Genomic DNA, 72,089 nt, shown 5'->3' on the forward strand with positions numbered 1-72,089 from the left:
TGCAATTTTTTGTGACTTGAAAGGAGATCACTGACATGACTGGATTCCTTTGCTAGTCAATAAGTGAGATCATTTTGAGAATATTAGCATTGAATGTTCTGTCAACTCGGAATTTCTTAGACTTGACAGGAGATCACTGACATGACTGGATTCCTTTGCTTGTCAATAATTGAGATCATTTTCAGAATGTTAGCATTTAATGTTCTTTCAACTCGGAATTTCTTTGACTTGACAGGAGATCACTGACATGACTGGATTCGTTTTCTTGTCTATAAGTGAGATCATTCCAGAATTTAGCATTTAATGTTCTGGCAACTCGGAATTTCAGTGACTTGAAAGGAGATCACTGACATGACTGGATTCCTTTGCTTGTCTTTAAATTAGATCATTTCAGAATGTTAGCATTTAATGTTCTGTCAACTCGGAATTTCTTTGACTTGACAGGAGATCACTGACATGACTGGATTCCTTTTGTTTGCTAGTTAATGAATGAGATCATTTCAGAATGTTAGCATTTAATGTTCTGTCAACTTGGAATTTCTGTGACTTGACAAGAGATCACTGACATGACTAGATTCCTTCGCTTGTCAATAAGTGAGATCATTTTCAGAATGTTAGCATTTTATATTCTTTCAACTCAGAATTTTTTTGACTTGACAGAAGATCACTGACATGACTGTATTCCTTTGCTTGTCAATAAGTGAGATCATTTTCAGATTGTTAGCATTTAATGTTATGTAAACTCGGAATTTCTTTGACTTGACAGGAGATCACTGACATGACTGGATTCCTTTTCATTGCTTGTCAATAAGTGAGATCATTTCTGAATGTCTGCATTTACAGTTCTGTCAACTCAGAATTTACGTCACTTGACAGGAGATCACTGACATGACTGGATTCCTTTGCTTGTCTATAAATGAAATCATTTCAGAATGTTAGCATTTAATGTTCTGTCAACTCGGAATGTCTTTGACTTGACAGTAGATCACTGACATGAATGGATTCCTTTGCTTGTCTATAAATGAAATCATTTCAGAATGTTAGCATTTAATGTTCTTTCAACTCGGAATTTCTTTGACTTGACAGGAGATCACTGACATGACTGGATTCCTTTGCTTTTCAATAAGTGAGATCATTTTCAGAATGTTAGCATTTAATGTTCTGTCAAGTCAGAATTTCTGTGACTTGACAGGAGATCACTGACATGACTGGATTCGTTTTCTTGTCTATAAGTGAGATCATTCCAGAATTTAGCTTTTAATGTTCTGTCAACTCGGAAATTCAGTAACTTGACAGGAGATCACTGACATGACTGGATTCCTTTGCTTGTCTATAAATGAGATCATTTCAGAATGTTAGCATTTAATGTTCTGTCAACTTGGAAATTCTGTGACTTGACAAGAGATCACTGACATGACTAGATTCCTTCGCTTGTCAATAAGTGAGATCATTTTCAGAATGTTAGCATTTCATACTTTTTCAACTCGGAATTTCTTTGACTTGACAGGAGATCACTGACATGACTGGATTCCTTTGCTTGTCAATAAGCGAGATCATTTTCAGAATGTTAGCATTTACAGTTCTGTCAACTCGGAATTTCTGTGACTTGACAGGAGATCACTGACATGACTGGATTCCTTTGCTTGTCTATAAATGAAATCATTTCCGAATGTTAGCATGTAATGTTCTGTCAACTCAGAATTTCTTTGACTTGACAGGAGATCACTGACATGACTGGATTCCTTTGCTTGTCAATAAGTGAGATCATTTTCAGAATGTTTGCATTTAATGTTCTGTCAACTCGGAATTTCTGTGACTTGACAGGCGATCACTGACATGGCTGGATTCCTTTTCTTGTCTTTAAGTGAGATCATTTCAGAATTTAGCATTTAATGTTCTGTCAACTCGGAATTTCTGTGACTTGACAGGAGATCACTGACATGACTGGATTCCTTTGCTTGTCTATAAGTGAGATCATTTTTAGAATGTTAGCATTTAAAGTTCTGTCAAGTCAGAATTTCTTTGACTTGACAGGAGAACACTGACATGACTGGGTTCCTTTTCTTGTCGAGAAGTGAGATCATTTCAGAATTTAACATTTAATATTTGGTCAACTCTGAATTTCAGTGACTTGACAGGAGATCACTGACATGACTGGATTCCTTTGCTTGTCAATAATTGAGATCATTTTCAGAATGTTAGCATTGAATGTTCTGTCAACTTGGAATTTTTTGTGACTTGAAAGGAGATCACTGACATGACTGGATTCCTTTGCTAGTCAATAAGTGAGATCATTTTGATAATATTAGCATTGAATGTTCTGTCAACTCGGAATTTCTTAGACTTGACAGGAGATCACTGACATGACTGGATTCCTTTGCTTGTCAATAATTGAGATCATTTTCAGAATGTTAGCATTTAATGTTCTTTCAACTCGGAATTTCTTTGACTTGACAGGAGATCACTGACATGACTGGATTCGTTTTCTTGTCTATAAGTGAGATCATTCCAGAATTTAGCATTTAATGTTCTGGCAACTCGGAATTTCAGTGACTTGACAGGAGATCACTGACATGACTGGATTCCTTTGCTTGTCTTTAAATTAGATCATTTCAGAATGTTAGCATTTAATGTTCTGTCAACTCGGAATTTCTTTGACTTGACAGGAGATCACTGACATGACTGGATTCCTTTTGTTTGCTAGTTAATGAATGAGATCATTTCAGAATGTTAGCATTTAATGTTCTGTCAACTTGGAATTTCTGTGACTTGACAAGAGATCACTGACATGACTAGATTCCTTCGCTTGTAAATAAGTGAGATCATTTTCAGAATGTTAGCATTTTATATTCTTTCAACTCAGAATTTTTTTGACTTGACAGAAGATCACTGACATGACTGTATTCCTTTGCTTGTCAATAAGTGAGATCATTTTCAGATTGTTAGCATTTAATGTTATGTAAACTCGGAATTTCTTTGACTTGACAGGAGATCACTGACATGACTGGATTCCTTTTCATTGCTTGTCAATAAGTGAGATCATTTCTGAATGTCTGCATTTACAGTTCTGTCAACTCAGAATTTACGTCACTTGACAGGAGATCACTGACATGACTGGATTCCTTTGCTTGTCTATAAATGAAATCATTTCAGAATGTTAGCATTTAATGTTCTGTCAACTCGGAATGTCTTTGACTTGACAGTAGATCACTGACATGAATGGATTCCTTTGCTTGTCTATAAATGAAATCATTTCAGAATGTTAGCATTTAATGTTCTTTCAACTCGGAATTTCTTTGACTTGACAGGAGATCACTGACATGACTGGATTCCTTTGCTTTTCAATAAGTGAGATCATTTTCAGAATGTTAGCATTTAATGTTCTGTCAAGTCAGAATTTCTGTGACTTGACAGGAGATCACTGACATGACTGGATTCGTTTTCTTGTCTATAAGTGAGATCATTCCAGAATATTAGCATTGAATGTTCTGTCAACTCGGAAATTCAGTAACTTGACAGGAGATCACTGACATGACTGGATTCCTTTGCTTGTCTATGAATGAGATCATTTCAGAATGTTAGCATTTAATGTTCTGTCAACTTGGAATTTCTGTGACTTGACAAGAGATCACTGACATGACTAGATTCCTTCGCTTGTCAATAAGTGAGATCATTTTCAGAATGTTAGCATTTCATACTTTTTCAACTCGGAATTTCTTTGACTTGACAGGAGATCACTGACATGACTGGATTCCTTTGCTTGTCAATAAGCGAGATCATTTTCAGAATGTTAGCATTTAATGTTCTGTCAACTCGGAATTTCTGTGACTTGACAGGCGATCACTGACATGGCTGGATTCCTTTTCTTGTCTTTAAGTGAGATCATTTCAGAATTTAGCATTTAATGTTCTGTCAACTCGGAATTTCTGTGACTTGACAGGAGATCACTGACATGACTGGATTCCTTTGCTTGTCTATAAGTGAGATCATTTTTAGAATGTTAGCATTTAAAGTTCTGTCAAGTCAGAATTTCTTTGACTTGACAGGAGAACACTGACATGACTGGATTCCTTTTCTTGTCGAGAAGTGAGATCATTTCAGAATTTAACATTTAATATTCGGTCAACTCTGAATTTCAGTGACTTGACAGGAGATCACTGACATGACTGGATTCCTTTGCTTGTCAATAATTGAGATCATTTTCAGAATGTTAGCATTGAATGTTCTGTCAACTTGGAATTTTTTGTGACTTGACAGGAGATCACTGACATGACTGGATTCCTTTGCTAGTCAATAAGTGAGATCATTTTGAGAATATTAGCATTGAATGTTCTGTCAACTCGGAATTTCTTAGACTTGACAGGAGATCACTGACATGACTGGATTCCTTTGCTTGTCAATAATTGAGATCATTTTCGGAATGTTAGCATATAATGTTCTTTCAACTCGGAATTTCTTTGACTTGACAGGAGATCACTGACATGACTGGATTCGTTTTCTTGTCTATAAGTGAGATCATTCCAGAATTTAGCATTTAATGTTCTGGCAACTCGGAATTTCAGTGACTTGACAGGAGATCACTGACATGACTGGATTCCTTTGCTTGTCTTTAAATTAGATCATTTCAGAATGTTAGCATTTAATGTTCTGTCAACTCGGAATTTCTTTGACTTGACAGGAGATCACTGACATGACTGGATTCCTTTTGTTTGCTAGTTAATGAATGAGATCATTTCAGAATGTTAGCATTTAATGTTCTGTCAACTTGGAATTTCTGTGACTTGACAAGAGATCACTGACATGACTAGATTCCTTCGCTTGTCAATAAGTGAGATCATTTTCAGAATGTTAGCATTTTATATTCTTTCAACTCAAAATTTTTTTGACTTGACAGAAGATCACTGACATGACTGTATTCCTTTTCTTGTCAATAAGTGAGATCATTTTCAGATTGTTAGCATTTAATGTTATGTAAACTCGGAATTTCTTTGACTTGACAGGAGATCACTGACATGACTGGATTCCTTTTCATTGCTTGTCAATAAGTGAGATCATTTCCGAACGTCTGCATTTACAGTTCTGTCAACTCAGAATTTACGTCACTTGACAGGAGATCACTGACATGACTGGATTCCTTTGCTTGTCTATAAATGAAATCATTTCAGAATGTTAGCATTTAATGTTCTTTCAACTCGGAATTTCTTTGACTTGACAGGAGATCACTGACATGACTGGATTCCTTTGCTTTTCAATAAGTGAGATCATTTTCAGAATGTTAGCATTTAATGTTCTGTCAAGTCAGAATTTCTGTGACTTGACAGGAGATCACTGACATGACTGGATTCGTTTTCTTGTCTATAAGTGAGATCATTCCAGAATTTAGCTTTTAATGTTCTGTCAACTCGGAAATTCAGTGACTTGACAGGAGATCACTGACATGACTGGATTCCTTTGCTTGTCTATAAATGAGATCATTTCAGAATGTTAGCATTTAATGTTCTGTCAACTTGGAATTTCTGTGACTTGACAAGAGATCACTGACATGACTAGATTCCTTCGCTTGTCAATAAGTGAGATCATTTTCAGAATGTTAGCATTTCATACTTTTTCAACTCGGAATTTCTTTGACTTGACAGGAGATCACTGACATGACTGGATTCCTTTGCTTGTCAATAAGCGAGATCATTTTCAGAATGTTAGCATTTAATGTTCTGTCAACTCCGAATTTCTTTGACTTGACAGGAGATCGCTGACATGACTGGATTCCTTTTCATTGCTTGTCAATAAGTGAGATCATTTCCGAACGTCTGCATTTACAGTTCTGTCAACTCAGAATTTACGTCACTTGACAGGAGATCACTGACATGACTGGATTCCTTTGCTTGTCTATAAATGAAATCATTTCAGAATGTTAGCATTTAATGTTCTTTCAACTCGGAATTTCTTTGACTTGACAGGAGATCACTGACATGACTGGATTCCTTTGCTTTTCAATAAGTGAGATCATTTTCAGAATGTTAGCATTTAATGTTCTGTCAAGTCAGAATTTCTGTGACTTGACAGGAGATCACTGACATGACTGGATTCGTTTTCTTGTCTATAAGTGAGATCATTCCAGAATTTAGCTTTTAATGTTCTGTCAACTCGGAAATTCAGTGACTTGACAGGAGATCACTGACATGACTGGATTCCTTTGCTTGTCTATAAATGAGATCATTTCAGAATGTTAGCATTTAATGTTCTGTCAACTTGGAATTTCTGTGACTTGACAAGAGATCACTGACATGACTAGATTCCTTCGCTTGTCAATAAGTGAGATCATTTTCAGAATGTTAGCATTTCATACTTTTTCAACTCGGAATTTCTTTGACTTGACAGGAGATCACTGACATGACTGGATTCCTTTGCTTGTCAATAAGCGAGATCATTTTCAGAATGTTAGCATTTAATGTTCTGTCAACTCCGAATTTCTTTGACTTGACAGGAGATCGCTGACATGACTGGATTCCTTTGCTTTTCAATAAGTGAGATCATTTTCAGAATGTTAGCATTTAATGTTCTGTCAAGTCAGAATTTACGTCACTTGACAGGAGATCACTGACATGACAGGATTCCTTTTCTTGTCAATAAGTGAGATCATTTCAGAATTAAGTTTTTAAGGTTCTTTCAACTCGGAATTTCTTTGACTTGACAGGAGATCACTGACATGACAGGATTCCTTTTCTTGTCTATAAGTGAGATCATTTCAGAATTTAGCATTTAATATTCTGTCAACTCGGAATTTCAGTGACTCTACAGGAGATCACTGACATGACTGGATTCCTTTTCTTTGCTAATCAATAAATGAGATCATTTCCGAATGTTAGCATTTAATGTTCTGTAAACTCGGAATTTCTTTGACTTGACAGGAGATCACTGACATGACTGGATTCCTTTTCATTGCTTGTCAATAAGTGAGATCATTTCTGAATGTCTGCATTTTCAGTTCTGTCAACTCGGAATTTACGTCACTTGACAGGAGATCACTGACATGACTGGATTCCTTTGCTTGTCTATAAGTGAGATCATTTCAGAATTTAGCATTTAAGGTTCTTTCAACTCGGAATTTATTTGACTTGACAGTAGATCACTGACATGAATGGATTCCTTTGCTTGTCTATAAATGAAATCATTTCAGAATGTTAGCATTTAATGTTCTTTCAAATCGGAATTTCTTTGACTTGACAGGAGATCACTGACATGACTGGATTCCTTTGCTTTTCAAGAAGTGAGATCATTTTCAGAATTTTAGCATTTAATATTCTGTCAAGTCAGAATTTCTGTGACTTGACAGGAGATCACTGACATGACTGGATTCGTTTTCTTGTCTATAAGTGAGATCATTCCAGAATTTAGCTTTTAATGTTCTGTCAACTTGGAATTTTTTGTGACTTGACAGGAGATCACTGACATGACTGGATTCCTTTGCTTGTCTATAAGTGAGATCATTTAAGAATTTAGCATTTAATGTTCTGTCAACTCGGAATTTCTGTGACTTGACAGGAGATCACTGACATGACTGGATTCCTTTGCTTGTCTATAAATGAAATCATTTCTGAATGTTAGCATGTAATGTTCTGTCAACTCAGAATTTCTGTGACTTGACAGGAGATCACTGACATGACTGGATTCCTTTGCTTGTCAATAATTGAGATCATTTTCAGAATGTTAGCATTGAATGTTCTGTCAACTTGGAATTTTTTGTGACTTGAAAGGAGATCACTGGCATGACTGGATTCCTTTGCTAGTCAATAAGTGAGATCATTTTGAGAATATTAGCATTGAATGTTCTGTCAACTCGGAATTTCTTAGACTTGACAGGAGATCACTGACATGACTGGATTCCTTTGCTTGTCAATAATTGAGATCATTTTCAGAATGTTAGCATTTAATGTTCTTTCAACTCGGAATTTCTTTGACTTGACAGGAGATCACTGACATGACTGGATTCGTTTGCTTGTCTATAAATGAGATCATTTCAGAATGTTAGCATTGAATGTTCTGTCAACTCGGATTTTCTGTGACTTGACAGGAGATCACTGACATGACTGGATTCCTTTGCTTGTCTATAAGTGAGATCATTTTTAGAATGTTAGCATTTAAATTTCTGTCAAGTCAGAATTTCTTTGACTTGACAGGAGAACACTGACATGACTGGATTCCTTTTCTTGTCGAAAAGTGAGATCATTTCAGAATTTAGCATTTAATATTCGGTCAACTCTGAATTTCAGTGACTTGACAGGAGATCACTGACATGACTGGATTCCTTTGCTTTTCAATAAGTGAGATCATTTTCAGAATGTTAGCATTGAATGTTCTGTCAACTTGGAATTTTTTGTGACTTGAAAGGAGATCACTGACATGACTGGATTCCTTTGCTAGTCAGTAAGTGAGATCATTTTGAGAATATTAGCATTGAATGTTCTGTCAACTCGGAATTTCTTAGACTTGACAGGAGATCACTGACATGACTGGATTCCTTTGCTTGTCAATAATTGAGATCATTTTCAGAATTTTAGCATTTAATGTTCTTTCAACTCGGAATTTCTTTGACTTGACAGGAGATCACTGACATGACTGGATTCGTTTTCTTGTCTAAAAGTGAGATCATTCCAGAATTTAGCATTTAATGTTCTGGCAACTCGGAATTTCAGTGACTTGACAGGAGATCACTGACATGACTGGATTCCTTTGCTTGTTAATAAATTAGATCATTTCAGAATGTTAGCATTTAATGTTCTGGCAACTCGGAATTTCTTTGACTTGACAGGAGATCACTGACTTGACTGGATTCCTTTTGTTTGCTAGTTAATGAATGAGATCATTTCAGAATGTTAGCATTTAATGTTCTGTCAACTTGGAATTTCTGTGACTTGACAAGAGATCACTGACATGACTAGATTCCTTCGCTTGTCAATAAGTGAGATCATTTTCAGAATGTTAGCATTTTATATTCTTTCAACTCAGAATTTTTATGACTTGACAGGAGATCACTGACATGACTTTATTCCTTTGCTTGTCAATAAGTGAGATCATTTTCAGATTGTTAGCATTTAATGTTATGTAAACTCGGAATTTCTTTGACTTGACAGGAGATCACTGACGTGACTGGATTCCTTTTCATTGCTTGTCAATAAGTGAGATCATTTCTGAATGTCTGAATTTACAGTTCTGTCAACTCTGAATTTACGTCACTTGACAGGAGATCACTGACATGACTGGATTCCTTTGCTTGTCTATAAGTGAGATCATTTCAGAATTTAGCATTTAATGTTCTGTCAACTCGGAATTTCAGTGACTTGACAGGAGATCACTGACATGACTGGATTCCTTTTCTTTGCTAATCAATAAGTGAGATCATTTCCGAATGTTAGCATGTAATGTTCTGTCAACTCGCAATTTCTGTGACTTGACAGGAGATCACTGACATGACTGGATTCCTTTGCTTGTCAATAAGTGAGATCATTTTCAGAATGTTAGCATTTAATGTTCTGTCAACTCGGAATTTCTGTGACTTGACAAGAGATCACTGACATGACTAGATTCCTTCGCTTGTCAATAAGTGAGATCATTTTCAGAATGTTAGCATTTTATATTCTTTCAACTCAGAATTTTTTTGACTTGACAGAAGATCACTGACATGACTGTATTCCTTTGCTTGTCAATAAGTGAGATCATTTTCAGATTGTTAGCATTTAATGTTATGTAAACTCGGAATTTCTTTGACTTGACAGGAGATCACTGACATGACTGGATTCCTTTGCTTGTCAATAAGCGAGATCATTTTCAGAATGTTAGCATTTAATGTTCTGTCAACTCCGAATTTCTTTGACTTGACAGGAGATCGCTGACATGACTGGATTCCTTTGCTTTTCAATAAGTGAGATCATTTTCAGAATGTTAGCATTTAATGTTCTGTCAAGTCAGAATTTACGTCACTTGACAGGAGATCACTGACATGACAGGATTCCTTTTCTTGTCAATAAGTGAGATCATTTCAGAATTAAGTTTTTAAGGTTCTTTCAACTCGGAATTTCTTTGACTTGACAGGAGATCACTGACATGACAGGATTCCTTTTCTTGTCTATAAGTGAGATCATTTCAGAATTTAGCATTTAATATTCTGTCAACTCGGAATTTCAGTGACTTGACAGGAGATCACTGACATGATTGGATTCCTTTTCTTTGCTAATCAATAAATAAGATCATTTCCGAATGTTAGCATTTAATGTTCTGTAAACTCGGAATTTCTTTGACTTGACAGGAGATCACTGACATGACTGGATTCCTTTTCATTGCTTGTCAATAAGTGAGATCATTTCTGAATGTCTGCATTTACATTTCTGTCAACTCGGAATTTACGTCACTTGAAAGGAGATCACTGACATGACTGGATTCCTTTGCTTGTCTATAAGTGAGATCATTTCAGAATTTAGCATTTAAGGTTCTTTCAACTCGGAATTTATTTGACTTGACAGTAGATCACTGACATGAATGGATTCCTTTGCTTGTCTATAAATGAAATCATTTCAGAATGTTAGCATTTAATGTTCTTTCAACTCGGAATTTCTTTGACTTGACAGGAGATCACTGACATGACTGGATTCCTTTACTTTTCAAGAAGTGAGATCATTTTCAGAATTTTAGCATTTAATATTCTGTCAAGTCAGAATTTCTGTGACTTGACAGGAGATCACTGACATGACTGGATTCGTTTTCTTGTCTATAAGTGAGATCATTCCAGAATGTTAGCATTTAATGTTCTGTCAACTCGGAATATCAGTGACTTGACAGGAGATCACTGACATGACTGGATTCCTTTGCTTGTCTATAAGTGAGATCATTTAAGAATTTAGCATTTAATGTTCTGTCAACTCGGAATTTCTGTGACTTGACAGGAGATCACTGACATGACTGGATTCCTTTTGTTTGCTAGTTAATGAATGAGATCATTTCAGAATGTTAGCATTTAATGTTCTGTCAACTTGGAATTTCTGTGACTTGACAAGAGATCACTGACATGACTAGATTCCTTCGCTTGTCAATAAGTGAGATCATTTTCAGAATGTTAGCATTTTATATTCTTTCAACTCAGAATTTTTATGACTTGACAGGAGATCACTGACATGACTGTATTCCTTTGCCTCTCAATAAGTGAGATCATTTTCAGATTGTTAGCATTTAATGTTATGTAAACTCGGAATTTCTTTGACTTGACAGGAGATCACTGACGTGACTGGATTCCTTTTCATTGCTTGTCAATAAGTGAGATCATTTCTGAATGTCTGAATTTACAGTTCTGTCAACTCTGAATTTACGTCACTTGACAGGAGATCACTGACATGACTGGATTCCTTTGCTTGTCTATAAGTGAGATCATTTCAGAATTTAGCATTTAATGTTCTGTCAACTCGGAATTTCTTTGACTTGACAGGAGATCACTGACATGACAGGATTCCTTTTCTTGTCTATAAGTGAGATCATTTCAGAATTTAGCATTTAATATTCTGTCAACTCGGAATTTCAGTGACTCTACAGGAGATCACTGACATGACTGGATTCCTTTTCTTTGCTAATCAATAAATGAGATCATTTCCGAATGTTAGCATTTAATGTTCTGTAAACTCGGAATTTCTTTGACTTGACAGGAGATCACTGACATGACTGGATTCCTTTTCATTGCTTGTCAATAAGTGAGATCATTTCTGAATGTCTGCATTTTCAGTTCTGTCAACTCGGAATTTACGTCACTTGACAGGAGATCACTGACATGACTGGATTCCTTTGCTTGTCTATAAGTGAGATCATTTCAGAATTTAGCATTTAAGGTTCTTTCAACTCGGAATTTATTTGACTTGACAGTAGATCACTGACATGAATGGATTCCTTTGCTTGTCTATAAATGAAATCATTTCAGAATGTTAGCATTTAATGTTCTTTCAAATCGGAATTTCTTTGACTTGACAGGAGATCACTGACATGACTGGATTCCTTTGCTTTTCAAGAAGTGAGATCATTTTCAGAATTTTAGCATTTAATATTCTGTCAAGTCAGAATTTCTGTGACTTGACAGGAGATCACTGACATGACTGGATTCGTTTTCTTGTCTATAAGTGAGATCATTCCAGAATTTAGCTTTTAATGTTCTGTCAACTCGGAATATCAGTGACTTGACAGGAGATCACTGACATGACTGGATTCCTTTGCTTGTCTATAAGTGAGATCATTTAAGAATTTAGCATTTAATGTTCTGTCAACTCGGAATTTCTGTGACTTGACAGGAGATCACTGAAATGACTGGATTCCTTTGCTTGTCTATAAATGAAATCATTTCTGAATGTTAGCATGTAATGTTCTGTCAACTCAGAATTTCTGTGACTTGACAGGAGATCACTGACATGACTGGATTCCTTTGCTTGTCAATAATTGAGATCATTTTCAGAATGTTAGCATTGAATGTTCTGTCAACTTGGAATTTTTTGTGACTTGAAAGGAGATCACTGGCATGACTGGATTCCTTTGCTAGTCAATAAGTGAGATCATTTTGAGAATATTAGCATTGAATGTTCTGTCAACTCGGAATTTCTTAGACTTGACAGGAGATCACTGACATGACTGGATTCCTTTGCTTGTCAATAATTGAGATCATTTTCAGAATGTTAGCATTTAATGTTCTTTCAACTCGGAATTTCTTTGACTTGACAGGAGATCACTGACATGACTGGATTCGTTTGCTTGTCTATAAATGAGATCATTTCAGAATGTTAGCATTGAATGTTCTGTAAACTCGGATTTTCTGTGACTTGACAGGAGATCACTGACATGACTGGATTCCTTTGCTTGTCTATAAGTGAGATCATTTTTAGAATGTTAGCATTTAAATTTCTGTCAAGTCAGAATTTCTTTGACTTGACAGGAGAACACTGACATGACTGGATTCCTTTTCTTGTCGAAAAGTGAGATCATTTCAGAATTTAGCATTTAATATTCGGTCAACTCTGAATTTCAGTGACTTGACAGGAGATCACTGACATGACTGGATTCCTTTGCTTTTCAATAAGTGAGATCATTTTCAGAATGTTAGCATTGAATGTTCTGTCAACTTGGAATTTTTTGTGACTTGAAAGGAGATCACTGACATGACTGGATTCCTTTGCTAGTCAGTAAGTGAGATCATTTTGAGAATATTAGCATTGAATGTTCTGTCAACTCGGAATTTCTTAGACTTGACAGGAGATCACTGACATGACTAGATTCCTTTGCTTGTCAATAATTGAGATCATTTTCAGAATTTTAGCATTTAATGTTCTTTCAACTCGGAATTTCTTTGACTTGACAGGAGATCACTGACATGACTGGATTCGTTTTCTTGTCTAAAAGTGAGATCATTCCAGAATTTAGCATTTAATGTTCTGGCAACTCGGAATTTCAGTGACTTGACAGGAGATCACTGACATGACTGGATTCCTTTGCTTGTTAATAAATTAGATCATTTCAGAATGTTAGCATTTAATGTTCTGGCAACTCGGAATTTCTTTGACTTGACAGGAGATCACTGACTTGACTGGATTCCTTTTGTTTGCTAGTTAATGAATGAGATCATTTCAGAATGTTAGCATTTAATGTTCTGTCAACTTGGAATTTCTGTGACTTGACAAGAGATCACTGACATGACTAGATTCCTTCGCTTGTCAATAAGTGAGATCATTTTCAGAATGTTAGCATTTTATATTCTTTCAACTCAGAATTTTTATGACTTGACAGGAGATCACTGACATGACTTTATTCCTTTGCTTGTCAATAAGTGAGATCATTTTCAGATTGTTAGCATTTAATGTTATGTAAACTCGGAATTTCTTTGACTTGACAGGAGATCACTGACGTGACTGGATTCCTTTTCATTGCTTGTCAATAAGTGAGATCATTTCTGAATGTCTGAATTTACAGTTCTGTCAACTCTGAATTTACGTCACTTGACAGGAGATCACTGACATGACTGGATTCCTTTGCTTGTCTATAAGTGAGATCATTTCAGAATTTAGCATTTAATGTTCTGTCAACTCGGAATTTCAGTGACTTGACAGGAGATCACTGACATGACTGGATTCCTTTTCTTTGCTAATCAATAAGTGAGATCATTTCCGAATGTTAGCATGTAATGTTCTGTCAACTCGCAATTTCTGTGACTTGACAGGAGATCACTGACATGACTGGATTCCTTTGCTTGTCAATAAGTGAGATCATTTTCAGAATGTTAGCATTTAATGTTCTGTCAACTCGGAATTTCTGTGACTTGACAAGAGATCACTGACATGACTAGATTCCTTCGCTTGTCAATAAGTGAGATCATTTTCAGAATGTTAGCATTTTATATTCTTTCAACTCAGAATTTTTTTGACTTGACAGAAGATCACTGACATGACTGTATTCCTTTGCTTGTCAATAAGTGAGATCATTTTCAAATTTTTAGCATTTAATGTTATGTAAACTCGGAATTTCTTTGACTTGACAGGAGATCACTGACATGACTGGATTCCTTTGCTTGTCAATAAGCGAGATCATTTTCAGAATGTTAGCATTTAATGTTCTGTCAACTCCGAATTTCTTTGACTTGACAGGAGATCGCTGACATGACTGGATTCCTCTGCTTTTCAATAAGTGAGATCATTTTCAGAATGTTAGCATTTAATGTTCTGTCAAGTCAGAATTTACGTCACTTGACAGGAGATCACTGACATGACAGGATTCCTTTTCTTGTCAATAAGTGAGATCATTTCAGAATTAAGTTTTTAAGGTTCTTTCAACTCGGAATTTCTTTGACTTGACAGGAGATCACTGACATGACAGGATTCCTTTTCTTGTCTGTAAGTGAGATCATTTCAGAATTTAGCATTTAATATTCTGTCAACTCGGAATTTCAGTGACTTGACAGGAGATCACTGACATGATTGGATTCCTTTTCTTTGCTAATCAATAAATGAGATCATTTCCGAATGTTAGCATTTAATGTTCTGTAAACTCGGAATTTCTTTGACTTGACAGGAGATCACTGACATGACTGGATTCCTTTTCATTGCTTGTCAATAAGTGAGATCATTTCTGAATGTCTGCATTTACATTTCTGTCAACTCGGAATTTACGTCACTTGAAAGGAGATCACTGACATGACTGGATTCCTTTGCTTGTCTATAAGTGAGATCATTTCAGAATTTAGCATTTAAGGTTCTTTCAACTCGGAATTTATTTGACTTGACAGTAGATCACTGACATGAATGGATTCCTTTGCTTGTCTATAAATGAAATCATTTCAGAATGTTAGCATTTAATGTTCTTTCAACTCGGAATTTCTTTGACTTGACAGGAGATCACTGACATGACTGGATTCCTTTGCTTTTCAAGAAGTGAGATCATTTTCAGAATTTTAGCATTTAATATTCTGTCAAGTCAGAATTTCTGTGACTTGACAGGAGATCACTGACATGACTGGATTCCTTTGCTTGTCTATAAGTGAGATCATTTAAGAATTTAGCATTTAATGTTCTGTCAACTCGGAATTTCTGTGACTTGACAGGAGATCACTGACATGACTGGATTCCTTTTGTTTGCTAGTTAATGAATGAGATCATTTCAGAATGTTAGCATTTAATGTTCTGTCAACTTGGAATTTCTGTGACTTGACAAGAGATCACTGACATGACTAGATTCCTTCGCTTGTCAATAAGTGAGATCATTTTCAGAATGTTAGCATTTTATATTCTTTCAACTCAGAATTTTTATGACTTGACAGGAGATCACTGACATGACTGTATTCCTTTGCCTCTCAATAAGTGAGATCATTTTCAGATTGTTAGCATTTAATGTTATGTAAACTCGGAATTTCTTTGACTTGACAGGAGATCACTGACGTGACTGGATTCCTTTTCATTGCTTGTCAATAAGTGAGATCATTTCTGAATGTCTGAATTTACAGTTCTGTCAACTCTGAATTTACGTCACTTGACAGGAGATCACTGACATGACTGGATTCCTTTGCTTGTCTATAAGTGAGATCATTTCAGAATTTAGCATTTAATGTTCTGTCAACTCGGAATTTCTTTGACTTGACAGGAGATCACTGACATGACTGGATTCCTTTTCTTGTCTATAAGTGAGATCATTTCAGAATTTAGCATTTAATATTCTGTCAACTCGGAATTTCAGTGACTCTACAGGAGATCACTGACATGACTGGATTCCTTTTCTTTGCTAATCAATAAATGAGATCATTTCCGAATGGTAGCATTTAATGTTCTGTAAACTCGGAATTTCTTTGACTTGACAGGAGATCACTGACATGACTGGATTCCTTTTCATTGCTTGTCAATAAGTGAGATCATTTCTGAATTTCTGCATTTTCAGTTCTGTCAACTCGGAATTTACGTCACTTGACAGGAGATCACTGACATGACTGGATTCCTTTGCTTGTCTATAAATGAAATCATTTCAGAATGTTAGCATTTAATGTTCTTTCAAATCGGAATTTCTTTGACTTGACAGGAGATCACTGACATGACTGGATTCCTTTGCTTTTCAAGAAGTGAGATCATTTTCAGAATTTTAGCATTTAATATTCTGTCAAGTCAGAATTTCTGTGACTTGACAGGAGATCACTGACATGACTGGATTCGTTTTCTTGTCTATAAGTGAGATCATTCCAGAATTTAGCTTTTAATGTTCTGTCAACTCGGAATATCAGTGACTTGACAGGAGATCACTGACATGACTGGATTCCTTTGCTTGTCTATAAGTGAGATCATTTAAGAATTTAGCATTTAATGTTCTGTCAACTCGGAATTTCTGTGACTTGACAGGAGATCACTGACATGACTGGATTCCTTTGCTTGTCTATAAATGAAATCATTTCTGAATGTTAGCATGTAATGTTCTGTCAACTCAGAATTTCTGTGACTTGACAGGAGATCACTGACATGACTGGATTCCTTTGCTTGTCAATAATTGAGATCATTTTCAGAATGTTAGCATTGAATGTTCTGTCAACTTGGAATTTTTTGTGACTTGAAAGGAGATCACTGGCATGACTGGATTCCTTTGCTAGTCAATAAGTGAGATCATTTTGAGAATATTAGCATTGAATGTTCTGTCAACTCGGAATTTCTTAGACTTGACAGGAGATCACTGACATGACTGGATTCCTTTGCTTGTCAATAATTGAGATCATTTTCAGAATGTTAGCATTTAATGTTCTTTCAACTCGGAATTTCTTTGACTTGACAGGAGATCACTGACATGACTGGATTCGTTTTCTTGTCTAAAAGTGAGATCATTCCAGAATTTAGCATTTAATGTTCTGTCAACTCGGATTTTCTGTGACTTGACAGGAGATCACTGACATGACTGGATTCCTTTGCTTGTCTATAAGTGAGATCATTTTTAGAATGTTAGCATTTAAATTTCTGTCAAGTCAGAATTTCTTTGACTTGACAGGAGAACACTGACATGACTGGATTCCTTTTCTTGTCGAAAAGTGAGATCATTTCAGAATTTAGCATTTAATATTCGGTCAACTCTGAATTTCAGTGACTTGACAGGAGATCACTGACATGACTAGATTCCTTTGCTTTTCAATAAGTGAGATCATTTTCAGAATGTTAGCATTGAATGTTCTGTCAACTTGGAATTTTTTGTGACTTGAAAGGAGATCACTGACATGACTGGATTCCTTTGCTAGTCAGTAAGTGAGATCATTTTGAGAATATTAACATTGAATGTTCTGTCAACTCGGAATTTCTTAGACTTGACAGGAGATCACTGACATGACTGGATTCCTTTGCTTGTCAATAATTGAGATCATTTTCAGAATTTTAGCATTTAATGTTCTTTCAACTCGGAATTTCTTTGACTTGACAGGAGATCACTGACATGACTGGATTCGTTTTCTTGTCTAAAAGTGAGATCATTCCAGAATTTAGCATTTAATGTTCTGGCAACTCGGAATTTCAGTGACTTGACAGGAGATCACTGACATGACTGGATTCCTTTGCTTGTTAATAAATTAGATCATTTCAGAATGTTAGCATTTAATGTTCTGGCAACTCGGAATTTCTTTGACTTGACAGGAGATCACTGACTTGACTGGATTCCTTTTGTTTGCTAGTTAATGAATGAGATCATTTCAGAATGTTAGCATTTAATGTTCTGTCAACTTGGAATTTCTGTGACTTGACAAGAGATCACTGACATGACTGGATTCCTTTGCTAGTCAGTAAGTGAGATCATTTTGAGAATATTAACATTGAATGTTCTGTCAACTCGGAATTTCTTAGACTTGACAGGAGATCACTGACATGACTGGATTCCTTTGCTTGTCAATAATTGAGATCATTTTCAGAATTTTAGCATTTAATGTTCTTTCAACTCGGAATTTCTTTGACTTGACAGGAGATCACTGACATGACTGGATTCGTTTTCTTGTCTAAAAGTGAGATCATTCCAGAATTTAGCATTTAATGTTCTGGCAACTCGGAATTTCAGTGACTTGACAGGAGATCACTGACATGACTGGATTCCTTTGCTTGTTAATAAATTAGATCATTTCAGAATGTTAGCATTTAATGTTCTGTCAACTTGGAATTTCTGTGACTTGACAAGAGATCACTGACATGACTAGATTCCTTCGCTTGTCAATAAGTGAGATCATTTTCAGAATGTTAGCATTTTATATTCTTTCAACTCGGAATTTCTTTGACTTGACAGGAGATCACTGACATGACTGGATTCGTTTTCTTGTCTAAAAGTGAGATCATTCCAGAATTTTAGCATTTAATGTTCTTTCAACTCGGAATTTCTTTGACTTGACAGGAGATCACTGACATGACTGGATTCGTTTTCTTGTCTAAAAGTGAGATCATTCCAGAATTTAGCATTTAATGTTCTGGCAACTCGGAATTTCAGTGACTTGACAGGAGATCACTGACATGACTGGATTCCTTTGCTTGTTAATAAATTAGATCATTTCAGAATGTTAGCATTTAATGTTCTGGCAACTCGGAATTTCTTTGACTTGACAGGAGATCACTGACTTGACTGGATTCCTTTTGTTTGCTAGTTAATGAATGAGATCATTTCAGAATGTTAGCATTTAATGTTCTGTCAACTTGGAATTTCTGTGACTTGACAAGAGATCACTGACATGACTAGATTCCTTCGCTTGTCAATAAGTGAGATCATTTTCAGAATGTTAGCATTTTATATTCTTTCAACTCAGAATTTTTATGACTTGACAGGAGATCACTGACATGACTTTATTCCTTTGCTTGTCAATAAGTGAGATCATTTTCAGATTGTTAGCATTTAATGTTATGTAAACTCGGAATTTCTTTGACTTGACAGGAGATCACTGACGTGACTGGATTCCTTTTCATTGCTTGTCAATAAGTGAGATCATTTCTGAATGTCTGAATTTACAGTTCTGTCAACTCTGAATTTACGTTACTTGACAGGAGATCACTGACATGACTGGATTCCTTTGCTTGTCTATAAGTGAGATCATTTCAGAATTTAGCATTTAATGTTCTGTCAACTCGGAATTTCAGTGACTTGACAGGAGATCACTGACATGACTGGATTCCTTTTCTTTGCTAATCAATAAGTGAGATCATTTCCGAATGTTAGCATGTAATGTTCTGTCAACTCGCAATTTCTGTGACTTGACAGGAGATCACTGACATGACTGGATTCCTTTGCTTGTCAATAAGTGAGATCATTTTCAGAATGTTAGCATTTAATGTTCTGTCAACTCGGAATTTCTGTGACTTGACAAGAGATCACTGACATGACTAGATTCCTTCGCTTGTCAATAAGTGAGATCATTTTCAGAATGTTAGCATTTTATATTCTTTCAACTCAGAATTTTTTTGACTTGACAGAAGATCACTGACATGACTGTATTCCTTTGCTTGTCAATAAGTGAGATCATTTTCAGATTGTTAGCATTTAATGTTATGTAAACTCGGAATTTCTTTGACTTGACAGGAGATCACTGACATGACTGGATTCCTTTGCTTGTCAATAAGCGAGATCATTTTCAGAATGTTAGCATTTAATGTTCTGTCAACTCCGAATTTCTTTGACTTGACAGGAGATCGCTGACATGACTGGATTCCTTTGCTTTTCAATAAGTGAGATCATTTTCAGAATGTTAGCATTTAATGTTCTGTCAAGTCAGAATTTACGTCACTTGACAGGAGATCACTGACATGACAGGATTCCTTTTCTTGTCAATAAGTGAGATCATTTCAGAATTAAGTTTTTAAGGTTCTTTCAACTCGGAATTTCTTTGACTTGACAGGAGATCACTGACATGACAGGATTCCTTTTCTTGTCTATAAGTGAGATCATTTCAGAATTTAGCATTTAATATTCTGTCAACTCGGAATTTCAGTGACTTGACAGGAGATCACTGACATGATTGGATTCCTTTTCTTTGCTAATCAATAAATAAGATCATTTCCGAATGTTAGCATTTAATGTTCTGTAAACTCGGAATTTCTTTGACTTGACAGGAGATCACTGACATGACTGGATTCCTTTTCATTGCTTGTCAATAAGTGAGATCATTTCTGAATGTCTGCATTTACATTTCTGTCAACTCGGAATTTACGTCACTTGAAAGGAGATCACTGACATGACTGGATTCCTTTGCTTGTCTATAAGTGAGATCATTTCAGAATTTAGCATTTAAGGTTCTTTCAACTCGGAATTTATTTGACTTGACAGTAGATCACTGACATGAATGGATTCCTTTGCTTGTCTATAAATGAAATCATTTCAGAATGTTAGCATTTAATGTTCTTTCAACTCGGAATTTCTTTGACTTGACAGGAGATCACTGACATGACTGGATTCCTTTGCTTTTCAAGAAGTGAGATCATTTTCAGAATTTTAGCATTTAATATTCTGTCAAGTCAGAATTTCTGTGACTTGACAGGAGATCACTGACATGACTGGATTCGTTTTCTTGTCTATAAGTGAGATCATTCCAGAATGTTAGCATTTAATGTTCTGTCAACTCGGAATATCAGTGACTTGACAGGAGATCACTGACATGACTGGATTCCTTTGCTTGTCTATAAGTGAGATCATTTAAGAATTTAGCATTTAATGTTCTGTCAACTCGGAATTTCTGTGACTTGACAGGAGATCACTGACATGACTGGATTCCTTTTGTTTGCTAGTTAATGAATGAGATCATTTCAGAATGTTAGCATTTAATGTTCTGTCAACTTGGAATTTCTGTGACTTGACAAGAGATCACTGACATGACTAGATTCCTTCGCTTGTCAATAAGTGAGATCATTTTCAGAATGTTAGCATTTTATATTCTTTCAACTCAGAATTTTTATGACTTGACAGGAGATCACTGACATGACTGTATTCCTTTGCCTCTCAATAAGTGAGATCATTTTCAGATTGTTAGCATTTAATGTTATGTAAACTCGGAATTTCTTTGACTTGACAGGAGATCACTGACGTGACTGGATTCCTTTTCATTGCTTGTCAATAAGTGAGATCATTTCTGAATGTCTGAATTTACAGTTCTGTCAACTCTGAATTTACGTCACTTGACAGGAGATCACTGACATGACTGGATTCCTTTGCTTGTCTATAAGTGAGATCATTTCAGAATTTAGCATTTAATGTTCTGTCAACTCGGAATTTCAGTGACTTGACAGGAGATCACTGACATGACTGGATTCCTTTTCTTTGCTAATCAATAAGTGAGATCATTTCCGAATGTTAGCATGTAATGTTCTGTCAACTCGCAATTTCTGTGACTTGACAGGAGATCACTGACATGACTGGATTCCTTTTCTTGTCTTCAAGTGAGATCATTTAAGAATTTAGCATTTAATGTTCTGTCAACTCGGAATTTCTGTGACTTGACAGGAGTTCACTGACATGACTGGATTCCTTTGCTTGTCTATAAATGAAATCATTTCCGAATGTTAGCATGTAATGTTCTGTCAACTCAGAATTTCTGTGACTTGACAGGAGATCACTGACATGACTGGATTCCTTTGCTTGTCAATAAGTGAGATCATTTTCAGAATGTTAGCATTTAATGTTCTGTCAACTCGGAATTTCTATGACTTGACAGGCGATCACTGACATGGCTGGATTCCTTTTCTTGTCTTTAAGTGAGATCATTTCAGAATTTAGCATTTAATGTTCTGTCAACTCGGAATTTCTGTGACTTGACAGGCGATCACTGACATGGCTGGATTCCTTTCCTTGTCTTTAAGTGAGATCATTTCAGAATTTAGCATTTAATGTTCTGTCAACTCGGAATTTCTGTCACTTGACAGGAGATCACTGACATGACTGGATTCCTTTGCTTGTCTATAAGTGAGATCATTTTTAGAATGTTAGCATTTAAAGTTCTGTCAAGTCAGAATTTCTTTGACTTGACAGGAGAACACTGACATGACTGGATTCCTTTTCTTGTCGAAAAGTGAGATCATTTCAGAATTTAGCATTTAATATTCGGTCAACTCTGAATTTCAGTGACTTGACAGGAGATCACTGACATGACTGGATTCCTTTGCTTGTCAATAATTGAGATCATTTTCAGAATGTTAGCATTGAATGTTCTGTCAACTTGGAATTTTTTGTGACTTGAAAGGAGATCACTGACATGACTGGATTCCTTTGCTAGTCAATAAGTGAGATCATTTTGAGAATATTAGCATTGAATGTTCTGTCAACTCGGAATTTCTTAGACTTGACAGGAGATCACTGACATGACTGGATTCCTTTGCTTGTCAATAATTGAGATCATTTTCAGAATGTTAGCATTTAATGTTCTTTCAACTCGGAATTTCTTTGACTTGACAGGAGATCACTGACATGACTGGATTCGTTTTCTTGTCTATAAGTGAGATCATTCCAGAATTTAGCATTTAATGTTCTGTCAGCTCGGAATTTCAGTGACTTGACAGGAGATCACTGACGTGACTGGATTCCTTTTCATTGCTTGTCAATAAGTGAGATCATTTCTGAATGTCTGAATTTACAGTTCTGTCAACTCTGAATTTATGTCACTTGACAGGAGATCACTGACATGACTGGATTCCTTTGCTTGTCTATAAGTGAGATCATTTCAGAATTTAGCATTTAATGTTCTGTCAACTCGGAATTTCAGTGACTTGACAGGAGATCACTGACATGACTGGATTCCTTTTCTTTGCTAATCAATAAGTGAGATCATTTCCGAATGTTAGCATGTAATGTTCTTTCAACTCGCAATTTCTGTGACTTGACAGGAGATCACTGACATGACTGGATTCCTTTTCTTGTCTTTAAGTGAGATCATTTAAGAATTTAGCATTTCATGTTCTGTCAACTCGGAATTTCTGTGACTTGACAGGAGATCACTGACATGACTGGATTCCTTTGCTTGTCTATAAATGAAATCATTTCCGAATGTTAGCATGTAATGTTCTGTCATCTCAGAATTTCTGTGACTTGACAGGAGATCACTGACATGACTGGATTCCTTTGCTTGTCTATAAATTAGATCATTTCAGAATGTTAGCATTTAATGTTCTGTCAACTCGGAATTTCTTTGATTTGACAGGAGATCACTGACATGACTGGATTCCTTTTGTTTGCTAGTTAATGAATGAGATCATTTCAGAATGTTAGCATTTAATGTTCTGTCAACTTGGAATTTCTGTGACTTGACAAGAGATCACTGACATGACTAGATTCCTTCGCTTGTCAATAAGTGAGATCATTTTCAGAATGTTAGCATTTTATATTCTTTCCACTCAGAATTTTTTTGACTTGACAGAAGATCACTGACATGACTGTATTCCTTTGCTTGTCAATAAGTGAGATCATTTTCAGATTGTTAGCATTTAATGTTCTGTAAACTCGGAATTTCTTTGACTTGACAGGAGATCACTGACATGACTGGATTCCTTTTCATTGCTTGTCAATAAGTGAGATCATTTCCGAACGTCTGCATTTACAGTTCTGTCAACTCAGAATTTACGTCACTTGACAGGAGATCACTGACATGACTGGATTCCTTTGCTTGTCTATAAATGAAATCATTTCAGAATGTTAGCATTTAATGTTCTGTCAACTCGGAATGTCTTTGACTTGACAGTAGATCACTGACATGAATGGATTCCTTTGCTTGTCTATAAATGAAATCATTTCAGAATGTTAGCATTTAATGTTCTTTCAACTCGGAATTTCTTTGACTTGACAGTAGATCACTGACATGACTGGATTCCTTTGCTTTTCAATAAGTGAGATCATTTTCAGAATGTTAGCATTTAATGTTCTGTCAAGTCAGAATTTCTGTGACTTGACAGGAGATCACTGACATGACTGGATTCGTTTTCTTGTCTATAAGTGAGATCATTCCAGAATTTAGCTTTTAATGTTCTGTCAACTCGGAATTTCAGTGACTTGACAGGAGATCACTGACATGACTGGATTCCTTCGCTTGTCTATAAATGAGATCATTTCAGAATGTTAGCATTTAATGTTCTGTCAACTTGGAATTTCTGTGACTTGACAAGAGATCACTGACATGACTAGATTCCTTCGCTTGTCTATAAGTGAGATCATTTTCAGAATGTTAGCATTTAATGTTCTTTCAACTCGGAATTTCTGTGACTTGACAGGAGATCACTGACATGACTGGATTCCTTTTCTTGTCTTTAAGTGAGATCATTTAAGAATTTAGCATTTAATGTTCTGTCAACTCGGAATTTCTGTGACTTGACAGGAGATCACTGAAATGACTGGATTCCTTTTCTTTGCTTGTCAATAAATGAGATCATTTTTAGAATGTTAGCATTTAATGTTCTGTCAACTCGGAATTTCTGTGACTTGACAGGAGATCACTGACATGACTGGATTCATTTTCTTGTCTTTAAGTGAGATCATTTCAGAATTTAGCATTCAATGTTCTGTCAACTCGGAATTTCTTTGACTTGACAGGAGATCACTGACATGACAGGATTCCTTTTCTTGTCTATAAGTGAGATCATTTCAGAATTTAGCATTTAATATTCTGTCAACTCGGAATTTCAGTGACTTGACAGGAGATCACTGACATGACTGGATTCCTTTTCTTTGCTAATCAATAAATGAGATCATTTCCGAATGTTAGCATTGAATGTTCTGTAAACTCGGAATTTCTTTGACTTGACAGGAGATCACTGACATGACTGGATTCCTTTGCTTGTCAATAAGTGAGATCATTTTCAGAATGTTAACATTTAATGTTCTGTCAACTCGGAATTTCTGTGACTTGACAGGAGACCACTGACATGACTGGATTCCTTTTCATATCTTTAAGTGAGATCATTTAAGAATTTAGCATTTAATGTTCTGTCAACTCGGAATTTCTGTGACTTGACAGGAGATCACTGACATGACTGGATTCCTTTGCTTGTCTATAAATGAAATCATTTCAGAATGTTAGCATTTAATGTTCTGTCAACTCGGAATTTCTTTGACTTTACAGTAGATCACTGACGTGACTGGATTCCTTTGCTTGTCAATAAGTGAGATCATTTTCAGAATGTTAGCATTTAATGTTCTGTCAAGTCAGAATTTCTGTGACTTGACAGGAGATCACTGACATGACTGGATTCGTTTTCTTGTCTATAAGTGAGATCATTCCAGAATTTAGCTTTTAATGTTCTGTCAACTCGGAATTTCAGTGACTTGACAGGAGATCACTGACATGACTGGATTCCTTTGCTTGTCTATAAATGAGATAATTTCAGAATGTTAGCATTTAATGTTCTGTCTACTTGGAATTTCTGTGACTTGATAAGAGATCACTGACATGACTAGATTCCTTCGCTTGTCAATAAGTGAGATCATTTTCAGAATGTTAGCATTTCATACTTTTTCAACTCGGAATTTCTTTGACTTGACAGGAGATCACTGACATGACTGGATTCCTTTGCTTGTCAATAAGCGAGATCATTTTCAGAATTTTAGCATTTAAAGTTCTGTCAACTCGGAATTTCTTTGACTTGACAGGAGATCGCTGACATGACTTGATTCCTTTGCTTTTCAATAAGTGAGATCATTTTCAGAATGTTAGCATTTAATGTTCTGTCAACTCAGAATTTACGTCACTTGACAGGAGATCACTGACATGACAGGACTCCTTTTCTTGTCAATAAGTGAGATCATTTCAGAATTAAGCATTTAAGGTTCTTTCAACTCGGAATTTCTTTGACTTGACAGGAGATCACTGACATGACAGGATTCCTTTTCTTGTCTATAAGTGAGATCATTTCAGAATTTAGCATTTAATATTCTGTCAACTCGGAATTTCAGTGACTTGACAGGAGATCACTGACATGATTGGATTCCTTTTCTTTGCTAATCAATAAGTGAGATCATTTCCGAATGTTAGCATTTAATGTTCTGTAAACTCGGAATTTCTTTGACTTGACAGGAGATCACTGACATGACTGGATTCCTTTTCATTGCTTGTCAATAAGTGAGATCATTTCTGAATGTCTGCATTTACAGTTCTGTCAACTCGGAATTTACGTCACTTGACAGGAGATCACTGACATGACTGGATTCCTTTGCTTGTCTATAAGTGAGATCATTTCAGAATTTAGCATTTAATGTTCTGTCAACTCGGAATTTCAGTGACTTGACAGGAGATCACTGACATGACTGGATTCCTTTTCTACTCAATAAGTGAGATCATTTTCAGAATGTTAGCATTTAATGTTCTGACATCTCAGAATTTATTTGACTTGACAGGAGATCACTGACATGACTGGATTCCTTTGCTTGTCTATAAATGAGATCATTTCAGAATGTTAGCATTTAATGTTCTGTAAACTCGGAATTTCTTTGACTTGACAGGAGATCACTGACATGACTGGATTCCTTTGCTTGTCAATAAGTGAGATCATTTTCAAAATTTTAGCATTTAATGTTCTGTCAACTCGGAATTTCTGTGACTTGACAGGAGATCACTGAAATGACGATTCCTTTTCTTTGCTTGTCAATAAATGAGATCATTTTTAGAATGTTAGCATTTAATGTTCTGTCAACTCGGAATTTCTGTGACTTGACAGGAGATCACTGACATGACTGGATTCATTTTCTTGTCTTTAAGTGAGATCATTTAAAAATTTAGCATTTAATGTTCTGTCAACTTGGAATTTCTGTGACTTGACAGGAGATCACTGACATGACTGGATTCCTTTGCTTGTCAATAAGTGAGATCATTTTCAGAATGTTAGCATTGAATGTTCTGTCAACTTGGAATATTTTGTGACTTGAAAGGAGATCACTGACATGACTGGATTCCTTTGCTAGTCAATAAGTGAGATCATTTTGAGAATGTTAGCATTGAATTTTCTGTCAACTCGGAATTTCTTTGACTTGACAGGAGATCACTGACATGACTGGATACCTTTTCTTGTCAATAAGTGAGATCATTTTCAGAATGTTAGCATTTAATGTTCTTTCAACTCGGAATTACTTTGACTTGACAGGAGATCACTGACATGACTCGATTCGTTTTCTTGTCTATAAGTGAGATCATTCCAGAATGTCTGCATTTACAGTTCTGTCAACTCGGAATTTACGTCACTTGACAGGAGATCACTGACATGACTGGATTCCTTTGCTTGTCTATAAGAGAGATCATTTCAGAATTTAGCATTCAATATTCTGTCAACTCGGAATTTCAGTGACTTGACAGGAGATCACTGACATGACTGGATTCCTTTTCTTTGCTAATCAATAAGTGAGATCATTTCCGAACGTTAGCATGTAATGTTCTGTCAACTCGGAATTTCAGTGACTTGACAGGAGATCACTGACATGACTGGATTCCTTTGCTTGTCAATAAGTGAGATCATTTTCAGAATGTTAACATTTAATGTTCTGTCAACTCGGAATTTCTGTGACTTGACAGGAGACCACTGACGTGACTGGATTCCTTTTCATATCTTTAAGTGAGATCATTTAAGAATTTAGCATTTAATGTTCTGTCAACTCGGAATTTCTGTGACTTGACAGGAGATCACTGACATGACTGGATTCCTTTGCTTGTCTATAAATGAAATCATTTCAGAATGTTAGCATTTAATGTTCTGTCAACTCGGAATTTCTTTGACTTTACAGTAGATCACTGACGTGACTGGATTCCTTTGCTTGTCAATAAGTGAGATCATTTTCAGAATGTTAGCATTTAATGTTCTGTCAAGTCAGAATTTCTGTGACTTGACAGGAGATCACTGACATGACTGGATTCGTTTTCTTGTCTATAAGTGAGATCATTCCAGAATTTAGCTTTTAATGTTCTGTCAACTCGGAATTTCAGTGACTTGACAGGAGATCACTGACATGACTGGATTCCTTTGCTTGTCTATAAATGAGATAATTTCAGAATGTTAGCATTTAATGTTCTGTCTACTTGGAATTTCTGTGACTTGATAAGAGATCACTGACATGACTAGATTCCTTCGCTTGTCAATAAGTGAGATCATTTTCAGAATGTTAGCATTTCATACTTTTTCAACTCGGAATTTCTTTGACTTGACAGGAGATCACTGACATGACTGGATTCCTTTGCTTGTCAATAAGCGAGATCATTTTCAGAATGTTAGCATTTAATGTTCTGTCAACTCGGAATTTCTTTGACTTGACAGGAGATCGCTGACATGACTGGATTCCTTTGCTTTTCAATAAGTGAGATCATTTTCAGAATGTTAGCATTTAATGTTCTGTCAAGTCAGAATTTACGTCACTTGACAGGAGATCACTGACATGACAGGATTCCTTTTCTTGTCAATAAGTGAGATCATTTCAGAATTAAGTTTTTAAGGTTCTTTCAACTCGGAATTTCTTTGACTTGACAGGAGATCACTGACATGACAGGATTCCTTTTCTTGTCTATAAGTGAGATCATTTCAGAATTTAGCATTTAATATTCTGTCAACTCGGAATTTCAGTGACTTGACAGGAGATCACTGACATGACTAGATTCCTTTGCTTGTCAATAAGTGAAATCATTTTCAGAATGTTAGCATTTCATACTTTTTCAACTCGGAATTTCTTTGACTTGACAGGAGATCACTGACATGACTGGATTCCTTTTCTTGTCTATAAATGAGATCATTTCCGAATGTTAGCATTTAATGTTCTGTAAACTCGGAATTTCTTTGACTTGACAGGAAATCACTGACATGACTGGATTCCTTTTCATTGCTTGTCAATAAGTGAGATCATTTCTGAATGTCTGCATTTACAGTTCTGTCAACTCGGAATTTACGTCACTTGACAGGAGATCACTGACATGACTGGATTCCTTTGCTTGTCTATAAGTGAGATCATTTCAGAATTCAGCATTTAAGGTTCTTTCAACTCGGAATTTATTTGACTTGACAGGAGATCATTGACATGACAGGATTCCTTTTCTTGTCTATAAGTGAGATCATTTCAGAATTTAGCATTCAATGTTCTGTCAACTCGGAATTTCAGTGACTTGACAGGAGATCACTGACATGACTGGATTCCTTTTCTTTGCTAATCAATAAGTGAGATCATTTCCGAATGTTAGCATGTAATGTTCTGTCAACTCGGCATTTCTGTGACTTGACAGGAGATCACTGACATGACTGGATTCCTTTGCTTTTCAATAAGTGAGATCATTTTCAGAATGTTAGCATTTAATGTTCTGTCAACTCGGAATTTCTTTGACTTGACAGGAGATCACTGACATGACTGGATTCCTTTTCTTGTCGATAAGTGAGATCATTTCAGAATTTAGCATTTAATATTCGGTCAACTCTGAATTTCAGTGACTTGACAGGAGATCACTGACATGACTGGATTCCTTTGCTTGTCAATAAGTGAGATCATTTTCAGAATGTTAGCATTGAATGTTCTGTCAACTTGGAATTTTTTGTGACTTGAAAGGAGATCACTGACATGACTGAATTCCTTTGCGAGTCAATAAGTGAGATCATTTCAGAATTTAGCATTTAATATTCGGTCAGCTCTGAATTTCAGTGACTTGACAGGAGATCACTGACATGACTGGATTCCTTTGCTTGTCAATAAGTGAGATCATTTTCAGAATGTTAGCATTGAATGTTCTGTCAACTTGGAATTTTTTGTGACTTGAAAGGAGATCACTGACATGACTGGATTCCTTTGCTTGTCAATAAGTGAGATCATTTTGAGAATGTTAGCATTGAATGTTCTGTCAACTCGGAATTTCTTTGCCTTTACAGGAGATCTCTGACATGACTAGATTCCTTTGCTTGTCAATAATTGAGATCATTTTCAGAATGTTAGCATTTAATGTTCTTTCAACTCGGAATTTCTTTGACTTGACAGTAGATCACTGACATGACTGGAATCCTTTGCTTTTCAATAAGTGAGATCATTTTCAGAATGTTAGCATTTAATGTTCTGTCAAGTCAGACTTTCTTTGACTTGACAGGAGATCACTGACATGACTGGATTCCTTTTCTAGTCAATAAGTGAGATCATTTTCAGAATGTTAGCATTGAATGTTCATTCAACTCGGAATTTCTTTGACTTGACAGGAGATCACTGACATGACTGGATTCCTTTTCTTGTCTTTAAGTGAGATCATTTAAGAATTTAGCATTTAATGTTCTGTCAACGTGGAATTTCTGTGACTTGACAGGAGATCACTGACATGACTGGATTCCTTTGCTTGTCTATAAATGAGATCATTTCAGAATGTTAGCATTTAATGTTCTGTCAACTCGGAATTTCTTTGACGAGACAGTAGATCACTGACATGACTGGATTCCTTTGCTTGTCAATAAGTGAGATCATTTTCAGAATGTTAGCATTAAATGTTCTGACAACTCGGAATTTCTTTGACTTGACAGGAGATCACTGACATGACTGGATTCCTTTGCTTTTCAATAAGTGAGATAATTTTCAGAATGTTAGCATTTAATGTTCTGTCAACTTGGAATTTTTTGTGACTTTACAGGAGATCACTGACATAACTGGATTCCTTTGCTTGTCAATAAGTGAGATCATTTTCAGAATGTTAGCATTTCATGTTCTGTCAACTTGGAATTTCTTTGACTTGAAAGGAGATCACTGACATGACTGGATTTCTTTCCTTTGCTTGTCAATAAATGAGATCATTTCTGAATATTTGCATTTACAGTTCTGTCAAATCAGAATTTCAGTGACTTGACAGGAGATCACTGACATGACTGGATTCCTTTGCTTGTCTATAAGTGAGATCATTCCAGAATGTTAGCATTTAATGTTCTGTCAACTCGGAATTTCTTTGACTAGACAGTAGATCACTGACATGACTGGATTCCTTTGCTTGTCAATAAGTGAGATCATTTTCAGAATGTTAGCATTAAATGTTCTGACAACTCGGAATTTCTTTGACTTGACAGGAGATCACTGACATGACTGGATTCCTTTGCTTGTCTATAAATGAGATCATTTCCGAATGTTAGCATTTAATGTTCTGTCAAGTCGTAATTTCAGTGACTTGACAGGAGATCACTGACATGACTGGATTCCTCTGCTTGTCTATAAATGAGATCATTTCAGAATGTTAGCATTTAATGTTCTGTCAACTCGGAATTTCTTTGACTTGACAGTAGATCACTGACATGACTGGATTCCTTTGCTTGTCAATAAGTGGGATCATTTTCAGAATGTTAGCATTTAATGTTCTGTCAACTTGGAATTTTTTGTGACTTTACAGGAGATCACTGACATAACTGGATTCCTTTGCTTGTCAATAAGTGAGATCATTTTCAGAATGTTAGCATTTCATGTTCTGTCAACTTGGAATTTCTTTGACTTGAAAGGAGATCACTGACATGACTGGATTTCTTTCCTTTGCTTGTCAATAAATGAGATCATTTCTGAATATTTGCATTTACAGTTCTGTCAAATCAGAATTTCAGTGACTTGACAGGAGATCACTGACATGACTGGATTCCTTTGCTTGTCTATAAGTGAGATCATTCCAGAATGTTAGCATTTAATGTTCTGTCAACTCGGAATTTCAGTGACTTGACAGGAGATCACTGACATGACTGGATTCCTTTTCTTTGCTTGTTAATAAATGAGAACATTTCCGAACGTTTGCATTTAAAGTTCCGCCAACTAAGAATATCTGTGATATGACAGGAGATCACAACAGGACTGGATTCCTTTACTTTGCTAGTTAATAAATGGGATCATTTTAGAATTTTAGCATTTACAGTTCTTTCAACTCAGAATACCTGTGACCTGAAGGAATTTCATTTTTAAGGGAGTAAATGAAGGAGATCATTTCTCATTTTCATGGTGAAACATTGCAGGTCTAAAGATGCATCACTGGTACTGAGGTGATGCTAATTTGTGTTCTTCAAACGTTTGTCCATTAAGATGTTAAATGTTAAACATGATTATTTTTCCTTTCATTATGCATACTTTCTAATACATTTTAAGGCTTTTTTTCGCCCCCAGAAGTATGATAATAATTCCATTGGCTTTCAAGTGGTCATAACCTGCGAGGGTATTGACTTCCTGTTGACCTGATTTGTTTTTTCAGCGTAGTTCGGAAAAGAGGACTGTCAGGCACAAGTGGATGGACACGCTTCATGTCGCGAGGCAGAGCGGTCCTTCGAATGGTAATTTCAGTAAAAAAAAAAAGTTTTTATCCTTTTATGTGGAACGAAAGACAGTGCTGAGCAAGCGCGCTTTTACGTGAGAACCAGGGAGTCTTTACTGCCATGAGTGTGAGTTTGAAAACCTGTTTGTTTTTTGTTTTTACAACTTGGAGGCAAGCTAAGTGGCCTCGCTCGCCTGCTCAGCCAACTAGCCTAGCAACCCTGCCGTCGTCAGGGGGGGAGACGTTGGCCTGATTCTCCCTCACCTGCTGGACGAGAGGGGGACTGCGGTAGGAAGGAGATTCAACGGATGCGTTGCAGGTACCTTAGTGTGGTCTGCTGTGTGCAGAGTGGGGGCTCTCCTGCTATTCGTCGATGATGTACCGAGGGGGTATCTGTGTCAGGGCTGCCGAGTGAGGTTCCTACAGATGAATGAAGGCGAAAGACTACAAATACCTTGTTCTCTTCTTTCTTTTTAGGCTTTCTTATTATCCGTACAGTGATTTATGTTCTGAAATGTGAAATACCGGAATTTTCATTGAATACACCCTTGAAATTCAGAGACTTTGTTTGTGGTGGTATTTATCCTATTTTCCTGAACAACAGCACAGGTTAATTAAATTCTGTCAATCAACTGGTATTATTTCATTGGCTTATCATAACCATACTTATTCCCATAGCCTCTCAGTGATTATTAAAAGAGTGAGAGTTAAAGTTTACCCAGGACAGGTTATTTCATTGTGCCATATGTCTCTTTGAAAATATTTGATGCTGGAAGCAGTTCAATAATAGCAGGTGCCGAGGGTGAAAGGGTAAATGTAGCATTTAATGTTCTGTCATCTCGGAATTTCAGTGACTTGACAGGAGATCACTGACATGACTGGATTCCTTTTCTAGTGAATAAGTGAGATCATTTTCAGAATGTTAGCATTGAATGTTCTGTCAACTTGGAATTTTTTGTGACTTGAAAGGAGATCACTGACATGACTGGATTCCTTTGCGAGTCAATAAGTGAGATCATTTCAGAATTTAGCATTTAATATTCGGTCAGCTCTGAATTTCAGTGACTTGACAGGAGATCACTGACATGACTGGATTCCTTTGCTTGTCAATAAGTGAGATCATTTTCAGAATGTTAGCATTGAATGTTCTGTCAACTTGGAATTTTTTGTGACTTGAAAGGAGATCACTGACATGACTGGATTCCTTTGCTTGTCAATAAGTGAGATCATTTTGAGAATGTTAGCATTGAATGTTCTGTCAACTCGGAATTTCTTTGCCTTTACAGGAGATCTCTGACATGACTAGATTCCTTTGCTTGTCAATAATGGAGATCATTTTCAGAATGTTAGCATTTAATGTTCTTTCAACTCGGAATTTCTTTGACTTGACAGTAGATCACTGACATGACTGGAATCCTTTGCTTTTCAATAAGTGAGATCATTTTCAGAATGTTATCATTTAATGTTCTGTCAAGTCAGACTTTCTTTGACTTGACAGGAGATCACTGACATGACTGGATTCCTTTTCTAGTCAATAAGTGAGATCATTTTCAGAATGTTAGCATTGAATGTTCATTCAACTCGGAATTTCTTTGACTTGACAGGAGATCACTGACATGACTGGATTCCTTTTCTCTTCTTTAAGTGAGATCATTTAAGAATTTAGCATTTAATGTTCTGTCAACGTGGAATTTCTGTGACTTGACAGGAGATCACTGACATGACTGGATTCCCTTGCTTGTCTATAAATGAGATCATTTCAGAATGTTAGCATTTAATGTTCTGTCAACTCGGAATTTCTTTGACTAGACAGTAGATCACTGACATGACTGGATTCCTTTGCTTGTCAATAAGTGAGATCATTTTCAGAATGTTAGCATTAAATGTTCTGACAACTCGGAATTTCTTTGACTTGACAGGAGATCACTGACATGACTGGATTCCTTTGCTTGTCTATAAATGAGATCATTTCCGAATGTTAGCATTTAATGTTCTGTCAAGTCGTAATTTCAGTGACTTGACAGGAGATCACTGACATGACTGGATTCCTCTGCCTGTCTATAAATGAGATCATTTCAGAATGTTAGCATTTAATGTTCTGTCAACTCGGAATTTCTTTGACTTGACAGTAGATCACTGACATGACTGGATTCCTTTGCTTGTCAATAAGTGAGATCATTTTCAGAATGTTAGCATTTAATGTTCTGTCAACTTGGAATTTTTTGTGACTTTACAGGAGATCACTGACATAACTGGATTCCTTTGCTTGTCAATAAGTGAGATCATTTTCAGAATGTTAGCATTTCATGTTCTGTCAACTTGGAATTTCTTTGACTTGAAAGGAGATCACTGACATGACTGGATTTCTTTCCTTTGCTTGTCAATAAATGAGATCATTTCTGAATATTTGCATTTACAGTTCTGTCAAATCAGAATTTCAGTGACTTGACAGGAGATCACTGACATGACTGGATTCCTTTGCTTGTCTATAAGTGAGATCATTCCAGAATGTTAGCATTTAATGTTCTGTCAACTCGGAATTTCTTTGACTAGACAGTAGATCACTGACTTGACTGGATTCCTTTGCTTGTCAATAAGTGAGATCATTTTCAGAATGTTAGCATTAAATGTTCTGACAACTCGGAATTTCTTTGACTTGACAGGAGATCACTGACATGACTGGATTCCTTTGCTTGTCTATAAATGAGATCATTTCCGAATGTTAGCATTTAATGTTCTGTCAAGTCGTAATTTCAGTGACTTGACAGGAGATCACTGACATGACTGGATTCCTCTGCTTGTCTATAAATGAGATCATTTCAGAATGTTAGCATTTAATGTTCTGTCAACTCGGAATTTCTTTGACTTGACAGTAGATCACTGACATGACTGGATTCCTTTGCTTGTCAATAAGTGAGATCATTTTCAGAATGTTAGCATTTAATGTTCTGTCAACTTGGAATTTTTTGTGACTTTACAGGAGATCACTGACATAACTGGATTCCTTTGCTTGTCAATAAGTGAGATCATTTTCAGAATGTTAGCATTTCATGTTCTGTCAACTTGGAATTTCTTTGACTTGAAAGGAGATCACTGACATGACTGGATTTCTTTCCTTTGCTTGTCAATAAATGAGATCATTTCTGAATATTTGCATTTACAGTTCTGTCAAATCAGAATTTCAGTGACTTGACAGGAGATCACTGACATGACTGGATTCCTTTGCTTGTCTATAAGTGAGATCATTCCAGAATGTTAGCATTTAATGTTCTGTCAACTCGGAATTTCAGTGACTTGACAGGAGATCACTGACATGACTGGATTCCTTTTCTTTGCTTGTTAATAAATGAGAACATTTCCGAACGTTTGCATTTAAAGTTCCGCCAACTAAGAATATCTGTGATATGACAGGAGATCACAACAGGACTGGATTCCTTTACTTTGCTAGTTAATAAATGGGATCATTTTAGAATTTTAGCATTTACAGTTCTTTCAACTCAGAATACCTGTGACCTGAAGGAATTTCATTTTTAAGGGAGTAAATGAAGGAGATCATTTCTCATTTTCATGGTGAAACATTGCAGGTCTAAAGATGCATCACTGGTACTGAGGTGATGCTAATTTGTGTTCTTCAAACGTTTGTCCATTAAGATGTTAAATGTTAAACATGATTATTTTTCCTTTCATTATGCATACTTTCTAATACATTTTAAGGCTTTTTTTCGCCCCCAGAAGTATGATAATAATTCCATTGGCTTTCAAGTGGTCATAACCTGCGAGGGTATTGACTTCCTGTTGACCTGATTTGTTTTTTCAGCGTAGTTCGGAAAAGAGGACTGTCAGGCACAAGTGGATGGACACGCTTCATGTCGCGAGGCAGAGCGGTCCTTCGAATGGTAATTTCAGTAAAAAAAAAAAGTTTTTATCCTTTTATGTGGAACGAAAGACAGTGCTGAGCAAGCGCGCTTTTACGTGAGAACCAGGGAGTCTTTACTGCCATGAGTGTGAGTTTGAAAACCTGTTTGTTTTTTGTTTTTACAACTTGGAGGCAAGCTAAGTGGCCTCGTTCGCCTGCTCAGCCAACTAGCCTAGCAACCCTGCCGTCGTCAGGGGGGGAGACGTTGGCCTGATTCTCCCTCACCTGCTGGACGAGAGGGGGACTGCGGTAGGAAGGAGATTCAACGGATGCGTTGCAGGTACCTTAGTGTGGTCTGCTGTGTGCAGAGTGGGGGCTCTCCTGCTATTCGTCGATGATGTACCGAGGGGGTATCTGTGTCAGGGCTGCCGAGTGAGGTTCCTACAGATGAATGAAGGCGAAAGACTACAAATACCTTGTTCTCTTCTTTCTTTTTAGGCTTTCTTATTATCCGTACAGTGATTTATGTTCTGAAATGTGAAATACCGGAATTTTCATTGAATACACCCTTGAAATTCAGAGACTTTGTTTGTGGTGGTATTTATCCTATTTTCCTGAACAACAGCACAGGTTAATTAAATTCTGTCAATCAACTGGTATTATTTCATTGGCTTATCATAACCATACTTATTCCCATAGCCTCTCAGTGATTATTAAAAGAGTGAGAGTTAAAGTTTACCCAGGACAGGTTATTTCATTGTGCCATATGTCTCTTTGAAAATATTTGATGCTGGAAGCAGTTCAATAATAGCAGGTGCCGAGGGTGAAAGGGTAAATGTAGCATTTAATGTTCTGTCATCTCGGAATTTCAGTGACTTGACAGGAGATCACTGACATGACTGGATTCCTTTTCTAGTGAATAAGTGAGATCATTTTCAGAATGTTAGCATTGAATGTTCTGTCAACTTGGAATTTTTTGTGACTTGAAAGGAGATCACTGACATGACTGGATTCCTTTGCGAGTCAATAAGTGAGATCATTTCAGAATTTAGCATTTAATATTCGGTCAGCTCTGAATTTCAGTGACTTGACAGGAGATCACTGACATGACTGGATTCCTTTGCTTGTCAATAAGTGAGATCATTTTCAGAATGTTAGCATTGAATGTTCTGTCAACTTGGAATTTTTTGTGACTTGAAAGGAGATCACTGACATGACTGGATTCCTTTGCTTGTCAATAAGTGAGATCATTTTGAGAATGTTAGCATTGAATGTTCTGTCAACTCGGAATTTCTTTGCCTTTACAGGAGATCTCTGACATGACTAGATTCCTTTGCTTGTCAATAATGGAGATCATTTTCAGAATGTTAGCATTTAATGTTCTTTCAACTCGGAATTTCTTTGACTTGACAGTAGATCACTGACATGACTGGAATCCTTTGCTTTTCAATAAGTGAGATCATTTTCAGAATGTTATCATTTAATGTTCTGTCAAGTCAGACTTTCTTTGACTTGACAGGAGATCACTGACATGACTGGATTCCTTTTCTAGTCAATAAGTGAGATCATTTTCAGAATGTTAGCATTGAATGTTCATTCAACTCGGAATTTCTTTGACTTGACAGGAGATCACTGACATGACTGGATTCCTTTTCTCTTCTTTAAGTGAGATCATTTAAGAATTTAGCATTTAATGTTCTGTCAACGTGGAATTTCTGTGACTTGACAGGAGATCACTGACATGACTGGATTCCTTTGCTTGTCTATAAATGAGATCATTTCAGAATGTTAGCATTTAATGTTCTGTCAACTCGGAATTTCTTTGACTAGACAGTAGATCACTGACATGACTGGATTCCTTTGCTTGTCAATAAGTGAGATCATTTTCAGAATGTTAGCATTAAATGTTCTGACAACTCGGAATTTCTTTGACTTGACAGGAGATCACTTACATGACTGGATTCCTTTGCTTGTCTATAAATGAGATCATTTCCGAATGTTAGCATTTAATGTTCTGTCAAGTCGTAATTTCAGTGACTTGACAGGAGATCACTGACATGACTGGATTCCTCTGCTTGTCTATAAATGAGATCATTTCAGAATGTTAGCATTTAATGTTCTTTCAACTCGGAATTTCTTTGACTTGACAGTAGATCACTGACATGACTGGATTCCTTTGCTTGTCAATAAGTGAGATCATTTTCAGAATGTTAGCATTTAATGTTCTGTCAACTTGGAATTTTTTGTGACTTTACAGGAGATCACTGACATAACTGGATTCCTCGGCTTGTCAATAAGTGAGATCATTTTCAGAATGTTAGCATTTCATGTTCTGTCAACTTGGAATTTCTTTGACTTGAAAGGAGATCACTGACATGACTGGATTTCTTTCCTTTGCTTGTCAATAAATGAGATCATTTCTGAATATTTGCATTTACAGTTCTGTCAAATCAGAATTTCAGTGACTTGACAGGAGATCACTGACATGACTGGATTCCTTTGCTTGTCTATAAGTGAGATCATTCCAGAATGTTAGCATTTAATGTTCTGTCAACTCGGAATTTCAGTGACTTGACAGGAGATCACTGACATGACTGGATTCCTTTTCTTTGCTTGTTAATAAATGAGAACATTTCCGAACGTTTGCATTTAAAGTTCCGCCAACTAAGAATATCTGTGATATGACAGGAGATCACAACAGGACTGGATTCCTTTACTTTGCTAGTTAATAAATGGGATCATTTTAGAATTTTAGCATTTACAGTTCTTTCAACTCAGAATACCTGTGACCTGAAGGAATTTCATTTTTAAGGGAGTAAATGAAGGAGATCATTTCTCATTTTCATGGTGAAACATTGCAGGTCTAAAGATGCATCACTGGTACTGAGGTGATGCTAATTTGTGTTCTTCAAACGTTTTTCCATTAAGATGTTAAATTTTAAACATGATTATTTTTCCTTTCATTATGCATACTTTCTAATACATTTTAAGGCTTTTTTTCGCCCCCAGAAGTATGATAATAATTCCATTGGCTTTCAAGTGGTCATAACCTGCGAGGGTATTGACTTCCTGTTGACCTGATTTGTTTTTTCAGCGTAGTTCGGAAAAGAGGACTGTCAGGCACAAGTGGATGGACACGCTTCACATCGCGAAGATGAGCGGTCCTTCGAATGGTAATTTCAGTAAAAAAAAAAAGTTTTTTATCCTTTTATGTGGAACGAAAGACAGTGCTGAGCAAGCGCGCTTTTACGTGAGAACCAGGGAGTCTTTACTGCCATGAGTGTGAGTTTGAAAACCTGTTTTTTGTTTTTACAACTTCGAGGCAAGCTAAGTGGCCTCGTTCGCCTGCTCAGCCAACTAGCCTAGCAACCCTGCCGTCGTCAGTGGGGGAGACGTTGGCCTGATTCTCCTTCACCTGCTGGACGAGAGGGGGACTGCGGTAGGAAGGAGATTCAACGGATGCGTTGCAGGTACCTTAGTGTGGTCTGCTGTGTGCTTAGTGGGGGCTCTCCTGCTATTCTTCGATGATGTGCCGAGGGGGTATCTGTGCCAGGGCTGCCGAGTGAGGTTCCTACAGATGAATGAAGGCGAAAGACTACAAATACCTTGTTCTCTTCTTTCTTTTTAGGCTTTCTTATTATCCGTACAGTGATTTATGTTCTGAAATGTGAAATACCTGAATTTTCATTGAATACACCCTTGAAATTCAGAGACTTTGTTTGTGGTGGTATTTATCCTATTTTACTGAACAACTGCACAGGTAAATTAAATTCTGTCAATCAATTGGTGTTATTTCATTGGCTTATCATAACCATACTTATTCCCATAGCCACTCAGTGATTATTAAATGAGTGAGAGTTAAAGTTTACCCAGGACAGGTTATTTCATTGTGCCATATGTCTCTTTGAAAATATTTTAAGCTGGAAGTAGTTCAATGATAGTAGGAGCCGAGGGTGAAAGGGTAAATGTAGCATTTAATGTTCTGTCATCTCGGAATTTCAGTTACTTGACAGGAGATCACTGACATGACTGGATTCCTTTGCTTGTCTATAAATGAGATCATTTCAGAATGTTAGCATTTCATGTTCTGTCAACTCGGAATTTCTTTGACTTGACAGTAGATCACTGACATGACTGGATTCCTTTGCTAGTCAATAAGAGATCATTTTCAGAATGTTAGCATTTAATGTTCTGTCAACTCGGAATTTCTGTGACTTGACAGGAGATCACTGACATGACTTGATTCCTTTGCTTGTCTATAAGTGAGATCATTTCAGAATTTAGCATTTAATGTTCTGTCAACTCGGAATTTCAGTGACTTGACAGGAGATCACTGACATGACTGGATTCCTTTTCTTTGCTAGTCAATAAGTGAGATCATTTCCGAATATTAGCATTTAATGTTCTGTCAACTCGCAATTTCTGTGACTTGACAGGAGATCACTGACATGACTGTATTCCTTTGCTTGTGAATAAGTGAGATCATTTTCAGAATGTTAGCATTTAATGTTCTGTCAACTCAGAATTTCAGTGACTTCACAGGAGATCACTGACATGACTGGATTCCTTTGCTCGTCAATAAGAGATCATTTTCAGAATCTTAGCATTTAATATTCTGTCAACTCGGAATTTCTTTGTCTTGACAGGAGATCACTGACATGACTGGATTCCTTTGCTTGTCAATAAGTGAGATCATTTTCAGAATGTTAGCATTTAATGTTCTGTCAACTCGGAATTTCTTTGACTTGACAGGAGATCACTGACATGACTGGATTCCTTTGCTAGTCAATAAGTGAGATCATTTTCAGAATGTTAGCATTTAATGTTCTGTCAACTCGGTATTTCTTTGACTTGACAGGAGATCACTGACATGACTGGATTACTTTTCTTTGCTTGTCAATAAATGAGAACATTTCCGAATGTTTGCATTTAAAGTTCTGTCAACTAAGAATATCTGTGATATGACAGGAGATCACAACAGGACTGGATTCCTTTACTTTGCTAGTTAATAAATGGGATAATTTTAGAATTTTAGCATTTACAGTTCTTTCAACTCAGAATACCTGTGACCCTAAGGAATTGCAGTTTTTGAGGGAGTAAATGAAGGAGATCATTTCTCATTTTCATGGTGAAACATTGCAGGTCTAAAGATGCATCACTGGTACTGAGGTGATGTTAATTTGTGTTCTTCAAACGTTTGTCCATTAAGATGTTAAATATTAAACATGAATATTTTTCCTTTCATTATGCATACTTTCTAATACATTTTAAGGCTTTTTGTCGCCCCCAGAAGTATGATAATAATTCCATTGGCTTTAAAGTGGTCATAACCTGCGAGGGTATTGACTTGCTTTTGACCTGATTTGTTTTTTCAGCGTAGTGCAGAAAAGATGTCTGTGTAGGTTCTCATTCATCCAGGTCATCGTAGATCGAAGCGAAGTAAAATCTGGTCAACTGGACGTAAGTTTATCTTGAAGACGTTTCACCTCTCATCCGAGTGGCTTCTTCAGTTCTAGTGAAGAGTGTGGAAACTCCAGCTTATAAACCTATGTGGGAGTGGTCAGTGCTATTGTGGTGGACACGACCCTCCCGAGACTCACCTGGCCTCCCCAAACGACAGTCGTTGTGCGGTGTCAGGGAGTTTCAGGGGTGGTCGTTTGGGAGTTTCACCGACCACTCAGATGCTAATGGGCTGTGCTGGCATCAGCCGTTCCACATGGGTCTTTCAGCTGAACTCTTTGGGGAAGCTTTGAAAGGACTTGGTTGTAAATAGGTGAAAGGAAATGTCGCAGTCCACCTCCTCTGTTCAAAGATGGTTTCTCTTTCCTGACGTGGATGGCTTCTTTAACTCCTCTTTCAAACCATCTGTCCTCTCTGTCGAGGATTTGGACATGGTCGTCCTGGAAGGAGTGGCTTTCCTCCTTGAGGTGGAGGAAAACCGCTGAGTCCTGTCCTCCAGAGTTGGCTCTTCTATGTTGTGCCATGCGCTTGTTGAGGGCGCTTGTTGACAGCCCCTGTTTGTTTTTTGTTTTTACAACCTGTTTGTTTTTTGTTTTTACAACTTGGAGGCAAGCTAAGTGGCCTCGTTCGCCTGCTCAGCCAACTAGCCTAGCAACCCTGCCGTCGTCAGGGAGGGAGACATTGGCCTGATTCTCCCTCACCTGCTGGACGAGAGGGGGACTGCGGTAGGAAGGAGATTCAACGGATGCGTTGCAGGTACCTTAGTGTGGTCTGCTGTGTGCGGAGTGGGGGCTCTCCTGCTATTCGTCGATGATGTACCGAGGGGGTATCTGTGTCAGGGCTGCCGAGTGAGGTTCCTACAGATGAATGAAGGCGAAAGACTACAAATACCTTGTTCTCTTCTTTCTTTTTAGGCTTTCTTATTATCCGTACAGTGATTTATGTTCTGAAATGTGAAATACCGGAATTTTCATTGAATACACCCTTGAAATTCAGAGACTGTTTGTGGTGGTATTTATCCTATTTTCCTGAACAACTGCACAGGTTAATTAAATTCTGTCAATCAATTGGTATTATTTCATTGGCTTATCATAACCATACTTATTCCCATAGCCTCTCAGTGATTATTAAAAGAGTGAGAGTTAAAGTTTACCCAGGACAGGTTATTTCATTGTGCCATATGTCTCTTTGAAAATATTTGACGCTGGAAGTAGTTCAATGATAGTAGGAGCCGAGGGTGAAAGGGTAAATGTAGCATTGACTTGACATGACTGGATTCCTTTTCTAGTGAATAAGTGAGATCATTTTCAGAATGTTAGCATTGAATGTTCTGTCAACTCAGAATTTCTTTGACTTGACAGGAGATCACTGACATGACTGGATTCCTTTGCTTGTCAATAAGTGAGATCATTATCAGAATGTTAGCATTGAATGTTCTGTCAACTCGGAATTTCAGTGACTTGACAGGAGATCACTGACATGACTGGATTCCTTTTCTAGTCAATAAGTGAGATCATTTTCAGAATGTTAGCATTGAATGTTCATTCAACTCGGAATTTCTTTGACTTGACAGGAGATCACTGACATGACTGGATTCCTTTTCTTGTCTTTAAGTGAGATCATTTAAGAATTTAGCATTTAATGTTCTGTCAACTCGGAATTTCTGTGACTTGACAGGAGATCACTGACATGACTGGATTCCTTTTCTTTGATAGTCAATAAATGAGATCGTTTCTGAATGTTTGCATTTAATGTTCTGTCAACTTGGAATTTCTTTGACTGAACAGGAGATCACTGACATGACTGGATTCCTTTGCTAGTCAATAAGTTAGATGATTTTCAGAATGTTAGCATTTAATGTTCTGTCAACTTGGAATTTCTGTGACTTGACAGGAGATCACTGACATGACTGGATTCCTTTGCTTGTCAATAAGTAAGATCATTTTCAGAATGTTAGCATTTAATGTTCTGTCAACTTGGAATTCGTGTGACTTGACAGGAGATCACTGAAATGACCTGATTCCTTTGCTAGTCAATAAGTGAGATCATTTTCAGAATTTAGCATTTAATGTTCTGTCAACTCCGAATTTTTGTGACTTGACAGGAGATCACTGAAATGGGGGCTCTCCTGCTATTCGTCAATGATCTGCCAGGGCTGCTGAGTGAGGTTTCTACAGATGAATGAAGGCGAAAGACTACAAATACCTTGTTCTCTTCTTTCTTTTTAGGCTTTCTTATTATTCGTACAGTGATTTATGTTCTGAAATGTGAAATACCTGAATTTTCATTGAATACACCCTTGAAATTCAGAGACTGTTTGTGGTGGTATTTATCCTATTTTCCTGAACAACTGCACACGTACATTGAATTCTGTCAATCAATGGGTAACATTCCATTGGCTTATCATAACCATACTTATTCCCATAGCCTCTCAGTGATTATTAAGAGTGAGAGTTAAAGTTTACCGAAGACAGGTTATTTTATTGTGCCATATGTCTCTTTGAAAATATTTGACGCTGGAAGTAGTTCAATGATGGTAAAAGCCGAGGGTGAAAGGGTTAATGTAGCATGTACAGTTCTGTCAACTCAGAATTTCTGTGACTTGACAGGAGATCACTGACATGACTGGATTCCTTTGCTTGTCTATAAGTGAGATCATTTCAGAATTTAGCATTTAATGTTCTGTCAACTCGGAATGTCTGTGACTTGACAGGAGATCACTGACATGAATGGATTCCTTTGCTTGTCAATAAGTGAGATCATTTTCAGAATGTTAGCATTTCATGTTCTGTCAACTCGGAATTTCAGTGACTTGACAGGAGATCACTGACATGACTGGATTCCTTTTCTTTGCTTGTCAATAAATGAGATCATTTCCGAATGTTTGCATTTACAGTTCTGTCAAATCAGAATTTCAGTGACTTGACAGGAGATCACTGACATGACTGGATTCCTTTGCTAGTCAATAAGTGAGATCATTTTCAGAATGTTAACATTTAATGTTCTGTCAACTTGGAATTTCTGTGACTTGACAGGAGATCACTGACATGACTGGATTCCTTTGCTTGTCAATAAGTGAGATCATTTTCAGAATGTTAGCATTTCATGTTCTGTCAGCTCGGAATTTCAGTGACTTGACAGGAGATCACTGACATGACTGGATTCCTTTTCTTTGCTTGTCAATAAATGAGATCATTTCCGAATGTTTGCATTTACAGTTCTGTCAAATCAGAATTTCAGTGACTTGACAGTAGATCACTGACATGACTGGATTCCTTTGCTTGTCAATAAGTGAGATCATTTTCAGAATGTTAGCATTGAATGTTCTGTCAACTTGGAATTTTTTGTGACTTGAAAGGAGATCACTGACATGACTGGATTTCTTTGCTAGTCAATAAGTGAGATCATTTTGAGAATGTTAGCATTGAATGTTCTGTCAACTCGGAATGTCTGTGACTTGACAGGAGATCACTGACATGAATGGATTCCTTTGCTTGTCAATAAGTGAGATCATTTTCAGAATGTTAGCATTTCATGTTCTGTCAAATCAGAATTTCAGTGACTTGACAGGAGATCACTGACATGACTGGATTCCTTTTCTTTGCTTGTCAATAAATGAGATCATTTCCGAATGTTTGCATTTACAGTTCTGTCAAATCAGAATTTCAGTGACTTGACAGGAGATCACTGACATGACTGGATTCCTTTGCTAGTCAATAAGTGAGATCATTTTCAGAATGTTAACATTTAATGTTCTGTCAACTTGGAATTTCTGTGACTTGACAGGAGATCACTGACATGACTGGATTCCTTTGCTTGTCAATAAGTGAGATCATTTTCAGAATGTTAGCATTTCATGTTCTGTCAACTCGGAATTTCAGTGACTTGACAGGAGATCACTGACATGACTTGATTCCTTTTCTTTGCTTGTCAATAAATGAGATCATTTCCGAATGTTTGCATTTACAGTTCTGTCAAATCAGAATTTCAGTGACTTGACAGGAGATCACTGACATGACTGGATTCCTTTGCTTGTCAATAAGTGAGATCATTTTCAGAATGTTAGCATATCATGTTCTTTCAGCTCGGAATTTCAGTGACTTGACAGGAGATTGACAGCAGACTGATGGAAACCAATTCAGTCTAGAAGAGATATAAATGCAGTACCCAGACTGTCGTTATCAACATCCACATGAATATTGAAGTCACCTACAATAATGACTTTAGCTGATTTAAGAACTAAACTGGATATAAACTCTGAGAGTTTAGTTAAGAATTCAAGGTCAGGACCAGGGGGGGCAGTACAAAATAATGAATAAAAGTGGCTGTAGAGTTTTCCAGGCTGGATTAGACAAACAAAGAATCAGGCCTTCAAATGAATTGAAACTTATTTAGGGTTTGGGATTTATAACTAAACTTCTGCCAACTAGAAGCCTGATTTAAAAAAAAACCCACACATTTAACACACTTATCAGTGTTACTAAATGAGGCTGAGGAGTAACCGAACATGTGGCATACCAAGCAGGAGAGAGGACAGTGAGAGGGAGAAGCCATTGCTAGCTTAGAGTGGAGAGTTTACAAGAAAGAAAGACTGTGGCTACAAGACAGTCTTTAAACTTTGGCCAAATAAATCAAAAAAATATGTAGTTTTGGCAGGTAATTAGTCAACGAAAAAGGAATTAACAGGGATTATTGCACTTTTAGCTTTCAGCAATGCACAGAAACAGGAAGTGAGGCCACACGCTTACCGCAAAGCAGGTAGAGGAGGAGCCAATCTTAAAAAAATTAAGTGACAAACCGACAGTTTTCATTTAGTTTTTCCTTTATTCTTCACACAATTCCAACAGATTAATTTGACACCACTGTATCTTACAAAACAATTCTGTTGATTGAATTCTGTTTTCATGGGAAATGAAAGATGTTTGTTTGCTACAGGGGCAGCACAGGGATGCAGCGGTCAGCACTGTTGCCTCACAGCAAGAAGGTTCCGGGTTCGAGCCCCGCCTGGATCAGGGGATCTTTCTGTGTGGAGTTTGCATGTTCTCCCTGTGTCTGCGTGGGTTCTCTCCGGGTACTCCAGCTTCCTCCCACAGTCCAAAGACATGCAAGAAGGGACGAGGTAAATCAGATACTGACGTGGCTGTGAGTGTGAATGGTTGTCTGTCTATAAGGGGTGGTCTTGCGATGGACTGGTGACCCGTCCAGGGTGAATCCCACCTTTCGTCTGAAGGCTGCCCCCCCCGCCCCCCCGCAACCCTTAACAGGATAAGTGGTAGAAGATGAATGGATTGAGGGATGTTTGTTGCAGTACTGAGTCTTTCCGAGCTTCGTTTTTTAAAAAAAAAATCAAAGAAAAAAAATGGCTTTGACCTCCAAGCGTTGATGAAAATCCACTCCTCTCAGCTTTGATAACTGCTTACTGACTCATAGGGTTGATCAACTCAACTGTGTCTCCAACGTTCATGAAATGGAATCCAGCATGGAGAGGCTGAGTGAAGTTGGCCTCAATACAGTAGAGTAAATCCATCTGTTGATTTTCCCTGATGTTGAAGAAGGCCAGCTCTCCTGCGTACTGATCTAGGTACACTCCTATTTCGTGTGACACAGGACCTATGGCCATCGACATGATGTAATTGTTATACAACACCTTAAAACTTTGATTTTCACAAGTCAGAGCCCAAGATATGCCATTTTGTCCCAATCTACAATCAAGGCCTTTCTCTGCTCTGCCGATGTCCTTGTATGAGACTGCCGTAGTCCCTGCAGCTCCCGTCCACTCCACTTCCCAGTAACAACGGCCAGTCATGCTCTCTCTGCTGAGGACCTGAGGATGATGCCCGAATCTGTCTGGGTGAGGAGAATAAGATTGTTCCTCTGACATTAATTTTGCTGCTCTGTTCCTCTCAGATAAGAACAGCTGTGCATGGGCTGTGTTGGGATCCAGCGTAATGGAACGAGAGTATTGAAGAAATTCCTCTCTGGTCAGTGGCTGCGACAGCAAAACATCCGTATGAGACAGCATATTTGTGATGTGAAACCCCGAGTCCATCAGAACATTCTCTACTGAATTGAGCATGTTTGATGCAGCTGCTTTCACATCATCAAAGTAGCGAAGAGGAGTGTTTTCGATGTGAGGTCCAGTTGGTCCTTGCTGCTTCATCCCCTCATCTTTTGTCATCTCTTTGATATGTGAATAACCTGTCTATGCAGTCATGTCATTCCAAAAATCAATGTTAGTCTATCAATTTCATCAGTTTTTTTTTTTTTTTTTGCTGTAAATTTCTGTTCTTTCTGCTGCTGTATTGAGAAAAAAAACTTCATTTCCACACAGAACCAACAAGTGTGTCAGAATGCCTAAGAAAGAACCAGTGCTTTTTATTTCACCTTTCTTTCAGAGTGCAAGTTGTTTCATACGGAAGCGTATTGCTGCCACACCAGAGAAAATAAAATAACATAAGTATCACGTTATAACGAGATACATTTCACATTATGAGATAAATTTCACGTTATAACGAGATAAGTTTCACATTATAACGAGATAAATTTCACGTTATAACGAGGTAAGTTTCACGTTATAACGAGATATGTTTCACGTTATAACGAGATACATTTCACATTATAACGAGTTAAGTTTCACGTTATGATGAGTTAAGTTTAATGTTATAACGAGTTAAGTTTCAGGTAACGGCGAGATAAATTTCACATTCAGGCGAGGTCTCAGGCGGAGGTGGGCCGCTGTGGACCACAGGGATTATGGCATCAAATACAGATGACCCACTATGGAGATTTCTTCGAAAGCATGGAATACCAGAGGGGTGCATCTCACGCATAGAGCAAGAACACGTAAGTGTATTTTTACTTGTATACACAGAGCCACCATACAGGAGGACAAAGAAGGAAGAGAGGAGAAAAGAGAAGCCCAGTGCACCATGGGAGATCCCCCAGCAGCCTAAGCCTATAGCAGCATATCTAAGGGCCAACCTAAGCAGCCCTAACTTTAAGCCTGATCAAAAAGGAAGGTCTTTAGTTTGCTCTTAAAGGTCTAGACGCCTGCATCCCGGACCGAAACTGGGAGACGGTTCCACAGGAGGGGAGCCTGATAGCTGAAGGCTCTGGCTCCCATTCTACTTTTAGAAACTCTAGGAACCACCAGTAACCCTGGGAGCGAAGGGTTCTAGCTGGATAATAGGGGACTATGAGCTCTGTCAGGTATGAAGGAGCCTGACTGTTGAGGACTTTGTATGTTAGAAGGAGAATTTTGAATTCTATTCTAAATTTGACAGGGAGCCAATGCTGAGAAGCCAGTAAAGGAGAGACAAGGTCTCTTCTACTAGTTCTTGGCAATACGTGAGCAGCAGCATTTTGGACCAGCTGGAGAGTCTTTAGGGACCTACTGGTGCAGCCTGATAGGAGGGAATTGCAGTAATCCAGCCTGGAATTGACAAAGGCATGGACTAGTTTTTTCTGCATATGTTTGAGACAGGATGTGCCTGGTCTTAGCCATGTCACATAAATGAAAGAATGCAGTCCTAGAAATTTGCTTAATGTGGGCATTAAAGGACAGATCCTGATAGAAGAGAACTCCTAGGTTCCTTACGGTCGTGCTGGGGGCCAAGGTAATACCTTCCAGGGTACCTATCTCATTAGATAGGGTGTCTCTAAGATGTTTTGGGCCCAGGACAATGACTTCAGTTTTGTCAGAGTTTAATAAAAGGAAATTATGGGTCATCCGAGTTTTTATCTCCTTTAGACAGGCCTCCAGTTTAGTCAGCTGATTTGTTTCATGAGGATGCATTGATAAGAACAGCTTTGTGTCAACAGCATAACAGTGAAAATTAATTGAGTGTTTCCTAATAATGTGACCGAGAGGAAGCAGATAAAGGGTGAAGAGGATTGGTCCAAGCACAGAGCCTTGTGGAACACCATAAGTGACTGCAGTGGTTTCCGAGGGTTTATCATTAGTTAGTACAAACTGAGATCGACCTAGTAAATATGACCTGAACCAGTTAAGTGCAGTTCCTTTAATGCCAATGACATGTTCCAGTCTCCATAGAAGGATATGGTGATCAATGGTATCAAAAGCTGCACTAAGATCTAATAAGACCAGCACAGAGACCAGTCCCTCATCTGATGCTAGTAGGAGGTCATTGGTAACTTTGACTAGTGGACGAGTAGACGAAAAGGGAGCTGATGCAGATGGTGTCTCCAGAGACGTGTTTTTTTTACATTCTGGACTGAGTCTGTGGATCGCACGACTGAAGGAGACGACCCGAGGGTTCCATTGCTGTCCTCTAAATGGGGGGGAGGAAGAGTGGAAATCCATCGGTCGAATTTTGCAAAAAGGGTTTCAAGACCATGGATATTTTCCTTGTCGCCTTGCCCCCGTATTCACAGTGGCTCTCATTTTTGGTGAGAACAAAGTCACAGATGACATGCTGTTTGAAAGTTTTCCTCTCTACATGAAGCAGTCAGACAGGGATCTGGTTTGTGCTTCTTTAGAAAACGATCTTTCAGAAGAGGACAGGGAGGAACTCCTTGATCTTTTGGACCAATTGGCTGTGACAACACTCCAAACACTAGAGAATCTGAAAGAAATCCTTGTGAAAGTGGTACACAAACAGCTGATCCAAAAACCACGATTTGCGGCAGAAAAAATGTCATCAGTTGCTAGCCAGTTTCTGAAGGAATCATTTGTAAACCCACAAGATTTGCTGCAAATGTATGAGGGAAAAAAGCCAACAACAAGAAAAATTTTGAAGATTCATCTCCCACAACTCATGCAGAGAACCAGAGCTTTCGTTTTCTGCAACAGTACATTCGAGGACTGGATGATGCAGGACTCTGCCAGTTTGTTCAAGACAAGCTTGTACCCTACATTTGAAAACTGTTACTTGTTTAAGATTTTAGTTAATTGTACTGACTATAACAGCAGTTGTTTGTGGAGGCATCACTTGGTAAAATTGTGATGGCTGTTTTCCATGTTGTTACCACACTTAAATGGAAATAAATGTGCAATTGCACCTTTCAAAATAAATATTCACTGTCATGTTTGTTGTGTCAAATATTATTGTTTTCTCCCATGTATATTAATGAGGGCTGTGGAATGAGACATGAAACCATATCAATAATCACAACCTCTATCTTATCTATAAATGAAAATCATAATGAAATAAATTATTTTATCATTAAGATGGTATATTTATTTTTAAAAATAGATATTTTTTTTAATTTTAGCAGTTCACAGAATCTGTCTTAGTTTCACCTAATATTTCCACTCCAAATAAAAGACATTAAAGACAAACAAACAATCCATTGGAAACAAAGACAACATGCACACATTGAAATGCCTTGGTAAGCCATTTGCTTCAATTGCTCTTCTGTTAACATACAAAGTGATAAATTAGAATTATTTATGACTACATTCATTTAACTTTTATTATATAGCAGCTGACCCCTAACTTGCTCAGCTCAGGGTCATTGCATCTCTACGACTTGGCAAAACAGCAATTTGTTACAAACTCTAGAATCAAATCCCTGATCCAGCTTCACTTTGCAATCACTGTGCCATCACCATAACTCAAAATAAACACTTATGGCCAGAGATGTTCCAAAATGGCATCGCAAATTAAAAGCGTCAAGCATCCAGAAATGCAAACCAAAACATGATAGTAGATTTTTATATTTTCCTCACAAATGAATATATGTTCAAAGCTAATCAAGGCATCACTTAACATGAAGTAGCCCTGCCTTAATGCTCCAGAGCTTATGGAGTAATTTGTAAGTCCTTCATTAAGTATGCTTGCAAGAAGAGATACAGCTCTATGGCTTCATCTGCTGTAGTGGGTGAGAGTAAGAAGTTCTCTGCCATTATGAGGCAACATACTGTTTCATCACAAACATCAGGTCCTCTCTGTTGGCATTCTTGTTTACAAGCTTCCACAGCCTCTTCAGAGACCTCTTTCAGGTGATCTTGTCCTCCAAATAGGTGAGGGACGGTGTACATGACAAATGGCCGTCCACTTGGAGCCACAGCATTTCTGCAGTTGCGGATAATGTGAGTATTCCACAAATATGCAACCTGCTGCAGCTCCTCCTGTAGAAGAAAATTACCAGTGACAACAAAGATTAATGAATTCTTTTCCTCATAATGTTTATGTCGAGATGAGGGCCAAAAAAACTTGTAAAATGTAGGAAGAAGCCATAGCCTATATAACGATAACAAAGTGGAGTTGCTCAGTAGTGTCACAATAACTGTATGACTTTGGCAGTGAAGACAATAAATTATCCATTATTTTGCTTGAAGCCATCATAGCATTGTGATGGTGACAGAAAGCATACATGCGCCCCGGCACGCATGCACACACACACGGACACGCCCTTCATGGACAGAATGGAAACAGATTTACCTTGATGATGTTCAGACAAGCAAACAAGACGAGCTGCTTGTCCAAGCAGTCTCCAGAGAAACAGTCATTGTCTTTCAATTCCTGCAGACGGTTCATCCAGTACTGGGCATGATGCATTCTCAGAAAAGCCCACCAGCTTTCGATCCGCTGATTGTGATTGCTCGACCCAGAAATGTAACAGTTAGTGACGTGCCTGCGATCCACACTCCATCGTAAGAATCTCTGCATCCCTGCCATTGTGACATTTTCTGTCCCCAAATCTGCACGGATTATGGCTGCTGTCCCTATCCTCTTCTTAACTTCTGATATTAAATAACCAGCAATTATCTTCGGGTTGCTGTTTGTTGAATATGCATGAAGCCATATTATGAGTCTCGAAAAGCCATCAGTGGCTCCATTTATACATATTCCAAATGGTTTTAATTTGTCATATGAGTCGACATGCCACATAAAATTAGGCCCTGGGTTCATGTATCTGCACGCCGCATCAGTCCATGTCTTCGTCTGTCCAACACCACGGGAGTCAAGAACCTTCAGCAAATGCCTCACTGTACTTTGAGTGACAACATACCCGGCTTGAATACAATTGAAATGGTGCATCTTGTATCCATGGAGCCTTCCGTGTCCCTCCAGCTGATCAATAAGATATGCCACCACCTCCAAAGGGTCAGACTGATTTTTCCATTGGTACATCCCCATGCCTTTTAAAATCCTTCTTAGTGTACGCATACTAATCACAATAGCATCCACCGTGTTCAATAATGCAAGAATCTTGCCATGTCTCAAACCGAGCTTGAAGTAAGATTATATCAAATCATGTAAATGAGCCATGATCCAAGCGCAATCGCAGGCGTTTGATGTCCCACTTATGCAACTTATCTCGTCATCACGTGAAACTTAACTCGTCATAACGTGAAAGTTATCTCGTTTTAATGACATTTATCTTGTTATAATGTGAAACTTATCTCGTTATAATGTGAAACTTATCTCGTTATAATGTGAAATTTATCTTGTGATAATGTGAAAATTATCTTGTTATAATGTGAAACATATCTCGCTATGACGTGATACTGATGTCATTTTATTTTCCCTGGTGTGGCAGCAATATGCTTCCGTAGTTTCACATAAAGAAGCACAAAGAATTAAAGCAGCATCAGATATTTAAAGCAGCTCTTTTATACAGACCTTTCATTCGCTAGTACAGACGGAAAAATCGAATCAAATTAAAAAAATTTTTTTTTTTTAAATGAACAGGATAATATACATTTTAGGCCTTAAAATGAAGACAAAAATAAAGACAATGTGCCATCTAGCCCTTTGAGACAAACTGTTTGTGAAAACGGGCTATACAAATAAAATTGCCTATACAAATAAATCTACATGCAAGAAAGGTGGCTTGAAGCCTGTCACCAGCAGGTCATTTATGATGCACTTTAACAGAGTGACTTCTGTGATTCTTCAGTTTAGAGCCTCCAGCTCATTTCTGTCTATTTAAAGAATAAAAAAAAAACAAGAATATTTCAATGTTCCCCTCAGAATAGTTGTGACGAAATGTTTTCTGTGATATTAAATGGTAGAAAATATGTAGACACATTTATGTTTCATTACATTTAGGTTTTTATTATCATGAAGTTGCTTGTTTCCTTGGATTTATAGATTTCTTTTTTAGTGGGGCAATTGAGTCTGAAGTTGTTCTTAAGGTGCCTGCTGCACTATCGAGGGACTAAGGTTGACATCAGTGTCCTCTGTTACAATGGGACGTGACACTGAATTTAGCACCAATCGCTTCCTTAAATCTAGCTACAGCCTGATCAGACAAACGTCTGGAAACTACAGTCTTCCTGAGTGTAGTCGATTAGTACAAATTCAAAAGTGATTAATTGATGGTCAGACAAAAGCGCGTTCTGTTGAAGTACAACGAGAGGTTCAGCTTCAATTCCATGTTAGGACGAGGTCGAGAGTGTGGTTGTGACCATAGACACATATACAGTGCATACACTAGACACCGCATTGACTGTGGAGGGGTGTGCCTAAAGCGCCGCCATCTTGGAACACACTGAACTACACGTGAGTACAAATAAAAGCATACTGTAGTGTGTTATTTCCCTGTCACTAAGACACTCATATCCAGGATGCAAACAGTGGGGCTGAGGGATGAAATTAAAGAAAAAAAAATAAAATTAAAAATCTGGGCCAGCTACATCAGTGAGTAATGAGTTATAAACATCACCATACATTTTCATCCCTCTTTCCACTAGGACCACAATTATGCTTTGCCTGCTTCTCCCACTGTTCTAAAGGCCAGACGTAGTGAAGCTCTGGCTAGAGTGGAGAGTCTGGAGCGTGAGAAGAAGAATAGCAGAAAAATATGCACTCTCTTCTCGAGGATCTGCGGGAGAAAAACCTCATGAATGAAGAGCTGAAAGACAGACTTGAATGTTACTCAGGTAAAATGGAAATACTAATTTGAATACTTAATATAGGTAATTTATGCTTATGTCTGTGTTAAACACTTCTTATTTAAAGGGATCTTACCAATAAGTTTATGCTTACTGAATTTCAGATCTTCAGGTAGACCTCTTGGCAAAGAAGGGCCATGAGTACACCAAGGAGCAGAGGGAGTTTGCTCTTACGCTACACCTTCATGGTCTGAAGGCATATAGTTTTCTGAGAGACTCATCCATCCATCTATCCATTTTCTTCTGCTTATTCCTGTTAAGAGTCGTGGGGGGGCTGGAGCCTATCCCAGCATCTACGGGCGAGAGGCGGGGTTCACCCTGGACAGGTCGCCAGTCCATCGCAGGGCCAACATACAGAGACGAACAACCATTCACACTCACAGTCACACCTACGGTCAATTTAGAGTATCAATCAGCCTAGTCCCCAATTGCATGTCTTTGGACAGTGGGAAGAAGCTGGATTACCAGAGAGAAGTGCTCAAAACATGTAAATGTAAATTTACATGATATTTGTTTTTAGATTATTGACAGGCTCTTTGACACCTTGAGCAGCCGCAATCCCTGAGCTAAAGGATTCTAAGCTCCCCTTAGAGCTTTGAATTGGACAGAGAGAGTGGCATTCTTGTTGAGAGCCAGGGAGTATTTGATCAGTTTGTCAGTGAAAGATGGCACACACACCCCTTCACCGATCAAAGAGGTCTTTGTAACATTGTGATTTTACTGTTCAAATGAATTCAGTTTCATTCTGTACTCAGTTCCCATATTCTGCATTGAGTTTATAAGATGCTCTGTTTTTTTGTTGTGTAAATTAGCTTTTGTTCTATAGTTTTTTTTCCTTTATGCAATGATTTTTACTGTTGAAAAAAATTTTTTTTTTCAGGTCTTACAGGTGTCAATATGGTATGCATCAGGTAAGATGGCACCCACCATGACTGACCTCTCTGTGTACCTCTCAACAACAGTACTGCAAGTAAAGTTTGTGTAATAATGATAACTGTAATTTATACAGCGCCTTTTAAGAAACCTATGGTCACTTTACAGTGAAAAATAAAATAGATGAATAAAGAAGAGCACTGAATGGTTAATTTGGAAATGGCATGGAGAGAAGGCGAGTCTTGAGGTGAGGTTGGGGCATGACGCATTTCAGAAGAGTAAGAGTTCCAAAGAGTGGGGGCTGCAACACTGAAGGCTCCGTCACCAAAAGTCTGTAGTCTGTAGTCTGTTATCAGGTTTGTGATCAACATTGACACCCTGATGCTGATGATTCCTGAGCTGCTCCAAGTCCAGCGGTATGTCTGCACCTACAGGTTCAGCCGAGATCACTTGGAGCTTCTGTTTAATTCAATCAGAGCATCAGGTAAGGTTCACATTTTACAGCCTTTATAAAACAATAAGTAAAGATCGGTGGTGTAATTGTAGTGTGTGAGTGTGTGTTGTTTTTTTTTCTCCTTAAGGGGGTTGGAACACCAGTCTCTCTGCTGGCCAGTTCCAGGGCAGCTTCCGGCGTCTGATGGTCTGGTGTGGTGTCTCACCAACTGGGCAAGGCCACATGGCAGCACAGGATGACACAGCCTCTCTGTCTGCTGTCAAGATGTCTCTTGTCGAAACTGCAGACAAACTCCCTTCCCCATTCGTTAACTTTGCAGCCCTCGTGTGTGACCACAGCTACCTTCCCACATGCTTTGGTGGTCTTGTGGACAATGCTTTGGTCTACATCGCAGGGTTTGTGGTTTCTCGGGTTTTAAAAAGGCTCTCTTGCTATGTGTGCCGTGCCAGCCTGGTGACAGACGCCGTACACTCTTCACATGATGAGAGCCACCACCTACTTGTGCTCAGAAAAAATGGTCGGCTTATGATTCCATCTGAAGGCACAGTCAAGGTGATGAGGGCAGCAGAGCAGGTGATTCGCCAGGTCCACTCAGAGCAAGCCCCCAAAATGTCAGCAGTCATGCATGTGGTCCATGAAGACATTGACACAGATGATGTGTTTTTGCTTGGGGGACATACTGGGGACACACAATTTGGCGCTGACAACCACCATTCAAACCTAATAAAACTAGTGGTGTCTGTGTTGCTCAAATTCGGTTGCACCACATTGCAAAACTCGACTCATTAAAATACCAGAGTGGAAGCACAGGAAAGAAACTGTGCAAAATGGTTCTCTTTCAGGGGTTTTATCTCCAGTTCATCAAAAGCTTGTGAATAGTCTTAAAAATAGTTTGTAAGTTCCTGCAAGTTTTTCTGACAGTCTGATATTCAAAAAGGGTAGAGACAGCAGATCCTATGTCTACAAAAATACAAAAAATGATGATGATAGTGATGTAATTCTAACAATAACAATTCTAATATAATATAATATTAACATAAGAATAATAGCAACAATATTAATGCTAATTAGATCAATAATAAAAGTAATAATATGGGTAATGATAATATAATTATAATATAAAATGATTTTTTATAGATAGATTTTATATATATATATATGAATGAGAATATAAATATATTTAATTATATATAATGTGAAATACATTGAATATATGCATGAATTAAATTCTAATAATATTATTATTATTAGTGTTATATTAAAATGCAATGTATAGCCTACCCTTCAAGCAATGCTTTTTATTCGAACAAATTTGATTGATTTTCAACATATGCATATAACATAAAATACAATCTGCCAACATCTAAGTTACAGAGAGTGATCAAAGACAGACAAAAGTAAACATGATAAAACAGGACATTGCCATCCATTTGACCCTAAAAGGTGAATCTTCCAGCCATCAGTCCCACATACATACCCCACATCGTACACAGGGCCCCCACCGCATATACGCTTCCAGCAGTATTTTTGGATGAGGACTGGCCAGTTTGATGAGCTGCTAGCTAGGATCATGTGATTCATAACTAGATGTACTTAAATCCACAAAGTAAGCTTCAATTCAGTACATTTTGAGATTTGTGTTCATGCACTGTTGAGAGCATAGAGTGTATATAAAATGATTGAGCGTAATACAGCAGAAATGGGAAATGACATACAATAGTCACCAGTGTACAAGTCCAATCACAAGCAAGTTCTTGTCCCACTCTTTCTGTTTATTTTCTGAAATTTTGTTGTGTTTTTGAAATGCCACTGTGTTTTCTGACATTTTGTCGCGTTTTGTGAAATGTTGTTTTCTGAAATATCGTAGTGCTTTGACCTTCAGGGCCACTGTGCAGAAAACTGACTAAAGCCAATTAATGGCAAAAAAAAAAGGGGGATACATGATTCAAAAGGAAATACAACACAAGCCTGGTAATCTCCTAAAATAAAGATATCATTTTACATCATTTTGACATGCTTGTACCTTTAAATCCATTGAATTTATATAAAATGATAGACACATCTTCAAGCACATGACATAACGATAGATCATTATATCTCATTATAGAATGGTAATTTTGCTTAATTTTTAATTCATGACTGATGTTGTATGCAATCCTAAAAATGCAGACAAAAGTAGTTTCAGAAAAAAGTGTATTTTTAGTCTGTTTATAAAAGGCATGCTAACACTCATCCACCACCATTTATCACGATAAACTTACGGATGGCTGTCATGAACAGTATGCATCTTCTTGTTTGCCAAGATGATATCAAATAAATAAATGTTAACCCAAAATATATTTAACAAATTTGAAATATGACTTGATTAGTTTGCAGGATTATAGAGGTCTACACATAGTATGAGACATTTGTACAAGCTTCTTTATTAATTATCCAAAAACTCACTCATATTCTCCAACCTGGTTCAACCAAGGGCATATGACGATTTGTCCATTGTTCATAGTCCATGCAGGGAAATGCCACCAATGTACCAGACTCGCACAAACGCTCAACAAAGTAGTAGTAGTCGTAGCAGTAGAGACTATTTAAGACACAATATTTCTCTGTAACAGCAGTGTCCAACCAAGCTTGAATGAAGAACGTGGAAATGCCTCCAGAGTTTACAGCTGATTAAAAACAGACAGAACTAGTAGCCAACAGTTATCAGTGATCCCTGGCAGCATCCTTAGACATGGGTGAGGTTTGCCTTCAGTAGGCAGGGAGCGATGCATTGCATATCAGGGTAAATAAGAAATCTGAAAACATTTGCCAGTGGGTGAGTCCAAAAGTAATGCACATGCGTCTCAACTACTAGAAGTAACAATATGTTTTTTACACATTGTTCCACTTGTTAAAAAAACAAACAAAAAACTTGTCTGCAATTCAATAGAAACATCCACTGACATTTCGAGGAAGGAAAGCACTCAGGCCCAAATCTACTTTATGATGATCAATAAAACTGGTTTCCTAAGCTTACAAATGGAGAAAAAAAGTTTGTTGTCCCTGAAATGAGAAACAACCTCTTTACCTGCAGTTGACTGGGAGAGCAAGTTTGTGTTTCCTTTGGTGGGCCAAGACTCCTACGAAGTGATGGACTGTGGGCCAAAAGCACACTCATGTTCAAATGCCTTTTTGCGCCACTGTTTCTGCCTCTTCATTTTTCCCCCCTCACTTCACTCATGCTAAACATTGTCCTGAACAAAGTTACACTCTGGTATCTGATCAGATCATGGAAAAAAAATGATTTGGAGTATTTTTACCTCTCAAACTTTTTTTTTTTTTAAAGGTAAATTAAAGCCTTTTTTTTGGGATACTAAAGTGCTTGAAAAAGTGAGTGGTAGGGGCTTTTACTTATTACTCAAGATGCAGTACAATGAACTGTTAGAGATGAATCTTATTTTGTCATGTTCAGTGTTGGGTCTCAAACAACAATGGCAAAATTCCAGGACATGCTTATTATCAACATGATTGGTCAGAGAAAGCAGCTGTTGAGAAGCAAAAACTTCATATCTTTATTTGTCAGACCAGAAGTTCCAACTACATCTGAAAACACAAAGAGCAGGGAGGATTAAAAAAAATCATTAAAAAAAAATAATAAAATAATACATAACAAGTGACAAGGGCAGAAATCATGAAGTCTTCTCCAGACAGTCCAGCTGCATTGTCTGAATGCGGCGGCAGGTATGAACTTTGAGTCAGATTCTGGGCACAGGCTTGTGTTAGTTAGTATTAATTTCATTCAAAGTATGTAGGTACAGTATGAACAAAATGACAGCCCAGTGTACACGTGGTCAAGCACAAACATTTTAGGCACACAAAGAAATAAAACTGTCATCTGTCTGACACTGAGTCTTCTGTGGTTGATGGAAGGAAGATGAAAGTTCAGGATGTTCTGATAGTTCAGTTCTATGTGAAGCTGTATCCTTCAGTCCACTTTGACCACACTGTAGATCTTGGTAACAAACCAGAAACAGGCAAAGAAGCCAATTGTTCCTGAAATCAGAAAGAAGACACATATAATGAGAGGTATATCTGATCAAGGTTACCACACTTAGGCAACAATAACCCAACTGGGCCATCTACCTTTTTGTTGAAACTCTAAGCACCAATACTGCATCATATCCAGAGGTCCTCAACTTTGGAACATGTTCTCTCAATCACTTTAGTCTTCTACCTCTCTGACAACCTTTAAATCTCAATTCAAAAAAAAAAAAATCATCATATCCTCAACCCTAAAGTGATATTCCCTGTACACAGATCTCCGACTCTGTGTGATAGGCCAGATTACTTCTGCTTATGTTTCCACTTCTGCCTTATTTCAGTCCATTTGTATCTGCTAATGTCTTATTATCATAACAAATTTCTTTCTTTTTGTTTTTCCCCTTTCTTTCTACATAGTTCTGTACCATTTTACAATAAGCCTTCCCTTATCTAGGTTAATAAGCTTTCAGATCTTGCTACATAGATGGATGAAAATGCAGTACTATACCATAACTATTTTGCCAAATACTGACCCTGCATTGATGTATGACAAATTCAGTTATAAGTCATTGACAACTGTTTACATAGATTTCATTATGCAATTAATAATGCACTTCAGACCACTGACTAATCCCTGAAAGAGGAGACTTACTGAAAAGTGGTACCCATCATCGTAATTTCTTCATACTGTTTGTGCTCTGTATAAATTGGATTGCCCCACTGATTCCTTCTCCCACTCCTCTCTCCTCCCTCACTTCTGTACATTCTGTCTATGGCTGCTGGTTATATAACTGTTGCAAATAAACCTAAACTTCAGGTTTTCCTCGTTTATAGTAGTCTGATGTGAGTTTGGCAGGCACTACAAGACTTTTGATATTTTGGCTTTTCTTAGAATTGTGCTCACCCACACCATGGCTTGTCTCATGCAGTAAATGAGGGTTTTCGGTACATGAACAGCAGAGGTGCAGATTGAGCTATCATGTGCAGTTCTCAATACAGAATTACTCTCTACCAATGCAGCCTTTAATCGTTTACACTTTCACGGCCCACAACCAGACTGCTTTGGTTTGGTCTCAATAGATTCGAGGCCCTGATGGACAAACCTTACAGACGACAGAATAAATTGAGCAACTAAGTGTTAAATAGGGCCTTTAGGTTGTATATTTACAAAAGGGAAACCAATTTTTCATTTGGGGAAAAGAACATTCAAAGTGAATATAAAGACAGGAATTCATGCTGGGTGATGCAAATGACATGCTGAAAATCGAATGTGAAAATTTTCTTGTGCCGTCACAAAAGCCTCTTGGTGTGGGCATTCTCCAGAAGCCAGTAGTGTTCAAAATGGAGGATAAACTTGTAGCTTTAATTGATGTGACATGAACTGCAGATCAATTCACGCTTGTCAACTTGTAGACAGACCTGACGATGCATAATTTGTACAGGTTAGCCTCAAGTCTTCATGTCATTATTTCATTTTGATTCACGTAATGCAGTGAAATCACAGAAAATTCAGCCCTCACAACCAGTTCCTGGAGATCAGTGAGCTGTGTGGATCTAAAAGTTCTATTCATATGTCAAAACTGCAAAATACACACAGGAACTGCTTTCATCCACCTGAACTCATGTCAGTTTTTATCAGATGTCTCATTGATTGCATGATTATGATTTTATCAGCTGTTAGATGCAGGCAGCACCCTCTAAACTCTCCCATCTCTTCTCAATACCTACCAGTAAACAAGAAAAAGATGAGAGCCATTATCATTGTGTATCCGAAGTACAGGATGGTGCTGGCCAGTCCAGTGATTTGCAACTTGGAGAAGAAGTAATGAATAGCATAGACCAGGAAGTAGACAGCAGTGAAGCCGCTGGTCAGGAAGGAACGCCATTGCCAATGGTAATCCTGTGAAGGGGAGTAACAGAGCCAGGGTTGACACTGAGGAACAGGAACTAACTGAACAAGACACTTTCTTACTCTGTCTCCTTCACAGTAACACAGAAATCACAAAAAATAAAGCAAATCTAAACATATCAAAGATCTTTGAAGTGAAATTGTTGGATAAAAATCAATACAATAAAAATCTAAGACATCTTTTGCTGGCTTCTCCTCTTCCTACATAGTCCTAATGAATTAAGTCTTCAGCTGGTACATACACAGAAAATGGAAGATCTGTTTGAATTTCTCTTGTTTGTATGCACACTGAATCGAACCGCTAGAATAAAAGTAATCACACTGCCGTGTGAGGCATGCTACCGAGCAGCCAGTTACAATGACGGCAAGCTAAGCTACAGTGTAAATAGGAAAGTGTTGTTTGCAAAAAGCTGCTTACAGGATTTACTGATAATGAAATGTGCAATTATCATCAACAATACATGAAGATGATGGTCATGATTGTAAAAGGATTGATTGAGCTGCTAACCTCAGCACATAAGTGGAAGTAGCAGAGCAAGATGGTGGCCTCTGAGCAGGTGATGACCAGGATAATGAAGACAAGGAACAGAAAACCAAACATGTAGTACATCTGATGGGACCTGGAGAATACAGAGAGATGTTGGAGTCATCGGGGTACAAATCCCACATTTCATAACAAAACAATCCTATAGTGATTCTTTTAGTTAGCAATACATTGATTTGATACCTCAAAATTCACTGTTTAGCATGAGACACCACTTCTGAGGTTGTGAGGTCAAGGCAATGGAACAAGGGAGGAAGAGTGTCACATGTAGGACTGAACATTAACAAGGCTATTTTTGCAATGTATATGGGTCCAATCTAGGCCTCCCCTATTTAGGCCAGTGAATGTTTTCATCGACTGGCCACCTTCACAGGACACTGCAACAATACTCCTTAAAAAGTATTTTTTCTCAAGATACTGAATCTTTCAATTCATTTATTTGTGAGAGTCCACAGACCAGGAGAGTAGAGTTTATACATCCTCATCCCGATTAAACAAAGAAAGGACAAAAAGGATATTTTTTTTCTTAGCACAATGTTGGGTGAAAATGGGGGGTGCATTTTACCAATTTTTGTTATGTAAGTCTACAGATCACACATGCAAACTTTTGACCTGATCAGATTTATAGCCTTGGAGGCGTTCCAAAAAATTTTGTTTTATATTTTCCACAATAATATACTGAGAAAACAAATTATCTGAGGTCATGAGATTCATTTGCCATTAGGGAACCCATGGATATGTTCTTTTTTTTCATACAATGTGCAATACAAGGCAAAATGGGTTGAGTTTGTTTATTGCAGCACCCACCTTTGCACATGCTTCAGATAAACAGTAAATATTCACCAATGTAAACTCTTCATTCAGGGTTTCAACAGGTGCTTGGCAGGCATGCATTAAAGGGTCCAAGCCCAGTAGTCAGTGGAGAGTGTGTACAGTAAGTCGGAACTTAAGTCCACGAGATTTCATGGTTTATTAACTAGCACCACCTAGTGGTAGACCAAAAAGTACTGAGTCAGGTTTTGCATTCAAAGAGATCATACAGTGAACATATAAAATACTTAATATGAATTACACTTCCAGTAAGTTGTCTGATACATGCAAACTTTAGTGCAGACCTATGCCTTTGGCCTAAGACAAGATTCAGAAAAGGTTACTGGCATTCTCCTTGTGCATACATGGAATTTTTTAAAAATCTGACGTGTCGAGTTTTATGAAATTCAGAGTTACGTAAAAACAAATTACACAAGGAGGATGTTGCAATACCACTTTTAGAAATTAAAATAATAAAACAAATCTGAGGATTACAATAGGTTTGCCAAGAACAGCTTTGCCTGTGTGGTATAGAAGGCCCCTGTGACCAAAAGCCTAGAGTCACATTTTAACTATAATACTGACAGACAAAGAGAAAGTAGATTCTAAAAGACTTTAATTTCTTGACATGCAGCAGATTTTACTGTGAAATGGTAACCCAAAATATTTCTGTCTTTTGGCATTCAAGGAATGGAAAAATACAGTTTAACTATGTCCTCTTCTACCAAATTTTGCTGAGCTCTGATTGATGAAATAAAGATTTAAAAAAAAAAAAAACATCCATGCAATACACCAAATAATTATGATACCTGGCAACCTTGGAGGAAGTCCCTGAGTACTACCTGGAGTGCCATATAATGTTCCCTGTGCTAGCTTGGGTGAAATGCAAAACCTTGGGTTCATTTCCATATATTGTGTTTATTCACAAAATTTACCATCGTTAAACTCCTCACATAACAATTAATACTGTCATGCAGGTGTCAATGACTTCATGTTTCCAAATTCTCTACGTTTCAAAAATCATTCTTACCAGATGGAGTTTAGTATAAAGAAGAGCTGAATAAATATACATCCAAAAGGAAGAATTCCTCCCATGATGATGCCAGGGAACGGTTTTGTGTAGAAGGACTGCTCCGGGATTTGACGAGGGATCTGATTGGTCCGCACTGGGTGCTCAATACCCTGGAAAATATAAGTAAGGATTAATAAAGAGAATCAAATCATCCCTGTGACTCTTAATGGATAAGCAGTACAGAAAATGGATGACAAAGTGATTTGAAACTAAAAAATGAACCAGTCAGAACCAAACCATCAGGCTTCAAGAACAAATTTATAAAGTCTACGTCAGAATAGCACAAAAAAGTATAATGACTTTTGGCACAATCTGTGCCAGTACAGAGGAGTTTTCCACAAATATCTGAAGTAGTTTGCCATCCAAAACAATAGGTGGCACTATGAGGAGTGCATGGGGTGGGGGGGTGGGGGGCTGCGCCAGCATCTGCTTTTGTGAACATGAATTACTTAGGAGAATTGTGAGAAAATCCTAAACACCACAGCTGACAGGCTGTATCAAGTGGAGTTTAAGATAAGATTTCATACTAACAAAACAAAATGCATTCTTTTTTGTTTTTGTTCATCGCAAATTGAAATGTGTTGGATAGTGAATTGTGCATTTTTACATTTTGTTTGTGTATAATGCTATTGGCATGGATTAGCTCCATATCAACAGCATATAATACAATGCACACCTTCCATAAAACACCATTGAGATGACACGGATAGTGCACTACATATCACATAATTTTTTACCATGACAAAGAATAATCATATGATAATCAGCACTGTTTTTTCTGTTATTTAGGTTGAAAAGTCAAAAAGTTGTGGATGTATTTTTAATTAAATATGGTGGAGTCAACTCAAGTTGAGGGACAACCGATGCAATGTTGTAATTGGAAATGTAATCCGGCTTTATTGAAGGTATGTGCTCTGAGTGCCATTTTGTGGCAACAATGTAGCAGATTTTACATGGATTGTAATATATGCAGTTGTATCCACTTACTGCCTTCTTGAAGCCGAAGTATGCTCCTATAAATGTAAGTGGCACTGAGATGCCGAACCACAGAGCCAATATGGCTACCAGGGTACCAAAGGGCATGGCTGCTGAAGACCCTTCACCCCACAGGATTAGGTTCATCACAAAGAAATCAGCAAACACCACCCTGAGTAGAGAAAGAGTGCAGTTTAGATGAAGGCCATATGAAGAGGAAAAGTAAAACAAAAGGCTACGTCTCACCCAGGACAGAGGAAGGCTGTCAGCAGAACGTTGGTCTTCCACTTCTCTCCTCCGAAAGCTGGCAATAAACAAATACAGAGTCAAAGAGAAAATATGTCTGTTATCAGACACCTGATATATTCAATAATTACAGATGTTAATGTTTAAGATCATGAGAATGATTTCAAGTCAAACAAATGTGCTCAGTAAAGCTGACAAATATAATAATTTCCTCAAGTTTGGAAATGTTTCCTGAATGAATGAAATGAAAATCTTAATAGATCACTTTAAAAGAGATCCTTAAAAAGTACTCCTATCAAATTTCTCAAGTAACAAGAAGAATAACTGACATCACTGGATTATTTCTCATTTACATTTGTAGAGGCGAGCAGCCACATAACCAGCAGGAGTTCCAAGGAGAACCCAAAGAACAACAGCGCAGGTCATCAGAGCACCACGGTTTGCCGGTGAGAGGAACCCAAGACAGGCAAAGACTGTAGAGACAGGAAAATACTTAATAATTTTAGACAAATGATTAAGCCTATGAAAGAATCCTACAAATACAAGACTGTTTTGGGTTGTAAGAATGGTGCAAAAAAACACTTACACTTACATCCTGGCCAGCACACGCTGACAGTGAGACTTGTGTAATTAGCCAATACAAGTCAATAATGTTTCATGGTCCCAAACATTTAGACTTTGAAATAAGTGGTTTGTACAATCAAGTTTCAATTGTAAAATGTTAACAGTGTCTTACTGACTTATTGTCATTCACCCCAACAATCAAAGTACAAATTGTATTTCACATTCCCAGTTTGAGCCAGTCCTTCCAACACTAAATAATCTATATAACTAACAGAAATGATGGCAGCGATCCATGGTACTCATTCACTTACAGGGAGCACAGAGTAACTGCTGACTGAGTTGTAAATTGCACAAGTGGAAATTCTCTCTCTACTTCAACGCTTTAATTGTTCATTTTTGTTGGATATCTCCTCCCACCTGTTTTTTTTTTAATCTAAACCACAGAAGGGAGGAGCACTCAATATGAATGGGACAAAAATAAGCCCAGTAGATGTATGTGATTGCAGTTTGAGGTCATGATCATGATCGCACTGGACAGGAAAGAGCAAGTAATAAAACACAATGAGGTATTAGGTATATAAAAAGGGTTCTAGTACTTTCATTCTAATGTATAACAATGAAGATGATCAAAACATACAAAGGGTGACAAAGGTCATGATGAAGATCTGGGTTCCAGAGCCAAGGAAAACTGACAGCAGCATTCCCTTCCTGGGAGGGCGGAAAACATCTCCATGGACCAACTTCCATCCAAACTCTTCCTGAGCATCCTCCTGAAGAGGGCACCAATGAGCAGACATGATGCAAAAATACAGCCTACAGGAGTCCACCTGGTGCTGCTGTGGTAGATCCAGCAATGCCAGAACTGCCTTGCATAGCTGCTTTTTTTTTTTAATTAGATAACAAATCTAGCTGACCTCTGCTGTAAAACTGAACTCAGGAGTATTAGCAGAAAGATACTCACCACAGAGTCCATCTGATTGTATCTGGCAATGTCTTTATGCAGAGTCCTCAGCATTATCATTGCTACCATTCCAGACAGAAACAGAACGATCACCAATGAGTTCATGATGCTGAGGAAAAAACAAAGTGGTGTTATTTTTCTCCAGTTATGGATTTTAAAAACATGAATATTAGTAGTTTACACACTAATTTCACATAATGCGGTAAAATGAGGTTCAGAAATACTGCTGTGGGTACTACATTATTCAATAACTAGCTGTGCACAATAGTGGATAATTTACAGTTATCTGATATGTCAGTGTTTTGCACCTGGTTTGGCTGGTAGTCAATAATTATTGATGTCAAAATTAACTTTATAAAAGAACAATTTAATGCTTTAGAATACATAAGAAAAAGTAATATTTTTATTTATTTCAACAACATTAAGAAAAGCCCATGAATCACATATTTACAGATGATGAGCAAAGAAGAGACTTGAGCAAAACTTGTTCATCAGACAGACACAGAATTTAGACATTATGCTTAGTTCAATTCTTTGTAAACAGGATTATTTCTAAACTACATCAATGAATGTCGGTATGCGTGTTACCTGAACCACTGGATGTTGGTGTGAGGCATTGACTCCAGGATATAATCCCATCTAGAAGCCCAGCGAATATCATTGTCTTGCTGCAAACACACAGTTACATTCATTTATGCTAACAATCGATGTTATATTTTTTCTTGTCAACATTTGAGCTGTATGTTGAAATGACATTCACACTAACAAGAACTCATTTACTTGGTCTACAATCATGGTGATCCTAACAAGTCTGCCATACAACAGTAGTAGCTGGCTAAATGTTCCCTGCTGCTGAATTTATCACTAGTGGAGGGACTTAATTAAAGCCTTGCTGCCTCCTCTCCTCCGTTGTTTACTGGGGAATACCAGGAAACTGCTGTAGACTGAATCAGTATCACCAATAAGAAGATTTTTTTTCAGTCAGAATCCTCCCAAGTATAAACAAAATCTTTCTACCAAGTGACATCTTTACTCGGCATAACCACTGCCTCAAAATTATTCTTCATAGCTACATGAAACGTCATTTCATCATAAAAAAACACTCAGATGATACTATTGTACAAACCTTAAATTTAACAGAATAGGTATATGGGATCTTGAACTCTCCAATGTGCTTGTTTTTTAGGAATTTTGGACCCCCAGAGCAGTCGGGACTGTCTTCGTTCGGATTTTCATAACTACAGGAGAGAGAGGGAAGGGAAAACAGAAACAGATCAATTCCACTATCTGTCATTTGCATACAGCACTGTACAAGGACACAGAATTAATACCAAGATACCCTGAGACACTGTGAAAAAAATAGGTCCTCATGGGTTGCAAACACTAGGTGACAACATCTGTGTTCTTCTATCCTCAACAAATAGTTTTACAAGTGGTCCAAGATACACAGCGGGCCACAAATGTACAAACGATGTGTAATGACTCTTACATCAAACCATTTCAAGAACTTTCAGGAAATACTGAGTGGATCTTAATAGAGGCGGTCTGTGCTCTCTTTTGCGCTCTGTACTTCTAGTTACCTTTTGGGTTCGATCTTGGCAGCAACCAGTCGTGCTCCCAGTTGTTCATGTTCAACAATATGGTAGTGGATAGTAATGTCCACATGGTTAAAGATGTAAAAAGCATCTTTTTCATTAAAGTTGGACTGAAAAACAGAACAAGGACAGAAAAAGTTAAAATCACCAACAGTTTAATATCATCAATCATTTCAGTATCACTAAGATCTATATTACAGTTATTACAAATATAGGTTATAGAGTCAGACTACATTGAACAGCTCAGGTCATCACTTGGCCTGCACAAGTCTGTCCATAGTGGCCCAAGAGATCAGCTCAAAAATAAGTTGACAGTAGTGGGTCATTGATTCTAACCAATACCCGGCTCTAGACTAAAACAAGTAAAAAGCCTCAGGTTGCTGGCTAACTCAGATTGTGTGTCTCACATTGACCACACAGGCGTCTTTGGGTCGCCCAGCTTCTGTGACATAACAGCCAATAGGGAAGCCAGGATTACAGAACTTCTGTCCTTCTTCTACATCGTAGCACCAGGTGACTGGCATGTTATCCACAATCCTACAGAGAGACAAAGACACAGAACACAAGCCGATGATGCTCATGTACAGGGTATGTGTCAATTTCAGGTTTCTGTGAAGATTTTCATGGTAAATGCAACTGCTCTAAAGAGACAACTGGACTAGCTTCATTACGAATTTCAGTGGTTGTGGTCACAAGTGAGGGACTTATAACAGTTTGTTTCTGCAGCATAGCATAGCAGTTCTTGCACACAAGCAGAAAGTTTCTCATCATCATCATCCAACAGCATTCACCAGGTCCATGCTGCTCACTCTGCTACTCATTTAAAATGGATTGATTACAGGCTGGTCTTGCTTCCCAAGTGAGAACAAGATCCTGCCAAAGGACTTATAGATGAAAAATTAGCCTGCTGGCTAACCCAGACATATTTACTGAAATGTTGATTAATGTGGTTTGTCCTTCCATATAAATGAAATGGAATTGTATGAAAGCTGTCATCAAATGTCTGGTCAAATTCCAAGCCTCTGGTTGAATAGTTCTTTTTTCAAGATAGTTCCTTATTTTGAATAATCAGTTTGCCAGTTTTATCTGTATTACATTTGAACAAAGTTTTAAATTAGATGCATGTGTTTACATTAATTGTTCATTTAAAAATGTTGTTGACATTACTGATGAGATGGCAACACTACCTATCATACCAGACATAGTCAAGCAGCCAAAATCATCCTGCTGCTGCTTCTGTTGTGCTAAAACAGTCCGGAGCATACAGTTTTGTCAAACAATTCTACAATTTCATTTAGCACACGCTTTTGTCCAAAGCGACGTACAACACAAGCAAGAATTTAGACCTAATTAAGGAAAAGTCCATAGGAAGCGCAAAACTGCTTCAGTTGTGATTTGGTCACAGGTACTGCCATCTAGTGGCAGAAGAAGTGTTGCCCTCTCACCCTTTTTTTTTTTTTTTTTTTTTAATATAACAGACATACAACATCACACAGCACAGTTAGTGTTACATAATCACTAAGTGCTGGGTCTTGGACCCTTGGACCCTCTGATTATTCTACCCCAAAGAGGAGAAGAGTCAGGTTAAGTGCCTCGGTGCTCTCTGAACAACTGAGTCTTCAATTGTCTCTTAAAAGTAGAAAGGGACTCAGCAGAACGCACAGAGTTGGGTAGTTCGTTCCACCATTTGGGAACAACAGAAGAGAAGAGTCTGGCAAGAGATTTGGAGCAGCGCTGGGCTGGAAGCACCAGGCGTCTTTCGCATGCAGAGCGTAGTGGGCGAGAAGGAGAGTAGACCTGGATCAGGGATTCCAGGTAGGCTGGAGCCGTTCTTGTGATTGTTTTGTAAGCCAAGAGAAGTGCCTTGAATTTGATCCTGGCTGCCACTGGAAGCCAGTGAAGAGAAACCAGCAGCGGGGTGACATGTGCCCTTTTGGGCTGGCTGAAGACCAGACGTGCTGCTGCATTCTGGATCATCTGCAGAGGCTTGAATGAGCATGCAGGGAGGCCTGCCAGAAGAGAGTTGCAGTAGTCAATGCGTGAGATGACAAGAGCCTGAACCAGAATCTGTGTGGTCTGTTGGGTCAGGAAGGGTCTGATCTTCCTGATGTTGTAAAGGGCATAACGGCAAGACCGAGAAACTGAGGCCACATGAACCTTAAAGGTCAGCTGGTCATCAATCATGACACCCAGGTTTCTGGCTGAGTTTGTGGGCGCAAGTAGGCTCAAGTTAAGTTGGACAGTGACCTGAGGCTGAACAGATGGACAAGCTGGAAAGACCATAAGTTCAGTCTTAGAGAGATTCAGTTGAAGGTGGCGTTCCTTCATCCATGTGGAGATATCACCCAGACACGCTGATATACGATCTGAGACCGTTCTGTCATCAGGTGGAAAAGAGAGGAAAGGCTGAGTGTCGTCAGCATAACAGTGGTAGGAGAAGCCATGGGAGCGGATCACTGCACCAAGTGAGGTGGTGTACAGAGAGAAGAGAAGGGGACCAAGCACTGACCCCTGAGGAACCCCAGTCGATAGGCCATGTGACCTAGACACCTTTCCTTGCCATGACACTCTGAAGGATCTGCCTGTGAGGTAGGACTTGAACCACAACAAGGCAGAACCAGATATGCCGAGCTCAGAGAGTGTGGAGAGGAGAATCTGATGGTTCACCGTGTCGAAGGCAGCAGACAGGTCCAGCAGTAGTAGGACAGAGCACTGACCAGCAGCTCGAGCTCGTCTCAGTGACTCAGTGACTGACAGGAGTGCAGTCTCAGTGGAGTGGTCACACCTGAAGCCAGACTGAAAAGAGTCACGTAGGTTGTTGTTCCGCAGATGTTCAGAGACCTGGTTAAATACTGAGCGCTCCAGTATTTTTGACAGGAATGGCAGAAGTGATACTGGCCTGTAGTTTTCAACCTTGGCGGGGTTGAGATTCGGCTTTTTGAGCAGTGGGGTGACACGGGCCTGCTTAAAAGTAGCAGGAAAAATGCCAGTTTCCTGGGAGGAATTGACAATGTGTGTGACTGCAGGTTTGATAGTGGGCAAAATGGTCTGCAGGATGCTGGTGGGTATTGGATAGAGAGGACAAGTTGTAGGTTTTGAGCTCAGGAGAAGTCTGGAGACTTCATCTTCGCTCAGGGGAGCAAAGGAGAAGAGTGAA

The 72,089-nt window shown here is 37.8% G+C and overlaps 1 protein-coding gene, 1 long non-coding RNA gene and 1 pseudogene across 2 annotated transcripts in view; 2 read left to right on the plus strand and 1 right to left on the minus strand.

Annotated features, from left to right (window-relative positions):
• Positions 1–36,888: 36,888 nt before the first annotated feature.
• On the plus strand, positions 36,889–48,428 carry LOC147247652 (uncharacterized). Its single transcript, XR_015109458.1, has 4 exons — positions 36,889–36,924; positions 39,679–39,757; positions 39,907–40,054; positions 46,980–48,428. It is a non-coding gene; the product is annotated as an uncharacterized LOC147247652 (long non-coding RNA).
• A 415-nt stretch (positions 48,429–48,843) lies between these two features.
• Positions 48,844–51,010, plus strand: LOC147247653 (uncharacterized; annotated as a pseudogene).
• An 8,753-nt stretch (positions 51,011–59,763) lies between these two features.
• tm9sf2 (transmembrane 9 superfamily member 2) overlaps positions 59,764–72,089 on the minus strand; it is a 29,143-nt gene continuing 16,817 nt past the window's right edge. The window contains exons 5-17 of the mRNA XM_086180635.1: positions 69,340–69,469; positions 68,918–69,042; positions 68,464–68,575; positions 67,926–68,005; positions 67,338–67,446; positions 67,014–67,146; positions 66,166–66,285; positions 65,813–65,870; positions 65,579–65,738; positions 64,550–64,701; positions 62,674–62,785; positions 61,985–62,156; positions 59,764–60,268 (exon numbers count right to left, since the gene is read on the minus strand). Of these exons, the coding sequence (XP_086036761.1) occupies positions 60,201–60,268; positions 61,985–62,156; positions 62,674–62,785; positions 64,550–64,701; positions 65,579–65,738; positions 65,813–65,870; positions 66,166–66,285; positions 67,014–67,146; positions 67,338–67,446; positions 67,926–68,005; positions 68,464–68,575; positions 68,918–69,042; positions 69,340–69,469 (1,531 nt within the window). The 3' untranslated portion in view covers positions 59,764–60,200. The remainder of the gene's footprint in view (positions 60,269–61,984; positions 62,157–62,673; positions 62,786–64,549; positions 64,702–65,578; positions 65,739–65,812; positions 65,871–66,165; positions 66,286–67,013; positions 67,147–67,337; positions 67,447–67,925; positions 68,006–68,463; positions 68,576–68,917; positions 69,043–69,339; positions 69,470–72,089) is intronic.

Source organism: Aulostomus chinensis, chromosome 16 (assembly GCF_037954235.1).
Source record: "Aulostomus chinensis isolate RoL2024-O1b breed Wild chromosome 16, RoL_Achi_v1.0, whole genome shotgun sequence".
In the NCBI taxonomy this organism is placed as follows: Eukaryota; Metazoa; Chordata; class Actinopteri; order Syngnathiformes; family Aulostomidae; genus Aulostomus; species Aulostomus chinensis.